At 43.9% G+C, this 71826-nt stretch overlaps 3 protein-coding genes and 1 non-coding gene across 5 annotated transcripts in view; 2 read left to right on the top strand and 2 right to left on the bottom strand.

The window, feature by feature from the left end:
* Positions 1–2034, top strand: part of ppib (peptidylprolyl isomerase B (cyclophilin B)) — a 4923-nt gene extending 2889 nt beyond the window's left edge. Inside the window, exons 3-5 of the mRNA XM_043680362.2 lie at positions 1–84; positions 520–704; positions 1753–2034. The exon at positions 1–84 is cut by the window's left edge and continues 10 nt beyond it. Of these exons, the coding sequence (XP_043536297.1) occupies positions 1–84; positions 520–704; positions 1753–1875 (392 nt within the window). The 3' untranslated portion in view covers positions 1876–2034. The remainder of the gene's footprint in view (positions 85–519; positions 705–1752) is intronic.
* Positions 152–295, top strand: LOC122542668 (small nucleolar RNA SNORA79). The gene has a single exon (XR_006309854.1). It is a non-coding gene; the product is annotated as a small nucleolar RNA SNORA79 (small nucleolar RNA).
* A 605-nt stretch (positions 2035–2639) lies between the features above and the next one.
* LOC122542527 (sorting nexin-24-like) lies at positions 2640–22117 on the bottom strand. Its single transcript, XM_043680363.2, has 7 exons — positions 21970–22117; positions 17308–17391; positions 10974–11078; positions 10368–10468; positions 8264–8296; positions 8035–8096; positions 2640–2860 (listed from the first exon to the last, which is right to left on the bottom strand). Exons 1-7 carry the CDS (start codon positions 22033–22035, stop codon positions 2724–2726), a joined length of 588 nt encoding a protein of 195 aa, XP_043536298.1. The 5' UTR covers positions 22036–22117; the 3' UTR covers positions 2640–2723.
* A 3826-nt stretch (positions 22118–25943) lies between these two features.
* Positions 25944–63196, bottom strand: LOC122542525 (sorting nexin-1-like). Of its 2 annotated transcripts, none has more exons than XM_043680360.2 (15): positions 63103–63196; positions 53301–53394; positions 49167–49294; positions 48259–48334; positions 45330–45373; positions 44873–45014; positions 43532–43610; positions 39156–39231; positions 37468–37581; positions 36191–36284; positions 32652–32857; positions 31960–32103; positions 29380–29460; positions 29160–29231; positions 25944–27732 (listed from the first exon to the last, which is right to left on the bottom strand). In XM_043680360.2, exons 1-15 carry the CDS (start codon positions 63187–63189, stop codon positions 27682–27684), a joined length of 1488 nt encoding a protein of 495 aa, XP_043536295.1. In that variant the 5' UTR covers positions 63190–63196; the 3' UTR covers positions 25944–27681. The 2 variants fall into 2 exon arrangements, with proteins under 2 accessions (XP_043536295.1, XP_043536296.1); XM_043680361.2 differs by having other exon boundaries at positions 32658–32857.
* Between the last annotated feature and the right edge of the window lie 8630 nt (positions 63197–71826).

The raw sequence follows: 71826 nt of genomic DNA, 5'->3' as shown, positions 1-71826 counted from the left end.
GATACAAAAACAGCAAATTCCACCGGGTTATCAAAGGTTTTATGATCCAGGGAGGAGACTTCACCCGTGGGGATGGCACTGGTGGTAAGTGTGTGGGGCAGGTGGGTAAAGTGCTGTGAGAGTGTCTGGGGAGATGGTAGTCTTTACTACACGATGACTGTTCCTCCTGCTGCCCCAAGCACTGGCCTCAGGATTTTATGTTATCGGAGATTAAACTTGACTTTCTTCACTCGGAGCGCACTGGGACAACTGGGATTGTCCGTCTGCGTTTTGAATTTTGCGGGGTCAAACATACTCCTTATGAAGTTGGCCTGCTTCAGAATGGCAGATGGGGTAGGGGGTAGAGCCTCACATATTTTCTTCAGTGACCTGTGACTTTGTCTCCCAGTGTTTTTCAAAAGCCTATCTGAAGCACTATCCTGCACTTACAGTGGGTTCACTGGTTCCTGTCATCATTAAGGTCATCTCCACGTGAGGGGAGTGCGCTGACTGAGTGTTCCTCCCTCCCCCTCTCTCCAGGGAAGAGTATCTATGGTGACCGCTTCCCCGATGAAAACTTCAAGCTGAAACACTATGGTTCAGGTTGGGTCAGCATGGCCAATGCTGGCAAAGACACCAATGGCTCCCAGTTCTTCATCACAACCGCCAAGACGAGTTGGCTCGATGGGAAACATGTGGTCTTTGGAAAACTGCTTGAAGGAACGGTAAGAATCAGTACCAGGTTCTTCACTGGTTGTCTCATGTACAATTAATCACCTCAAAAAGAGACTAGAAGATGCAAGAGGTTTCCCTCAGGGCACTCTTATCTCCCATCCTCTGTCAAATCGTGGGTCAATAGTGAGGGAACTGTGTTCCAGTCATGTCCCCCAGAGACAGAGTTGGAGAGTGGTGCTGGAAAAGCATAGCAGGTCAGGCAGCATCTGAGGAGCAGAAAAGTTGACGTTTCAGGCAAAGGCCCTCCTTCATCCTGCTCCTCAGAGGAGTGAAAATGTGTTGCTGGAAAAGCGCAGCAGGTCAGGCAGCATCCAGGGAACAGGAGTATCGACGTTTCGGGCATAAGCCCGAAACGTCGATTCTCCTGTTCCCTGGATGCTGCCTGACCTGCTGCGCTTTTCCAGCAACACATTTTCAGCTCTGATCTCCAGCATCTGCAGACCTCACTTTCTCCTCAGTCAGTGCACTCCTGAGTGAGTGTTCCTCCCTCTGTCTGGGGAAGAGTATCTATGCTTCTTTGATTCTGATTTCCAGCATCTGCAGTCCTCACTTTCTGCAGAGATACCGTGCTGACTTTCATAGCACATCATGGCTTTGTGGTGGTTCTGCTACCAATTCCACCAGCATTTGTTGGTTGGTGAGCAATTTGAGGCTATGGGTCTGAGTCACATGCAGGCCAGACCAGAAATGAAAGCAGATTTCCTTCCCCAAGGGACATTGGTGTTGTGTTGGGGGTCTGGTGGATGAAGATGGTTTACTGGTCAATGTCAGATTCTTGCTCCTGTTGGAAAGCATTAACAATGTATTCCAGTAATGAGCACTGCCAAGGAGTGCTGCACAGGGCATCTATCACCTTCCTTTCAGTATAAAGTTAACCCCTCATTCCCATCATCTGTCAAATTGGAAGAGCTCAACATTAGCATTCTCTGTCTTAACGGCACATTTAATGGATGGAATAGTTGAGTATAGAGCTTTGAACTATCAGTTGAATAGATTCTTCTGTAGCTTGAGGATTGAATCACTTTGTTTTTCTTACAGGATGTTGTTGACAAAATTGAGCAATTAAAGACGAATGACCGAGACAAACCACTGCAGGACGTAGTCATTGCAGATTGTGGCAAGATTGAGGTGGAGAAACCCTTTGCTGTTGCCAAAGAGTGAGCTGCAGCCACTTGGCTTACAACTGGGAAAATCCTGTTTGCTATTATCCTGATCCTGGGCTTCCAGGCTGTGTAGATATCCAAACATTCCAGACTCTCTGGTTCTCATTGGGTTTGTAAAAAGTACACAGCATTAATAAACATGGTTGGTTTTCTAGTGCTTGGTTGTGTAGTGTTCTGTATGAGATGAAATCCAGCTCAGTTCCTGAACTCCCCATAACAATGGATGATACTGCGTGTGTTTGACCAGTAATCCTGTTCCTGCATCAGAGTGACGAGTAACTAGAGAAATAGTCCATTCCTTGCCTCATTGAGAGTGTGTTGAATTACACATGGTCTGCTGTTCTACAGCAGAAACTGGGAAACAGATGGATGAGGAAAATATTACAGCAGCTGGGAAAAAATAAATTTTGGTGGGAAGGTTTCTAATTTGTGTGTATTAAATTACTCCAAACCATTCCAGTTAAGCGACACAGTGACAGCATAAGGTTAGATACAGAGCAAAGCTTGCTCTATTCTTGTATACAAAATGTAAATCTCACTTTCAAAAAGTTCCTTGAGACTGTCCCAGTAAACACTCACAGGCCTAGGACAAGACAGGGCTCAAGATCATGTCATACATTCATTTGTTAAAATAAGTTGGATTGGTCACCCTAGTCACATGCCTCCTGCAGCAAGTCTCACTCACTCTTCAATTCAAATACAAGGTATTTGACCCATCACATTTGCCAAGCCCAAGAAATGGGGGACAGTTCACCCTTACCACACTGTTACAGAAAGGAAGTGATGAATTTAATAGCAGTAATGAGTTTCACACACAAAACTATCACAATAAATCCTAAAGAACCATCAGACAAAGCTTTCAGGTCCAGGAATGTGCAATTTCATTGTTCCTGGAGAGCCTGCTCCACTGTGGATTTCAGAATCCGGTTCCGTGAGGTACAATCCCTGAAGAACACCCATCACAATCACATTGGGGAGAAGGCCTGGAAAGCAAGCAGCAGCTGTGAGTATGGTCTCATCCATCCCCAATTTCAGAATAACCCTGGATAGCAGAGCAGTGTCTCAAGTAGCAACATTGCATCATAAAGTGTGTGTCAGGACAGCAGCATCAGAAAGTGAAGAGCAAGCCAGCACGAGAAGGACAACAGCAGCAAACAGCTCCTTTACCCTGTCAGGATTGGAGTGTACTATGACAGGAAAACAGGTAGGCATTTCCATTGTGTCCCTTTTGAATGGCTGTGATTTACATCAGAGTACAGTTAAGAAATCCACTTAAAATATTTTAACATCCAAATTAAATAAACAGATGAGATGGCTGGGCAGACCATGTGTTGCAGCTGTAAGAGCTGTTGGTCACCGGTGTGACCCATGGGCACAACATCAAGTCTTGGATGCTTGAGGATCCTTGACTCAGAGTTGGTGAGCCACTGACACCAAGACATCAGGGAGGGGAAAGTTAGTGTTCTGCTAAATTTCAGGAGACAGTCACACCTAGATTAATCAAGTCAAATCTGATGCACACAGTCAGATGCTGGAAGGTGTGGCTACATATGAGGAACAGTGGACTTTCAAAGTGATTTTTCATAGTTTTCAGCAAAAAGAAAGGACTGTAGAAAAAGAAATACCCAGCCAGAGATAATTAAATAAAGGAAGGTATCAAAGTGAAAGCTCATGCACACAAAGTGGTAAAAGGGTTAGTGGGAAACTAAGGGATTGGGAAATCTTCAAAAATCAACAGAAAACTACAAAGAAAGATAGAATTTGAGAGTAAACTAAGAATGTAAATAGATAGCAAACATTTTGACAAATATATAAAACAAGGAAGAGTGGCTAATGTAAACACTGTTCCTTTGGAATATGAGGAGGGGATTTAATAACTGGAAATGAGGAATGGACGAGGTATTGAATAGGTATTTTGTGTCAATCTTCATAGTGGAAGATACAAAATAACATGCCGATAACTGATGACGAGGCGGGCATGGCAGGTGAGGACCTAGAAGCAATCATTATCACTGAAAGGTAGTGCTGGGCAAGCTAATGGGGCAAAAGGTAGACAAGTCACCTGATCCTGATGGAATGTAAGAAACAATGGGGAAATACCAAAGGTGCTCATGGTAATTTACCAACATTCGGTGGACTCTTGGGTGGTTCCAGCAAATTGGAAAACAGCAAATGTGATGTTAAAACAAAGGAGGTAACTACAGGTCTGTTACTAAACTTCTGTAAAGTGCAAAATGCTTCAATCTACAAGGAAGAAATAGTGAGACAGCATCACAGATGTACAGCATGGAAACAGACCCTTCGGTCCAACTTGTCCTACCGACTAGATATCCTAAATTAACCTAGTCCCACCTGCCAGCACTTGGCCCATTTCCCTCTAAACCCTTCCTATTCATATACCCATCCAGATGTCTTTTAAATGTAATTGTACCAGCCTCTGGCAGCTCACGTACCAACCTCTGCATGAAAAAGTTGCCACTTAGGTCCCTTTTAAATCTTTCCCCCCTCACACTAAACCTATGCCCTCCACTTCTGGAACTCCCCACCCCTTCAGGGAAAAGATCTTTTCTATTTACCTTATCCATGCCCCTCATGATTTTATAAACTTCTACAAGGTCACTCCTCAGTCTCTGACACTCCAGAGTAAACAGTCCCATGCTGTTCAGCCTCTCCCTATAGCTCAGACCCTCCAATCCTGGCAATATCCTTGTAAAATTTCTGAACCCTTTCAAGTTTCACATCATCCTATAGCAGAATTGCACACAGTATTCCAAAAGTGGCCTAACTAATATACTGTAACATGACTTCCCAACTCTTCTACTCCATGCACTGGCAAATAAAGGAAAGCATACCAAACACTCTCTTCACATCTGGATAGAAATTAGCCCATGGGCAGACGAAAGGCAGGTCATGTTTAACTAATTCACTGGAATTCTTTGAGGACATTACAAGCACGGTGGACAATGGGGGAACCGGTGAGTATGTGTATCTGGATTTCCAAAAGGCATTCGACAAGGTGCTGCACAAAAGGCTGCTGCATAAGATAAAAGTGCATAGCGTTACAGGTAATTTATTACCATGGATAGAGGGTTGGTTAACTAACAGACAATAAAGTGTGGGCATAAATGGGTGTTTTTCCAATTGATGGTCAGTGACCAGTGGTGTGCCTCAGGGATCATTGTTGGGACTGCAATTATTTACAATTTACATCAATTAGAGTTAGGGACCAAGTGTAGTGTGTCAAAGTTCATAGAAGACACTAAGACGAGTGGAAGAGGAAGGTGTGCAGAGGACACAAAGTCTGCAGAGGGTTAGAGATAGCTTGTGAATGGGCATGGGTATGGCAGATGGAGTACAATGTTGGTAAATGTGAGGTCATCCATTTTGGTAGAAGTAACAGCAAAATGGACTATTATTTAAATGGGGAAAAGTTGTAGCACACTGCTGTGCAGAGGGACCTGGGTATCCTTGGGCATGAATCACAGACGGTTGCTTTGCACATGCAGCAAGTAATTTAAAAAAAGGAACACAAGGGAACCACGATTATCTGAATACCGATTAACCGAAGGGGATCTTGAGGTCCCAACAGAGACATTACAAAGACATGTTTCCAGCAGTGATCAGGGATCATCGTTGGGACTGCAATTATTTACAATTTACATCAATTAGAGTTGGGGACCAAGTGTAGTGTGTCAAAGTTCATAGAAGACACTAAGACGAGTGGGAGAGGAAGGTGTGCAGAGGACACAAAGTCTGCAGAGGGTTCCGATTCCAGAGTTGAGAGGGTTACCTAGTGAGGAGAGATTGTGTAGACTGATTGTTTCCATTGGTGGGTGAAACTAGAACTAGGGGTCATAGCCTCAAACCAGGTTTAGGACTGAGTTGAGGAGGAACTTCTTCCCCCATTGGGTTGGGAATCTGTCAGATTCCCTGCCCAGTGAAGCAGTTGAGGCTACCTTGTTGAATGTTTTTAAGGTAAAGATAGAAATTTGAACAGTAAGGAATTAAGGTTATGATGAGAGGGTGAGTAAGTGGAGCTGAGTTCACGAAAAGCTCAGCCATGTTCTTATTGAATGGTGGAGCAGGCTTGATGGGCCGAATGGCCTACTCCTAGTCGAGTGGGTGTTGCTGGAAAAGCACAGCAGGTCAGGCAGCATCCAAGGAGGAGGAGAATCGACGTTTCGGGCTTGAGCCCTTCTTCAGGAATGAGGAAATTCCTGAAGAAGGGCTCATGCCCGAAACGTCGATTCTCCTGCTCCTTGGATGCTGCCTGACCTGCTGCGCTTTTCCAGCAACACATTTTCAGCTCTGATCCCCAGCATCTGCAGTCCTTACTTTCTCCAAAATGACCAAAGAGCCATGGTCCAGAAGAGCAATACGTGGGGGAAGAGAAAAGAAATGCAGTGGGAGACTGTACTGTCCTCTGCTGAGAGTCTGGAAGGCTGCACTGTCCATCCAAAGCCAAGTTTCAAGTCAGCTCTCCAGAGATGATAAGAAATTTGGAATGGGAGGGGAAGAGATCCAATTGTCATGGTCAACATTGTTACTACCCACATAGTTAGGACAAGGTGAAAGGTTCTGCCGAGGGATTGAGAGCAGCTCAAGGCAACATTAAAAAGCAGAACTGAAAAAGTGAATCTCAGGATTACTAGCTGTGCCACATGCAAATCGGGATGGGACAAACAGATTCTTGTGGCTCTGGGGAAACAGGAAGAGCTTCACTTGAACTTTGCTGACACCTGTGTCCTGGCGAATTATGGACCATGGGTTGTAGATATGGCTTTAAATTAAATACTGGTGGGAGACTTCAATTAAAAGGAAGTCAAAAAGAAACAAGAGACAAAATATTAATCAGAAGATAATGGAGGTATGTAAGAAGGGCACTTAAATTGTTATGGGCGATTTTAACCTGCATTGACCTGACAAACCAATTGGAGAAGAGTAACATGGGAGAAAAAATTATAAGATGTTCTTGATAAGTCAATCCTCCATCCCAGAAATCAGCATTGTGTATTTCTATTCAACTGCCCCTTATTCTAGCACATCATTTATAAATGTTGGGTGGGATGGTGGGGGGAGGGGAGGAGGAGGAGGGAGGCACAAATGTGGACCCCCCCCCCCCCGACAGTGCAGCACTCCCTCAGCACCGACCGCCTCCCCCCCCCCCCCCCCGACAGTGAGGTCCTACGTCAGCACCAACCCCCCCGGACAGTGCGGTGCTCCCTCAGCCCCGAACCCACCCCCCCCCGGACAGTGCGGTGCTCCCTCAGCCCCGAACCCACCCCCCCCCGGACAGTGCGGTGCTCCCTCAGCCCCGAACCCACCCCCCCCCGGACAGTGCGGTGCTCCCTCAGCCCCGAACCCCCCCCCCCCCCGGACAGTGCGGTGCTCCCTCAGCCCCAAACCCACCCCCCGGACAGTGCGGTGCTCCCTCAGCACCGAACCACCCCCACGCCTGCCCCTCCCCCCCCCCCGACAGTGCGGCTCTCCCTCATCACCGAACCCACCCCCCCCGGACAGTGCGGTGCTCCCTCAGCACCAACCTCCCCCCCCACCGCCTGCCCACAGTGCGGCACTCCCTCAGCACTGCCCCCCACCACGACAGTGCGGCCCTCACTCAGCACCAACCCTCCCGACAGTGCGGTGCTCCCTCACCACCGAACCCACCCACCCCCCCCGGACAGTGCAGTGCTCCCTCAGCACCAACCCCCCCCCTCCCCCCCACAGTGCAGCACTCCCTCAGCACCGACCGGCCCCACCCCCCTGACAGTGCGGCCCTCCCTCAGCACCCCCCCCCCCCGTGCGGCACTCCCTTAGCACTGACTCCCCCTCATCCCCGACAGTGCAGCGCTCCTTCATCACCAAACCCACACCCCCAGACAGTGCGGTGCTCCCTCAGCACTGAACTCCCTGCCTCCCCCGAGACAGTGCGGCACTCCCTCAGCACTGACCCCCCCTCATCCACGACAGTGCGGCGCTCCTTCATCACCAAACCCCCAGACAGTGCGGTGCTCCCTCAGCACTGACTCTCCGACAGTGCGGCACTCCCTCAGCACTGACCCTCCGACAGTGCGACAATGCCCCCCCTCAAAATTCCCTCCTGCCCCAAGGTACAGGCTCCACAATAACACAACCTAACTTTCACTCTGCCCATTACCTGCTGGGTTCGGTTGAGAAAAGGCATCCTTTGTGAAACTGACCACCTGGTGACAAAAAAACCTGGACAGGAGCAGAAAAACAAAATCAACATATGATCCTCATTTCCAGCGTCCCTGACCTGAGAGAGTCTGATGGGGAAAAGTGTGGGGGTAGCTTTGCTTGCGCTTTAAAAGGAGTTCAGGGAATTTAATGTGATGCTGATCGAAGCAGAGCTTCCCAGTGCTCACCTGTAATTCTGCAGGTCAAGTTGATCCAAGGCACTAAAGAAAAGGAAGGACATGAAATCAATTCAAAGCAATGATGACTCAATTTCTCTCACTTTTATACCTGTTGATCGAAATCAAAATGACCTGCTTTCTGCAGAGTCCCTTTGTTCTCAATTCCCTGATTGTATTCCTTCCTAAAATATGCTCTCCCTAATTCTCTCCTTCAGATCAAACAGCTGTATTGTTACAAAGCAGGCCCTGCCCATCATAAGCCTCACCAGCTTTTCAAACAAACATTTCCTGCTTGGCTCCGGCCCTCTCTGTGACCCTACACATTCTCCCTTTCCAAGGTTAGATTCTGTCTACTTTCTGAATGCTTCAGTTGAACCAGCCTCCTCCACTTTCTCAGATAGTGCATTCTAGATGTTTAACAAAAAAAAAACCAAGAAATGCTGGAAATCAGAAACAAAAACCAAAACAAAGGTCATTGGAAAAACTCAGCAGGTCTGGCAGCATCTGTGGAGAGAAAGCAGAGTTAAGGTTTTGGGTCCGGTGACCCTTCCACAGAATGTTCCAGACCTAACCAGGTGCTGCATGAAAAAGCTCTTCCTCAGCACATTTGCTTCTTTTGTCAGTTGTTTTAAATCTGTGCCTCCTTGATCTCAATCCTCTCTGCGGTGGAACCTTTCTCTCTTGTCTATTCTGTCCACACCCCTTTTGAAAACCTCTCCGCTAACTCTTTTCATCCCAGGAACTGTTCTTGTCAATTGCTTCTGCACTATCTCTAATGTGTTCACATCTTTCCTATAATATGGAGCTCAGGACAGCACACCGTACTCTTTTTGAGCTCTAACCAAGGTCTTAGACAAATCCATCACCACCTCCTTGCTCTTGTACCCTATATCCCTGTCAGAGTCACAGATATGTACAGCACAAAAAAAAAAGACCCTTCGGTCCAACTCGTCCATGCCAACCAGATATCCTAAAATGATCTAGTCCCATTTGGCACAAATCCCTCTAAACCCTTCCTATTCATATATCCATCCAGATGCCTTTTAAATGTTGTAATTGTACCAGCCTCCACCACTTCCTCTGGCAGCTCATTCCATACACGTACCACCCTCTGCATGAAAAAAACTTTTCTGCTCTCACCCTCAACCTATGTCCTCTGGTTTTAGACTTGTGTATTCACCGTAACCATGTCCCTCATTATTTTATAAACCTCTATAAGGTCACCCCTCAGTTTCTGATGTTCCAGCAGACAGAGGTTTAGAATAATTTCTTGGGTTTTGTGCCCCATTCCTCTACTTATAAAGAAAGCACTGGAATTCAGGAATTTCAGGGGACCTTTCACGCTCTCTAATTTGTGCGCTAACACCCTGATCCCTCCGTCTGTGCACCCACACCACAAACAGAGCAGCTGTCTTCACCTTCACTGAGACCTTTTAACCCTGGCCAGGCACTGAGGCAAGGGGAAACAAGGAATAGTGACAATATGGAGATGTGGGAGAGGGAGACAGTGTGGAGACTGGGCAGACAACTTGTGAGCTGATTCAGCCCTTGGTCTGGGGAACCAGGAGCTGCCATTCTGTCCGTGACCACCAGGTGGCGGAATGTGCAGCCAAATCCAGACAGAGGCAGGAGACAGTTCCCTCACATTAATGCCAACTCGGCAAAACCTCAAATTACTTGGGAGTTATTTTGAGTCACAATGTTCCCGACTCAAACTAATCCTTCTGAATTTCTGTGTGTTGTTAAAGGACCAGGAGGCGGCCATTCAGCCCCTCCAGCCTGTTCTCCTGTTCTTTTAAATGTTGGGCAGTTTGATTTTAATTTCATTAACCCAAACATCCCCATATTCTTCAACACCCCACCCAACAGTAACATGAACCTCTGCCTTTAACACTCAACAGCTGAGACTCCACAGTCCCCTGAAGTAGCCAATTCCAAACCTTCCCCACGCTCTGTGCAAAGCAATTCTTCCTTGGCTCAGTCCAAACCAGGTGACCCTGACTCCCCAGTTCACTCAGGCTCTGAGGGCAGTAGCAGGGTTATTACTGATAGGGTTTCTGATAGTTCAGGAACAGCAGTAAATGATGTACCAATAAATCCTTCAGGCACTGACCTCACTGTATTAGGCGACTTTCCGACCGGGATGTGTTTGATGTTCAGGAAGTCGAGGATTTCCCGGGACAAAGTCCAATTGTCGCATTCACACACAAGACTCTGAGAGAGACAGACAGAGAGACAGAAAAACTTGTCTGTATACAGAAAAGGTCATTGCCTGGTTACCTCACTTGTCACAGCTCCAACCATCCTGAAACCTTTAGATACAGGGCCCAGTCCCCAAACACCGGCCTCTCAGCGCCGACCCTCCGACAGTGCGGCGCCCCCTCAGCGCCGACCCTCCGTCAGTGCGGTGCCCCCTCAGCGCCGACCCTCCGACAGTGCGGCGCCCCCTCAGCGCCGACCCTCCGACAGTGCGGCGCCCCCTCAGCGCCGACCCTCCGACAGTGCGGCGCCCCCTCAGCGCCGACCCTCCGACAGTGCGGCGCCCCCTCAGCGCCGACCCTCCGACAGTGCGGCGCCCCCTCAGCGCCGACCCTCCGACAGTGCGGCGCCCCCTCAGCGCCGACCCTCCGACAGTGCGGCGCCCCCTCAGCGCCGACCCTCCGACAGTGCGGCGCCCCCTCAGCATTGTGCTCTCTGTCTTGCTTTCTCTGGGCCTTACCTGTAAATATGCCTCCAATCCTGACCTCTTCTGTTCCAGGGCTTTGGGCCTTCGATTCAGGCCTCTCTTTGAGGGAAAGTCTGGTGTTTTTGTTGTCTTTTTTAACTGTAGGTAACAGAAACATGGAGGGAATGTCAGCCTCAGGCACCTCACCTCAAGCCTTTGGAGGGAGGGCTGGTGGAGTAGAAGGCATTCTGAGGGGGTGGCACAATGGCCCATTCTTCTCTTGCCATCTCTCTCTGTGGGGCTGTGGTCCACCCCAAATCCATTAACAGGCTGGTGTCAGCAGCATTGGGAAGGTGTACAGAAACAAGAGGCCAGTGTAGCTGCTGACTGACCAGACTTACGTGACTGATCAATGGAAGGTCAAAAGGTGGTATTAAATCTATTTGTGATTTCACCTCTCAACATCGTCCTGTAATTATCTCCCAATCCTTTAACGTTCCTTCTCTGGTCTTAGTGCTCACCCTAATTACATTCCGTTCACCAGGGAATATCAGATCTATTTTCAGAGCGACATCAGTGTGTGTTTGGGAACCAGACAGCTCACAGGCAAGTGTCCTCAAGGAAATGGATATCAGAAACTGAACCAGAATAAAAAACACAAAGAGACTGCACTGAGAAAAGCCAGCTTCAGAAAACCACAGGGTCTTGCATTCAGTTTGTGTCAGATAGAGATTCATAGTTTTCTGGTTACCAAAGGAGTTGAGGGGTGGGGGTAGGTAATTAAAAAAAAAGAGGATCCTGCCATGATCCGATTCAATGGTGCAGGAATCTCAAGGGGCTGAAGGGCCTGCCCCTGCCCCTGCCCCTGCATTCCAAAAATAAAACTCGAGCTCCCAGGACAGGGACAGCACAGGGTTAGATACAGAGTAAAGCTTCCTCTACACACTCACCATCAAACACTCCCCGGACAGGGACAGCACAGGGCTAGATACAGAGTAAAGCTTCCTCTACACTGTCCCCCCATCAAACACTCCCAGGACAGGGACAGCACGGGGTTAGATACAGAGTAAAGCTTCCTCTACACTGACCCCCATCAAACACTCCCAGGACAGGGACAGCACGGGGTTAGATACAGAGTAAAGCTTCCTCTACACTGTCCCCCCATCAAACACTCCCAGGACAGGGACAACACAGGGTTAGATACAAAGTAAAGCTTCCCCTACACTGTCCCCATCAAACACTCCCAGGACAGGGACAGTATGAGGTTAGATACAGAGTAAAGCTCTCTCTACACTGTCCCCCATCAAACACTCCCAGGACAGGGACAACACAGGGATGGATACAGAGTAAAGCTCCCTCTACACTGTCCCCCCATCAAACACTCCCAGGATAGGGACAGCACGGGGTTAGATACAAAGTAAAGCTTCCCCTACAATGTCCCCGTCAAACACTCCCAGGACAGGGACAGTATGAGGTTAGATACAGAGTAAAGCTCCCTCTACACTGTCCCCCATCAAACACACCAGGGATAGGGACAGCATAGGTTATATACAGAGTAAGGCTCCCTCTAACACTTCCAGGTTAAATCTCTGGAACCTCATTTAATGTATCCCAAAACGTTATGGGAAATAAGGAGGAACTTATGAAACCCTTTGCTGAAATATTTGCATCATCTACAAGTACAGGTGAAGTGCCTGATGACTGGAGGGTTGCTAATGTTGCAGCTCTGTTTAAGAAAAGGTTGTAAGGAGAAACCGGGGAACTATAGACATGTGAGTAAATTGTTGGAGGTAATTATAAAAGATAGGATTTATGGATATTTAGAGAGGCAAAAATTGATTAAGGATAGTCAGCATGGTTTTGTGCAAGGAAAATCATGTCTCACAAACTTGATTGAGTTCTTTTGAGGAAGTTAGCAAAAAGATTGATGATGGCAGAGCAGTAGACGTTGTTTATTTGGATTTTAGTAAAGCCTTTGACAAAGTTCCGCCTGGTAGACTGATTAGTAAAGTTAGGTCACATGAGATTCAGGACGAGCTTGCCAATTGCTTCCATAGTTGGCTTAACGGCAGGAGACAGAGTAATGGTGGAAGGTTGTTTTTCGGACTGAAGGCATGTGATCAGTGGTGTTCCACAGAGATCAGCCCTGGATTCTCTTTCGTTTGTCAGTTATATAACTGATCTGGATATGAATATAGAAGGCATGGTTAGTAAGTTTGTGGACGACACCAAAATTGGTGGTATAGTAGACAGTGAAGGTTTTCTAAGATTACAAAAGGATCTTGATCAAATGGGTCAATGGGCTGAAAAATGGCAGATGGAGTTCAATCTGGATAAATGCAAGTTATTGCATTTTAAGACAAGGGTAGAGCTTATACAATTAAAGGTAGGCCCTTGGGTAGTGTTATAGTACAGAGGGACCTAGGGGTGCATGTACATAATTCTTTAAAGTTTGTGTCACACAAACAGGGTGGTTAAAAAGGCATTTGGCAAGCTTGCCTTCACTGCTCAGTCCTCTGAGTATAGGAGTTGGGACGTCATGTTGATATTGTACAGGACATTGGTGAGGCCTCTTCTGGAATACTGTGTCTAGTTCTGGTCACCCAGTTATAGGAAGGATATTATTAAGCTGGAGAGGGTTCAGAAAAGATTTACCAGGATGTTGCCAGGTATGGAAGGTTTGAGTTATAAAGAAAGGCTGGGAGTTTTTTCACTGGGGAGGCTGAGAGGCGATCTGATAGAAGTTTATAAAATAATGACATTTTAGATCGAGTTAATGGTAGTTGCATTTTCCCTGGGATGGGGGGAGTTTCAAGATTGGGAGCACATTTTTAAGGTGAGAGGAGAGAGATTTCAAAAAGACATGATGGGCAAATTTTTTTACACAGAGGGCAGTTCATGCATGAAATGAATTCGAGGTAGTGGTGGATGTGGACACAGTTACAACATTTAAAAGACATTTGGATGACACATGAATAGAAAAGGTTTGGAGGGATATGGGCCAGGAGCAGGCACATGGGGCTAGTTTAGTTGGGATTATGTTCAGCATGGACTGGTTGGACCGAAAGGTCTGTTTCCGTGCTGTATGACTCTATGACAGGGACAGCACAGGGTTAGATACAGAGTAAAGCCTCCTCTACACTGTTCCCCATCAAACACTCCCAAGACAGGGACAGCACGGGGTTAGATACAGAATAAGGCTCCCTTTACACTGTCCCCATCAAACACTCCCAGGACAGGGACAGCCAGTATATATTGTTCTAAGAAACTAACTTGAATGCATTCCATAAATCAATTGCCAAACTATTTTTGCCAATTTCTTTTGCCCAGTTCACATGAAGATTAAAGTCCCCAAGACTATTGCATTGACTTTGTTATAAGCTCCTTTTATTTCTGATTAATGTTTTGTCTAACAGGATAGTTACTGCTCAGGGGCCTCGAAACTGCTCTCACCAGCATTTCTGACCCTCGCTGTTACTGATACGCCCTGTTCTTCCAAATCAGGATCCCTCCGGTCTCCTGCCTGTATCCTTTATTGTCAGGGCCACCCATTGGCCCACTTCGATAAAGGTCAGATCTCCTGAAATTCCCAATCTCAGACACTGTGCCAGCACAGCTCTGTAATAGGGATTACATCCAATCCATTTCTCTTCATTGGTGCCATTAGTCACTCAGTCAGAGGGATGATTGTTGGGGTCAGATAAACACCTTCAGCAATAACTTCTCACTATTTTTCCATCATTTAACCTTCCTCATTGGTGTAATTTTACCACAAAATCTGCTGGTCCTTTCTCTCACTCGCTGCCTGCTTATTTTTACCCAGTCACTACACAGCTCGATGGTTTTGACTTTTCTTTTTAGATTTACTAAATGCCCCTTCTTTGAACCGTCTCCTTAAAATATGGACAGCCTGTTACACAGTAGGCAGGCCCCAGCCTAGTTTAGTGGAGTTGGTCACAATGGAACAACTCTCTCTTTCCCGTGACAGTCCCAGTGGTCCTGGAATCAAATCCCTTCCACCACAACAACACATTTGACTCCCTGATCAGTTTGTTCCCATTTACTCCCTCCATCATTGCTACAGGAAATGGTCCAAGCTGTGGCCAATCACCAATGCTCTTTCCAAACCTGTGACCTTTCCCAGTGAGAAGGACAACGCCAGCAGATACCATCCCCCTGCAAATTCCCCTCTAAGTCGTACACCATCTTGACTTGGAAATATATCACTATTAGTGCAGTATTGTTATGTCGAAATCCTGGAATTTCCTCCCTAACAGCATCATAAGTTCACAGAATTCCTCATGCTGCAGAAGAAGGATTTTTATTCCATCATATCTGTTCCTTTTGCACACTGCTTTAAATCCATCCCCTCTTGTTCTTGTTCCTTTTACAAGGAAAGCTCTGTCCTATCTACTCTGTCCAGTCCACTCACGAAAACCTCCAAATCTTATCTCAGCCTTTTCCTCTCAAAGGTGATAAGTCCTAACTTCACCAATTCCACATTCCTGGAGCAGTTCCTCTAAATTGCTTCTGCACTCTCTCCAATATGTTCACATCTTTCCTGTGACTGTACACAATAGCTGAAAATGTGTTGCTGGAAAAGCGCAGCAGGTCAGGCAGCATCCAAGGAGCAGGAGAATCGACGTTTCGGGCATGAGCCCTTCTTCAGGGGTCGATTCTCCTGTTCCCTGGATGCTGCCTGACCTGCTGCGCTCTTCCAGCAACACATTTTCAGCTTCTCTCTACCTATCCTTGTACTTCCAATGATCTCTGCATATACACACACACCCAGGTCCCTCTGCTCGTGCCACATCCCCTTTAGAATTGGACCCCCTATTTTATATTATTTTTCAATTTTCTTCCTAACTTCTCCACAATAAACTTTATTTGCCACCACCCACCTGCTCCACCAATTTATCAATGTATTTATGAAGTTCTCAGCTGTTTTCATAGTTGACAATTCTTCCAAAGGACTCTTGTGGTGCAGTAGTATTGTCCCTACCTCTGAGCCAGGAGGTCTGGGTTCAAGTCCCACCTGCTCCAAAATATCTGGTTCATCCAAGTTTACTGTTATCTGCAAACTCAAAAACTGTCCCCTGCATATCCAGGTCCAGATCATTAACTGCCTCAGACAAACAGGGCTCTTCATCCTGACCCCAGAGGAACTTCACAACAAACCTTCCTCCAGCCATTGACCGTTCCTCTCTGTTTCCGAGCACATGGTCAATGTTGCTGTTGTCTCTTTTAAACCTAAGACCTTCCTCACAAGCCTCATGAGGCACTGTATCAAGTGCTTTCTGGATCCATTAACAGTTAAACACAATTTCCCTTTAGAAATCCATGCTCACTCTACATAACCAACCCATCTTTTTCCATGTGACTATTACTTCTATCCTGACTTGTCCCTAGAAGCCTTCCTACCAGATGTGAGATTGCTAACAACTTTCTTGAACAAGCTTGTAATGTTTGCAATTTTCCAGTCTCCTGACACCTCCCCTGATTCTATTCAGTGACCCTGCAATTTCCACTTTCACCTCCTTCCATAGCCCTGGATTTATCTCATCCAGTCTTGGTGCATTATCAGTTTTAAGCATTAATCCATCCATTTTGAACACTTCTCATGACCAAGTTTCCTCGTCTGTCATCACAGCCTGGGTAACATGTCCCTCTTTGGAGAGGATAGGTGTAAAGTATCCACCACAGCAATGCCTCCTGCCTCCAGAATGTAAAGCTCTTTCTTTGTTCCTGATCAGCCTTATCCCTCCTTTTACCATCTTTCTTCTGGTGATGTACTTACAGAAGACTTCAGGATTTCTTTTTATGTTTGCTGCCAGTCTTTCTCATAATCCCTTTTTACTTCTCTAATGTATTTTTCCATCTCCCCTCACACTATGGTGTTCCTTTCGGTTTGTAATTGTACACTCTATCTGATACTGCCATAACTATACTTTTTCTCCTTTATTTTAATCTCTATCTCAGTTTTCATTCAGGGAACTCGGGATTGGTTTTGAGGGACTGTACCTGAACCACCTCCTCTTTGAGGGCAGCTGATCAATCAGTAATGGTTTCACCACCAACCCTTATGTTCCAGTCAATCCTGCCCAGCTCTGGTCTTGCCCCACCACAGTTCACTGTCCATCAGTTAAACTGTCTTACTCAGGATTGATCATTGCTATTTTCCAATGCCTTCCTGAACCTTACAATGCAATGTGGGTGGGGTAGTGTCAAAGGACCACCAGGTGGGGGAGGGGGTAATGAGGGTGAAGGGTTGAATGTGGCAGAGGTAGTGACTGAGGGGGTTCGTGGGTGGTGGGGTAGAGGGTGGGTTTGTGGGGGTTGTGGGTGGGCAGGGTAAAGGATGGTGGGGGTTAGTATCTGGGACTCTGACCTTTTTATGTAGAGCCTGGAAGTCTCGGTATCTTCGATCCACGAGATGTTTGCGCCCATTGTTGAGAACCTCGACTCGGAAAACCTGTAACAGGAAGCTGTGTCAGTGACCCCCACCTCAGGGATATTCCCCACCCCTCACCTCACCACCCACACCCCATCCCCCCTTCAGGGATATCCCCCCACCTCTGCCTCAGGGAAAGACCCTCATGCCCCTCAGGAAAACTGCCCACCTCCACATCCCACCGAGACACGTCACCCCCTGGAAACTCCACCCCCACCCTACAGGCAGACTCATCCCCCTAGCCCCTACAAGGAAACCACCCAATGTCTTGATCAACATCTATTCCTCAATATAGGTTCCATCAACACTCTCCACTCCGCTGGCTTCCCATGTTTTTATTTCAGATTTCCAGCATCTGCTGTATCCTGTTTCACACAGCAGTTGCTATATTTCCTACAACACAATAGCTCAGAACGGTTGAGTTGTCTGGGCGGTGTGTAGTGGTGCCCTGGGATGGGGACGTTTGCGAGATAATTCAATGTTGAGGCCTCACCAAGATGCTGACAATTGCAACATCTCCCCTCGTTACTCTCAGCAGCACCCCCAGAATATTCATCCCCATGGCCACAAGCAAACTACATCATGTCCCCCTCAACCCCCGCCCGCCACCTAACCCCCAACCCCTGGGGAGAAGCTGAGGCTATTCTCGGGCTCTCGGAACAATCCACCCCCCACTCTCACTGTCAGCTCCATTGAAAACAGATCCCTGCTTTATAACTCCAACACAGTGCATCAAGTTGCCATGGTTATTGACAAAGAAGTTCAACGCTCTGTTGCTATGGCTACATACCACATCCATGCAAAGAGAGATTCTCAACCAAATAAATCCGATCCAAAAGTCCACACTCTCTGTTTAAATCTCCCCTGCTGTGAGGAAATCCTTGCCTTAGCACCAGAGACACTCACTCAGTGACTTTCACACCCACCTCTCACCCCAGAGACCCCCCACCCTACACCCCTCAGTGAGGGGTAGGTGCACAGACACTCCCCAGGGACTCCCCTAGAGACTCCATGAGAGACAGGAACAGAGACTCCCCTTTTGGAGGAGGAATGTGGTGGTGAGTTAACCCCCCGCCCCACCCCCAAGGGCAGTGAGGGGTGGGCGGAGCACAGAGACTCCACTGGAGGGTGTGGGGCAGGGTGGTGTGGAGACTTCCAATGGGGGGTTGGGGGAGGGGTGCTGAGACTCCCTTGGGTGGGGGGGGTGGTGCTGAGACTCCTTAGGGGGAATGGGGCACAGACATGCCCCTATCCAGTGCCACCCCCCCCAGGGCAGGCTTGTATCTGCTGCCCAGGAAAGATGCTGAAGTCTTCACTCTGGTGAAATTCCTATCTGTGTGGAATCACAATCAAAGTGAAAGTACTCTTACCAAATCTCTGCACTTTCTAAAACGGCCATGAGATAAAGATTGCCCCCAGTGATTTTAAGCCCCTCTCACCTATGCCCTGTCCACAACCATCACTCTGAGCTGCCAATGACTTGCTGTTTCAATTCCTGTTCTCATGTTCATATTCCTCTCCTGGGTCCCTGCCGTGTTCCAGAGAAGCTCAGTGCAAACTAGGGGAGCAGCACCCCATTTTTGAGACATTGTACAACTTCCAGGACTCAACTCTGAGTTCAACAATAACCAACCCCAACCCTACTCTAATCTGTCTGAATCTCTTGGCTTTACAGAGCTATGCTTTATTCTGGTATTAACACATATTCAGGATCTATTTATCATGGGGTAATTTTTTAGCTTAGATAGATGACTGGCTGATGGACAGAAGACAGAGAGTCAGGATAATTTTTTTTTCTGGATGGCAAGATGTAACGCATGGGGTGTCACAGGGTGGGGTCCTCGGACCCCAGCTATTTATAATCTACATTAATTACTCGGATACAGGGATAGAAGGCTCTACAGTCAAATTTGCAGACGACAAAAACAGGCGAGACGATAGATTGCAGTGAGGAAATAAGAACCTTACAAACGAATCTAGATAGGTTAGGAGAGTGGGCCAAAATGTGGCAGATGGAGTTTAACGAGGTTAAGTGCAAAGTCATGCATTTTGTATGAAAAAATGGGAAGGTGACCTATTATCTAAATGGGGAGAGACTTTGGGATGCTCCGCTGCAGAGGAATCTGGGTGTCCTCATTCATGAGTCACAGAAAACTAGCCACACAGGGTACAGCAGATAGTAAAGAAAGCAAATGGAATGTTGACTCATAGCTAAAGGAGTAGAATATAAAGGTGAGGGAGTCTTGTTGCAATTATACCGCATTGGTGAGACCACATCTGGAGGATGTACACAGTTCTAGTCCCCTTATTTGAGGAAAGATGTAATGACATCGGAGGCAGTTCAGAGGACGTTCAATAGATTGATCCCAGAGATGAGGGGTTTGTCAGATGAAGAGAGATTGAACGGTTTAGACCTATACTCTCTGGAGTTTAGAAAAATGAGGCGAGATCAAATTGAGGTATTCAAGATGATAAAAGATATGGATAAAATAGACGTGGAGCAGATGCTTCCTCTTGTTAGGCATTCTAGGATGAGAGGTCTTAGGATAAGCGATAGCAAATTCAAAACAGAGTTGTGGAGAAACTACTCCCCAAGGGTTATGAATCGGTGGAATTTGCTACCCCAAAGTGTGGGAGGTGCTGAGACAGTGAGTAAACTTTAAGGAGGAGTTAGACAGATATTTAATTGGTAACGGGTTGAAGGGATATGGGGAGAAGGCAGGAAAATGGGGGTGAGTAGCATATCAGCCATGATCGAACGGTGGAGCAGACTTGATGGGCTGAATGGCCTAATTCTGCCTCTCTCTTATTTCACTTCCCTTCAACCAATCATTCCCACTCCCTCTGCTCTTTGTTCTGTCACAGCTGTAAGCTCCAAATCCAATCAGGCAAAAGCCCTTCATCAGGAATAAAGGCAGAGAGCCTGAAGCGTGGAGAGATAAGCTAGAGGAGGGTGAGGGTGAGGGTGAGGGTGAGGGTGAGGGTGAGGGTGGGGGTGAGGGTGAGGGTGAGGGTGAGGGTGAGGGTGAGGGTGGGGGTGGGGGGAGAGTGGCATAGAGTACAATAGGTAAGAGCTTCAGGGCTGAGGAAATGACCTGGGAGTTGCAGTGAGAGAGAGACTCCCTGAGATTCTTGTAGAGAGAGGAGGAAAACTTCTTCAAGGCAGGCATCCTTGCAAGAGTACTCTATGCCACTCTCTTCCCCACCCCCACCCTCCTCTAGCTTGTCTCTCCACGCTTCAGGCTCTCTGCCTTTATTCCTGATGAAGGGCTTTTGCCCGAAACGTCGATTTTGCCTGTCCTCGGATGCTGCCTGAATTGCTGTGCTCTTCCAGCACCACTGATCCAGAATCTGGTTTCCAGCATCTGCAATCATTGTTTTTACCTCCAAATCCAATCAGTCTGGAATCTTCCCAGGTCTCTCTCTTTGCTCCCATCTTTTCTCCAGGATAAATCCATCAGCAATTCAATAAAAGAAAAACACTCGGGATGCTGCAAATCTGAAACAAACACTGCACTTTGGAGAAACTCAGCAGGTCTGGCACTACCTGTGCAAACTATTAACATTTTGAGTCCAGTAATGACCCTTCTTGAGAAGTCTTCTCACTCACACCGGCCCCACCTCCGCCCCCAGGCACCGACCCAACTCTGTCCAGTTCTGAAGAGTCTGAGACCGTTAGAAACATTGACCCCCCCAGACCCTTCACATCACACCACCTGAAACAGAGTACATCCTGAGCACAGACAGACACACACAGTGACACACACATTGGGGGGGAGGGTTAGGGCAGAGACTCAGGGCGGGTCTGTGGGGGACACTCTCTCTCCCCCGGGGGAGACGACACTGGGTGAGCCGGTGGGGGAATCGGCAGAGATCGGAGGTGATGCCCTCCGTGGCCGAATAGCGGCTCGCGGCTTCCCGAGAAAATCCCATTAAAAGGGCAAATGGGCGGCCCGTTTAATACAATCTGCGGGGAATCGGACCGAGAGCCGGGGGCGGGGGGTCTCTGTCCCTCTCCCTGTCCCCGGGGGGGTCTCTGTCCCTCTCCCTGTCCCTCTCCCTGTCCCCGGGGGGGGGGGGGGGGTCCCTGTCCGTCTCCCTGTCCCGGGGGGGGGGGGGGGTTGGGGTCTCTGTCCCTCTCCCTGTCCCCGGGGGGGGGGGGGGGGGTCTCTGTCCCTCTCCCTGTCCCCGGGGGGGGGGGTCTCTGTCCCTCTCCCTGTCCCCGGGGGGTCTCTGTCCCTCTCCCTGTCCCCGGGGGGGGGGGGGGGTCTCTGTCCCTCTCCCTGTCCCCGGGGGGGGGGGGGGTCTCTGTCCCTCTCCCTGTCCCCGGGGGGGGGGGGGGTCTCTGTCCCTCTCCCTGTCCCCGGGGGGGGGGGGTCTCTGTCCCTCTCCCTGTCCCCGGGGGGGGGTCTCTGTCCCTCTCCCTGTCCCCGGGGGTCTCTGTCCCTCTCCCTGTCCCCGGGGGGGTGGGGGGGGGTCTCTGTCCCTCTCCCTGTCCCCGGGGGGGTGGGGGGGGTCTCTGTCCCTCTCCCTGTCCCCCGGGGGGGGGTGGGGGTCTCTGTCCCTCTCCCTGTCCCCGGGGGGTGGGGGTCCCCTCACCGTATGAACCTTCTCCGAGTCCCCGCTCGCCCCTTGGCCGATGCTCGGGATCCGGACCTGGATCATCCCGGGCTCCAGCTCCGGCTCCGAGTCTCCGAGAGTGACCGGCCCCTCCTCCTGGAACCACGTTAAACCCGGACTGGAGCGGAGCGGACCTATCCCGGATTAAATCGGATTGCAGACAGATTAAATTCATATTAAAGCAGAATTAAAGAAGGACTGGATCTGGATTGAATTCGGATTGGAGGCAGACTGATCAAACCAGGACTAAATATTTCTTAGTCTTATACTCTCCAGAGTTTAGAAAAATGAGAGATCACATTTGGATCTGTAAAATGTTAAATTTGATACAGCGAAGATATTTCCCCACGTGGGACAATGTCGAGGTCAGGGTTCTGGGATAAGTGGTAGCAGATTTAAAACAGATGGGGAGAAATTAATCATCAAAAGGGTCATCAATCCGCAAAATCAAAAGTGTGATGGAGGTCAGGGCACTGAGCGAATTGAGGAAGAGTGTGAGTGGGTCAATTAGTTAGAGAGAGAGACTGCCAAAAGGAAGGCAAGGTTCAGTGTGCAAAGCTGACCACGGAAGGGGAGGTAGACTCAGAACACAGGTGGAAAGGCAGCAGAGGTAACAAAAGGCAGAATAACTGACCATGCAAAGGGTTTGGATTAAGGTGGGTAAAAATCACAGTTTGAATCACTCCAGACTACTTTTAAAAGTTACTTAGGGAGAGAACAGACATCAAACAGCACCGACAAATAAATTCTGGAAAGAATAATAAACACCAGTTGACTTGTTATTAGCCAGCAGTGAAGTTATGAGGCAGATCTTTAAATAGCACAAAGGCTCATTTAAGATTAGATTGGAAAAGTGAATGAGAGACATTAATGGACATGGAAACAGGGTAGGTAAATAGGATGCAAAGGATTTGTTGTTGTGGAAAGCAAACAGACCAACTGAACCAAACTCCTATTTCAGTGCAACTTTTACGTATTTCTCTGAAAGATAAAGACGTGACATTAAACAGTGCACTGGCGATCTGCCCAGTCTTTCCGTTAACATGTACCTGCTCAGGAGCCTGGCAACATCTAGGCTGATTTCACACTATTTGTGAGCCACATGGATGGAAGCACATAGCAATGTGGCACTAATAATCATTCTCGTAGCATAATGGCAGTGTCCCTACCTCTGAGCCAGGTGACCTGAGTTCAAGACCCACCCACCCCAGAGGTGTGTACAGGGTAATTACATCTGCGATCAGATTGATTAGGAAAACAGCAAGTCAGAATTTGCCGAAAATTCTGGGTCTAGATATGGCCACCCGCATCCAGTGAATCACAATCTAGAGAGGTGGGGTGATGCCATTTCATTTTATCTAAACCTGTAAATTTAAGAGAATTTAAATAAACCAAAGGAAGATGCTAAGAATTGGCAACCCAAGGAACATCTCACTGCCATTTGGTGAAGAGAAAACTATTTTAGAAAGAACTAATACACATTAACTTCTGAATAAACTAATGTTAGATTGTGATTGAGGACAATAAGTTATGGTGATGTCAGGATAACTGTAATGAATCAGAAGCAAACCACTCAGCACTAACTGTTAGATCTGCTGAGTCCTTCAGATCTCCAGTGTGCACAGTAGTTTCAGTGAATTCACTGCCGTGGTGAATGGGTAGCTGTCATCAATCATGGGAAACGAGGAACACAGACAGCATCAACTCCAGATAGCTTCTCTTTGCTGGTAAAAGAAAACAAATTTTAATTATCTAACATAAAAAACAATGGACTCTCTACAATCTGAAGTTTTCCAGCAATTTGTTTTTGTTTCAAGTTTCTCGCATCTGCAGTTCTTTGGTTAGTTTTCTTGCATCTTCAAACTCTGGAATGGAATGTTCATGGTTTACCAACTGCATACGCAAACCGCTTCAAGGAATCAGAGAATGGTAGTCTGCCTCGTGTATGATGTGGAGGTGCCGCTGTTGGATTGGGGTGGGCAAAGTTAAAAAAAAATCACACACCAGTTGGACTATAACCTGGTGTTGTGAGATTTTTAATTTTGTCTCATTAGCCACTTTCTCCAAATAGCAATTGTGTTTCTACAAAGCAGAAACATAATCAGACAAATGGTTTGTGCTAGAAGTACTGGAATGAAAAGTGGCAGAAATCTGTGGAAGAAAATATCTGCAAAGCTTTCTTCAAGTGAGAACTGCCAGTGGTTTTAGGTGCAAGAACTGTACCCTGAGACAAATCTGGCTCCCACTGAGCTGGCCATATACTAATAAAAACAGTATACGTAGAAATAAAACACCAACATACACGTGACTTGGAAAGATTACTTAACACACAGGAAGTCTCTGCTCATCTGACAATGACTTCCAGAAGGAAATTTAAAAAAACCTCTTTCTCTAATTTCCTTAGCCACGGGGAAGTTAGGTGCCTGATGATTACACAAATTACTACAGCAGCTAACCATACTGTCACATCAGCAAACGCCACTTCTCTTTTCCAATCACTAACAACGGCAGTCATATAAAAACTCTGCTGGCACCTAATTATATTGTACCCCTGATCCTTCCTTCCACATTCCCACCCTAACCCACAATTGTTAAGAACTTTCTACACTTAATTGATTACTTGCCCCTCTTTTCTTGAAAAAGATAGGTTTGAGCCAAGAATCAGATTCAATGACTAATACCCAGCATCTCAATCCACAGACACGGACTAGAGGAGATCAACAGTGGCCTGGCTACCAGGATGATTGAAGCAGTTGTTGAATATATTTCCTTTGTGGGAAAGGGGACAGCGTGTCCCAATGAGCATCAGCAGCTGCGAGCTCCATCAGCCCTTTTTAATCTTGGCTGCAATGAAAGCGTTTAACAAAATGCAGACAAAGAGGGGAATGAAAACACTGCATGTAAAATTCAATCAAAAGGGCTTTTCAGACAAGGAAACTCTGAAGCCAGAGCGCCACAAATAAACTTCTGAGGGACAAAAGCTCATTAGAAATCCAAACCGATCTATTAGAACATGCTCTTTGATGCCAATTTATATTACGTGGAGCTTGTAACGCAAGATACAAGCAAATGGTGATCTTCAGCAGGAGCATCCATTCGCTGAACAAGAACCAGGAACATTCCAATTAGGAAAATAATTAGATTACACAAATCAAATTAAACCCTAGCCATTACGGTCAACAGTAGAGGGTGGGGTGACCAAAACAAAATTCATTCTTCACCTAGACTTGCAGCCAGACTCTTCCTTTATCTGTTCAAAACAAAATCTGAAACATTCCTTCATGAGGAAACCTACATACAAAACAATGCCTCAATGTATTTTTTTAAAAATTCATTCTTAGGAGATAAGCATCACCAACAAAACTGGAATAGTCAGGTCACCACTGCTAAGTCAGGTGCCCTTTGGACAGTGGTGAGCCACCTTCACTCTACTCCAAACACTGTGCAGAGAACAGGGTAGTCCAGGATTCAGATGCAGCGTAATGTCAGAAGGGTGAGAGACTGGTAGTTATGTTGTCTGATAAACCTACTACCCTCATCCTTCCAGGTTAGAGGTCACTAGTTTGGAAAGATTGATATTTTGCAGATGGTATGCACAGAACTCAAACATGCAGTGTGGGGACAGACTGTCAAAAAGATCTAATTATTTCAAAATCAGACAAGATAAAATCTTTCCAGTTCTACTTCCTTCATTGAAAGTAAGGAATCATGCCGATGGAGTGGATTTGACTGCACGCTTGCATTCTTCACTGGAAGCAAGAATCCTGGCTGATTTCCTTTCTGACCCAAGTCTAAAAAGGACAGGTTGTCACATTCCAATGAACACAGCACAGAGATGGAACTTTCTGCTCTGTTACATTACACTGAATGCAGAAACCAGGCAAATTCCTGACTGTGCTTATACTGGTTGTAATACAAATTTATTACTTTGACAAAAAAGAAACTAAAACAGGTTTGGTAAATCATTTGTGAACTTTATTTGAAAGTTGAGGTCACAACTAGACGAGGAACTGATTTTTTTTTCTACTTGAGAACAAAGTGAAAGAGAATTCTCAGTTCCTCTGAAAGTACATTAAACTGAAAATTTAAAAAAGGTTTTAGTGCATAATGAGTAAAGATTACCGATTGTGTGTGCAGGAACACCAGTATCTTTTTCCAGAATACTGAAGTAATACAGGAGAGCAGGCCATAAACAGGTTTGTAAACAGACGGTTCTGTTGCCTTCCAACTCGCTTTGACTGTCAGTCAGGAAAGCAGACAAGGATACTTGGCTTTGTCAGGTCACAGTTTCCGGGAAAGTCTCTCCTGCTAGTCTCACTCATGGCTGGATGGTTACTACAGGAGTTCAATGACAATGGAGGAGCAAGTGACAAGGGCCTTTTTGTTGCACCATAAACAGATTAGAGTCAAATACACCAGTGTTTATCAGGTTGTTCTACAGCACTGCTGTAAATCAATCTTTTACCAGTCTCTATTTCATTTTTCACCCCCAAATTCTTTGTATTTAGACTCCACAATCAGTCCATAAAACAGCACTAAGCAAGGTAAGTTGCAACTGCTCACACTTGTGCATGAACAGTAGTGTTAGTCAGCTAAATCAGGCCGCAGTAAACAGGTTATATTTGGATGGAGCCACTTGTTCCAGTTATGGCATACAATTTATTGTCTTGACACTTGTGAAAAAGTATAGTCTTGGAAACCACTACAAGATAGAAAATTTAAAGTGGAACATAGGGCTGGTAATTCAACTTGGCTCAGGAATACATGGGTAGTCATCTCAGCCAGAGACAACCATGTTACAGAATTCCCTTAACCAAACACAGCGGCTGAGTCATTGAAAGTTCACAAATGGGAGGAATTCTTTATCAGTCCTCAGCACAGTCCATATTTAAGACCCCCATGTTTAACTGTATTTAACGTGAACTTAGCCTATAAACCTATTTTGTTGAGACCTTCTTCACTTCTACTCAGTCCAGCAGCTATATAACTATAATGGTAATGCAAAGTTCAAAGACTAGCAAGAAAACAATACAAACAGCATGGATGCAGGTTCAGAGAAAAAGAGGACATGTGTAAACAATGTTGCCTATTCATGTACTGGCAATCATGGTTTGGCCATTAGTACTGGCTGCTTGGAGTTCCAGGCCAGCTGTAGTACTTTGTTTTGAAAGCTCGATTAGAGTTTTAAAAGGTGTCAGTCTGATGTTCCACCGCTGGTTGTCCTAGTCCTGACTACAGAGCTCTCAACACTTGGATCCCTCAAAATCTTTGGTCCTCTCAGATCTGTGGAACTCAGGTTAAAGGAAAGACAGGTTTTCTTTTATTTAAAAAAACCCAACAGTTCTGTTGGAGAAGAGCAGGAGTTTGTCATTAGGAGAAAAAGAGTGGATGCTGTGGGGACAAGTTCTGATAATATCTCCACTCCCCTCCCTCCTCTCCCCTTCCCAAACCCATATCTGCAATGGGCATTCAAAAAACTCAAATTCCATCACAATTGGGCTTCCCAACTGATCAATTCATAAGAAAATATATGAAAATGAAAGATAATTCAAGATTTATCATAGGAAGAGCAAGAAAAACCTGCAACCATTAAAAAAAAGTGTCCCCTTTTATAGATGATATTGCAGATTCACTTATAGGCTGGAGATACAATATAAAAGGCAGCAAGTGTCCACTCAGTTTTCAATTCCACTACGCAATGGCTTTTGCTTCTGGTAGGAAAGCTTCCCAGTATTTGATGAGCTGTCAACAGAAAGTATTGTTATGAGGTTCAGTAATTGAAACAAAAGTCCATTTGCAAATAAACTGCAAGCAAGTGAAACTCAGCTTTTAAACACTTTCTTTCTGATCTGTAGTTTTGCTATTCCCTACAAGCTGCTTGGCAACACAAGACTCTGCACAGAGCCCTTACACACATGGGAACCTTTAGTTACCACTCTTGCATGAAAATTTAAAAGGGCTACAGGCATCAAAGAGGAAATTTAGGTTATTGTCTCACCTTAGAATGCCCCAGAGGCTGAGACTCCCAATTTCTGCAAACTTACAAAAAGCTAAATCAAATCCTTCAGCGTGAATCTGCTGCTCTTGCTTACAAGGGATAGTGCAACTCTGAGCAAAATGGAATTAGAGATCTCCCAAGCTATTGTCTTTCTGACGTTCTACCAGTTGAACCAGTGCGCTAAAAACTGATTAGAAGGGCTCAGGTTGGAGGGGAGCAGGGAAAGCATTCAACTGAGGAAGCTTATTCCTTGGGTAAAAGTAAGTTTTATAACACTGTTTCATGGTAAAAGTCTGCAGAAAAGATTAGAAATGAGAAAATGTCCAACTCAAAATCAGACCTGCTACTTCCACCCCCCACCTGTTCCAAATCTAATTGCTTCTTCAAATCCTCCAACACTTCCCTGAACTGGTACACTTGTGTTGATTGTTTGCCTCTCCCACACACCCTATGCTTTTCAACTAGTTAATTCATGAGATAGAGGAAACTGGCCAGGCTAGTGCTTCCTGCCATCCCTAACTGACCTGACCTCAAATTTCTGCAGTCCTTGGGGGAAAAGAGGGACACCTACAGGGCTATTAGGAAGGAAGGGAGCTCCAGGATTTTGACCCGGTGACAATGAAGCAACAGAAATATATTGTAAATGTCAGGATGGAGATACACTTGGGAGGGGATGATTGTAGATGGAGATTTTCCATGCATTTTTTAATCAAGGTGGGTACTTCACTGGTTGGGCAATCCTTAATTTCTCTAGGGAAGGTGGTAAGCTGTCTCCTTGAACTGTTACACTTCACAAGGTGTAGATAGACCCACAGTGAGATTCAGGGAGAGTTGCAGGATTTTGACCCAGTGACACTGAATGAACAGTGATATTTCCAAGTCAGGATGGGGAGTAGCTTGGAGGGAACCTGCATGTATCTGCTGCCCTTGACCTTCTTGATGGTAAGGTGTAGACCAAGGAGCTATACACAATTCATTAGGTAGTTTGTTGAATAACTTCTGAAATTGATATGTTCTGAAAATCTACCAAACATCCCTCTCGAGCCCCTCCAATCAATCATTTAACATTCTATAGCAAGATTCCAGCTTCTCATATTAAACAGTATCTGGAACAGGATACAAACAACAAGCTGTTTTAAAAGAATAAGAAAATGCTCAGGTATTAGCTCACCTGTTGCTGAGAGTTCTGAAGTGTTTCCAAATACACAATAATCCGACTTTTGAAGTCTTTGATTTGCTCTTTCTGAAAGCGTACGAAAACAAAAAAAGGAGAATTAAAACATAAGAGGGTCCAACTTCCACAAGGTAACAGCCCCAGTATTCCCTAGCTGACTAGGGTCATTCATAAAAGGCACAGCCAGTTTTAGCTGACTCCATTAAAAGAGTGTTACCTCAAACCGAGCAACTTCCTTCCGAATGGTTAGGGAGATCCGCTCAAAATCTCTCTCACACTGTAGAACCTTGGGCTCCCACTAGAAACAGAGGAACTAATTAGCATCACTTCAATCATCCACTGGATCTCATGGAGCCTTTTCTGCCTCAATGGCAGAGTATTTCAGCTCTAACAGAACAGAGACACACCAGACTCAAAACTCCATGCTCTCTGCTTTTCGTCATTTATATAAATGATTTGGACGTAAATAGAGGAGGTACGGTTAGTAAGTTTGCAGATGACATCAAAATTGTCAGTATAGAGATCAGAGAAATGTATATCACAGTACAATGGGATCTTGATCAGATGGGTCAGTGGGCCAAGGAGTGCCAGACAGTTTAAGATTAGATTACTTACAGTGTGAAAACAGGCCCTTCGGCCCAACAAGTCCACACCGCCCCGCCGAAGCGCAACCCACCCATACCCCTACGTTTACCCCTTACCTAACACTACGGGCAATTTAGCATGGCCAATTCACCTGACCTGCACATCTTTGGACTGTGGGAGGAAACCGGAGCACCCGGAGGAAACCCACGCAGACACGGAGAGAACGTGCAAACTCCACACAGTTAGTCGCCTGAGGCGGGAATTGAACCCGGGTCTCTGGTGCTGTGAGGCAGCAGTGCTAACCACTGTGCCACTGAGATGACTGAGGTGCATTTGGTAACGCGACTCATGGCAGGACTGATACACAAATGGTAGGGCCCTAGGAAGTGTTGTAGAACAGAGAAACTCAAGAATGACAGTGCATAGTTCCTTGAAAGTGGAGTCACAGGTAGACAGGGTGTGAAAATGGCATCTGGCACGTTTGCCTTTGTCGGTCAGTGCATTGAGCATAGAGTTGGAATGTCACATTGTGGCTGTACAGAACATAACCCCAGTGCTTGAAAGTCTACATTTACCTAGTGCAGACAAAACATGCATTTACAGAGAACCTCTAACATAGTAAAACATCCTAAAGCACTTCACATGGGCAAAACAAAAAAAAACTGATACTAAGCAACCCAAGGAGATACTGGGCAGGAGACTAAACAATGATTAAAGAGAGGTGGGCTTTACAGAGCACTTGATACAAAACAAAAACACAAGCTGTAGAGATCCAGAAAGGCAATTCCATAACTTGGGCACAACAGCTGAAGGCAAGATGCTAGTGGTGAACGAGGAAAATTAGGGATGTTCAAGGAGGTCAGAATTAGAGCAGCACAGAAAGTCTAAGTCTGGAAGGAGAGGATAGAGTCAGGGTGACAGAGTCAGGGATGACTACAGATTTCGAAAGCAAATAGTGTGCTGCATGAATATTATCTATGCATCAAGGGTTTGACTGGTGATAAAAGGTAAAGTTGCCATGGGACCATAAGGCTGCTTTGAGCAAACAGCACGTGCACGAGAGAGAAAAATCACATCTTAGGCTAGTGAAAAGGTTAGGCAGCAAGACATTCATAGTGACCTCGGCCAGAAGTGAACCCACACTGAGAAAACTTTGGACGTCAGTTAAGCAATGCCTTAAGTGAGCAGAGAGGTCAGGATGAATGGGACTTGGATGCAATTAGAAAATAGTTAGAAGTTTGGTGAGTTGAAGTTAGAAGATAGAAAACAGGAGACAGAAGTTAACCTCTCTTTCACAATGGAATAGATCCACTGCAACTAATCCATTGCAGTCTTCTGTGCCATTATTGTTTTCCCCTTCTGAGGGTAAATCCCTGCTACTGCACAACCCCCACTGATCCAGGGTGCCCTTTGGTGTTCTGTCCAGTCACTGAGCATTCATAACAGAATCTGGACGCACACTGGCAATTTATTGAAGTGTGGGAAGCTGTCACAAACCAAACCAAACCAAACCAAACTAATTTCTCACTCGACAGGTCAAACAGTTCCCACATTCCAGATTAGTTACTGCATCGCTGCGAGGGAGACAGAGTTTCACTCTAACATGCAGACACCAATTTTAGCAGCACACCAACTGTGGTCAGCTCACAGAGCACAAATCCAAGCTGAAACATGAAACCTTTCTAGTTTCTGCAGTTCATACTGCCTATGGAAGGCAGTGGGAACCAAACAATTCCATTTCTACCTTCCTAGCAGAAATTGTGTGTACATCTACAGATTATAGACTGTCTCACTCAACTTGGTCAATGGTGAGGGAAAGATCTGAACCTATGCAAACAGTACTGGCAAATAGTGTGCAGCACAAATATGATTGATGCATTAAGGGGTTTATTGGTTGCAAAAGTAGTAACTGCACCACACAGACACAAGGACTTTCATCCATCAGGTGAGGGGAGAGGTGACCTGAGCTGCAAGGATACCAACCAGCCAAATGAGCTAACTGACACTCTTCCCACCCACCCCACTCCTCCTCCTCCCACGCCCCCCTCCCCCCAAAGAATTACCGGTTGTACAGTGCATAGCACCAAAACTGCTGACCAAGAAAACCAATGCCTGCATGAGTGTTAGTAAAAAGCACAGAACAACTAATGTTCTACTTCCACCTGTTCAATTGGTTTAAATCAGGCAGGTGCCACCCCTATGGGCCCCATACCTCTGATATCTCATCTTTAGCTTGTTGCAGTCTGTCAGGTTTGTTGGCCCAAATCAGTCGAGCTTCGTTTTCTCGCTTTTTTTGCAGCGTGGTCTGAGCATCTTGCCAACGCTGCCATGCTTTCATCCGTTGGTCAAAGACTCCCTGCACCAAGACAACCAGACCACAGTACTCAGTGTCTAGGTTAAACCGCCACATACTATTACAATGCACCAATTGGAGAAGCTAGCTCATAACTGGGGTCATCACAGGAGGCTGGTCTGTGGCTTCAAGGACTCTTGATCCTGATCTCCACCCAGTGATGGAGACAGGCAGGTTCAAGATCCAGTTAGAACTGACTCTCCCCTTAAGAGTTGGTCAAAGCTCCCTGTGAGGGAGAAGAATAGCCTTTTGAGCAAAGTATCAGAAATATCTTCAAATCATAGAATCATCACTTTAAGGGGAACAAGAGAGAAGATATGCCCTCTACTCAAAATAATTATTCCTCCAGCACATAGCTTGGTAATCTCCTCAGAGCCCAGTTTTCACCATGACAGGTTCACTCATCCCTTAGCACAACTCATTTATCAGCTGAAGTACTTTGTACGCAAATGACCCAAACAGAAAACTGAGCGATAACCCAGCGATCAGAAAATGCACTTGACATTTGAGAAGCTGAGAACCAAGGTGGCACCATTAGCAATAGCAGGTACCCTCACTGCAGAAATCAGACGGATATAGTCACTCAGCAACTCAGCGAACAGGAAGAAGTCATTGTTGGCTTGCTCATGGTAAAGCTGCTCAATCTTCTCCTCAACCTCTGCAAGCTGTGACAGTGCCCGGGATAATGCGGTGTGATCCTCGGAGCTCCCCAGCATGGCAGCACTCTTTGCAAAGATGGCCGTATTCATCGCAAGCTCTGATGATCAAACAGAATTTAAGCACAGGTCAATTTAGTACCTTCAGAACTGAGATTTATTTAAATACACACCCACTAGAGACCTAATGATTTTCTGTCAGCAGTATGACTAGTATCAGTACTCACTTTATTAATAGCTCAATTTCATCTCCAATTTCAGTTCAGCTTGTCTCAAAAAAATTCCAAGTTCCTCAAATCATTTAGCCTCCCAACCCCTCCAAAATGTAATTTCTTTGAAACACACAATAGGAAGAGTAAGCCAATCAGTTCCTCAGCCATTCATGGCTGATCTACTCAGTACCTGGTTTCTGCTTTTGATCCCTTTAGTCTTAGAAACCATATCCACCTCCCAGAAAATGTTCAATATTCGTCTTCAGCCATGCTCTGTGGTGGAAAATTCCAACTGCTTGCCATTTGAAGAAATTGCTCATCTCAGTCTTAAACTGCCTAACCTATATCCTTAAGACCTGATCCTGGCTCGCCAATCAGCCATCAGGAACAGCCTTCCTGCATTTATACTGTCTAGTCTTGTTAGAATGTTGTAGGTTTCTATGAGAATCTACCCCCACCCCCTCATTCTTGTAAACTCCAATGAACACATCCCAACCTGTCCAAACAATTTTCATACATCAGTCTTTCCATCCCAGGAAGCAGTCTCAAACCTTCACTGCACTCCCTCCATGGCCAGTACATCCTCCCTCAGATAGAGGGGGCCAACCTGCACACAGTACTCTATGTATGGTCTCATCAAGACGCCATACAATTGTTGCAAGGCATCCCTGCTTTTGTACCCAAATCCTTGTGCAGCAAAGGCCAAAATCCCATCTGTATTCTTCATCACCTGCTTGTTTACTTTCAATGACTGGTGAACAAAGAGATTCAGATCAGGAAAGGGGGAGTTGCAACACAATCAGATGATCCACTTTGCTGCTTTTGCCACCAAAAATGGTTAACTCATTTATTCATATTAAATTTCATCTGCCATGCATTTGCCCACTCACTTAGCAAATCACACTGAAGCATCTCTTTATCCTCCCACCCAACTGTCATCTGCAAACGTGAAGTTATTGCACTTAGTTCCCCATCTAAAATTATTCATATATTGGGAATAGCTCAGTCCAAGCACTGATCTGTCTGGTACCCACTGGTCACGGACAGCCAAACTGACCCATCTATTCCTACCTGTTTTCTATCTACCAGCCAGTTCCTCGTCCATGTCAGTACACCATCTCCAATCCCACACTAATTGATTTTACACACTAATCTCTCATTTGGTATAATCAAAAGCCTTCTGAAAATCCAAGTAAACCACTAGTTCTTCCTAATCCAGACTATTGGTTTCATCCTCAAAAAAATTCCAACAGATTTGTCCAGAACAATTTCCCTTTTGTAAATCCACATTGACTGGATTAGAAAGAGTCACTGTTTTCTAAGTGCTTCACTATTAATTTTTACCTGCTCTGGCATTTTCCTTCTATCGTGGTCAGGCTAACCAGCCTGCAATTCCCAGGTTTTTCTCTCTCTTTTTAAAAAGGAGGTATTACATTAGCTGCTGTCCAATCTATAGAAACTGTTTCAGAGGCTATAGAATCTTGAAAAGAATGACTACCGATGCATCCACTATTTCTAGACACTTCCTTACATACTGTGATCTCATTAAGAACATTTGCACTGAGAAAAAGGGAATGTTCTGTTTGGGTCTTGCAGCTAGACGAGAGTTTATTTTGGCATGGCCCAGTACAAACTGTAAAGGAAGATAATTATGAGGAAGGTCATACAGGAGATAACACTCAGCCACTCAGTTGCTGGGGAGAGATTGTACAATCATATCTCCACCCATTCTGCCTATACAGAGGTCAGACTTCCTTCCCATAACTGACTGTCATTTAGTAAAAGGTATTGCATGCTGTGCCTTAGGATAACTAAATAAAATACACTTCTACTCTTGTGGTGTAGGGAATGGTTGGGTGGAGAGTGGAGGAAGAATTAAGGAAGCAGAGTACAGCAGAGTTAATGGGCGGCACGGTAGCACAGTGGTTAGCACTGCTGCTTCACAGCGCCAGAGACCCGGGTTCAATTCCCGCCTCAGGCGACTCTCTGTGTGGAGTTTGCACATTCTCCCAGTGTCTGCGTGGGTTTCCTCCGGGTGCTCCTGTTTCCTCCCACAATCCAAAAAAATGTGCAGGGGTTAGGTGAATTGGCCATGCTAAATTACCCGTAGTGTTAGGTGAAGGGGTAAATGTAGGAGAATGGGTCTGGGTGGGTTACGCTTCGGCGGGTCGGTGTGGACTTGTTGGGCCGAAGGGCCTGTTTCCACACTAAGTAATCTAATCTAAAAAAAAAGCTCCACCTACCCTTAAAAGTAAACAAAAGGAAAGGTCCCTCAACACTGTCCCCATCAAAAACTTCTGGGATAGGGACAAAGGTCAGATACAGCGTGAAGCTATACTGCCCCCTCACACTCCAGGTATAACAGGATTCAACTGTCCCAAAAGTGCCTAAACCACAATCTTGTACCGCACGAGACTATTTCCTCCACAGTTGAGTACTCTACACATCAGCTGTTTGCCGATAGGTGGTTAGTTTTTTTTCAAAACTGGACAAACTTGTTTATTGCTTAAAAGAGTGAATTTGGGTTCCTTTCTCTGAAGGGAATGTTTCAACATAACATGCATACGACACTTACAAAATTCCAGACTGAATGGAGGTTGGAATTTGACTAGTTGATAAATCTTGGCCCTCTATAGTCCTGGGACTTTTCCAAGTAGCATTGAATTGGAACAGTGGAAGGTAACCATGGAAAATCTGTCCATAATATGCATTCACTTCCAGTTCCCCTTTAGGCTTCAGTACTCCAAAGAGAAAAAAAAAAATCAGACTCTACACACTAAGGCTGCAACTGAAAGTGAACATTGAGTTCATGTTTGGCATCAACGCATTTGATGTTTTTGATGAGCTGCTTAGTGCTAATCAACCTCACCCAGTCTTAAATAAAACTTATAACAATAACTACTGTCTTCTTCCAGTAATGCATAGTTAACCCCACCCCTCTAATCTATCAAAACAGCATAGTACATTTGTGAACCATAAACCACTTAGCTTAAAGTAATCTACTAGGGCCCTAAAAACCACACATCCTATTGCTTTAACAGAAGTGGTTCCTTCATTATGACCCATGACATTGACCAGTTCTCTCCATACAAATTATTTATTGACTTCTTCAAACAAAAAAAAGGGAAAATGCAAACTTGACAGTTTGCAAAACAGATTAGTTTAATGAATTAAGTTTATGCTAATCCTACTTCACCGAATGTTCAAACCTACTGGCCTCACCTTTTCTATGATTGACTAATGTTTCAACAACAGCATGAAGCTTGCGTATTTGTTGGTCTTCATTCTCAATCTCCTGAAACTTCTCTTCAAACCACTGGAGATGGAACAGAGAAATATCACACACAGAAAATGAGTATAGATGGGAATGGAGTAGTCTCAGTCCATATTTTTCATGCAAAGGGTTTCCAACTGGTTTAGAGTCACTGAATCATAGAGATGTACAGCACGGAAACGGACCTTTCAGTTCAACTCGTCCATGCCGACCAGATATCCTAAATAATCTAGTTCCATATGCCTCTAAACCTTTCCTATTCATATACCCAACCAAATGCTTTTTAAAATGCTGTAAATTGTGCCAGCCTCCAACACTTCCTGCAGCTCTTTCCATACACACACGACCCGGTGTGAAAAGGTTGCCCTTTAAAGTTGCCTATTTATCCTATCCATGCCCCTCTTGATTTTATAGACCTCTAAGGTCACCCCTCAGCCGACGTCCCAGGAAAACAGTCCCAGCCTATTCAGCCTCTCCTTATAGCTTAAACCCTCCAACCCTGGCAACATCCTTGTAAATCTTTTCAGAACGCTTTCAAGTTTCACAACATCCTTCTGATAGGAAGGAGACCAGAATCGCACACAATATTCTAAAAAGTGACCTACCCAATGTCCGGTACAGCTGCAACATGACCTCCCAACATTGTTTTTATTTAATTTCCTTGCTTTTCAACCAGACGTGACCCAGTGGTGACCCCTTTATGTAATCATAAGCAGATAATTTTCCAACTTTTAGAATCAAATAGCCAAGATTCAGAGAAACAAAAGCAATATACATTCTCAACACGATACAGTATGTCAGGTCAGTAACGGGCACATCACAGACCAAACCCAGAACCCCATAAGGTCAGTATACAGAAGGATCCTTCACCCACCGCTCACATTAAGGATGAGGGTGTGTATGGAGATCAGGAATAGGATTTCTTCTCCATGGCTGACAGGTTCAGCAAAGGAACAAGCTGGTCTTTTTTGCTCCCATTTTTATTCCTGGAACTGGCCAAAATCAACAGAAACCACAAGATAGGCCATAGGTCTTTCTAACCACTTGAACTTAATCGGCTCAACCATTACCTATAGCTCTTTTTCTGACCATTATTTAATACTTTCATGTAATATACGAGTCATCCTTCAGCTCATCTACAGAGGTCAGAATCAAATCACTTACACATAGGGAACATTAAACAACATGAAGCCTATTGCTCATTCCACAATAGCACAACACTTACGATATCAGACTCATTCATCTTGATGGTCATCTTGCTGACTGCATCGGCAGCCTTGTTCACCATCCGAAGGAGACTAGCACCACTTAAAGCTTGAGTGTTTACTGCTCGTGGCAACTGTAAATCAGATTGAAATGTCAATGCTATACAGAACACTGCTTACCAAAAACCACTATTTCCCACCCACACAAACAATTAGTCGGAGACAGTTTCCACTAGATTTCTAATCCTGGAAAGTTCACCATTGGCATGCATGATCAATGTTAGAGCAACTTTTTGATAGCAGTAATTTTAAAAGTCAATAATAAAAATATAATCACTAGCAAACATGAACAATTAGAACAGTTAGCACATTAACAAGGAGCAAGACTGCTATTCACGCTACATTCACACCACCTTGCAAAACAAATGCCAGCACTTAAATTCCTCTGTTGCCTAAGACAGCTGATCCACTAGTTCACTACATTTAGTGATAGCTAAAGAGCATGCAGGATAATAAAACAAAGAATCACGGATGCTGGAAATCTGAAAAACCAAACTGGTGCAAAAACTCAGCAGGTCTGGCAACATTGGTGGAGGGAAAGCAGAATCCAGTGACTCTTCTCCAGAATAGAGCAGTAAATGCAAGGCTGGAGGTGTAGGAGTGGGTAAAGGATACAGAAAGTGGTGGCCAGGCTCCAAAGTTACAGACTTTATAAAGGAGTCCTGAAAGTTCCATGGTTCCCAAACAGAAAATGAAATGTGCTCTTCCAGTTTCCACTGAGCCTTGTTGCAGCACTGCAGCAGGCCTGTGATAAATGCTGTCAAGGGAACACTGTGTTGAAGTGGCAGGCAATTGGAAGCTTGGGGTATTTTTGCAGACAGAATGTAAGTGTTCTACAAAATCTAACATGCATGGCTTGATGGGACACAAACATTTATGGTTGCAAGACATCTTTCTAGTTAACGTTTTAAGATTAGAAGCTTAGAGGAAAAGGTTTTGCAAGACTGCATTGGTTTTGAGCAACTTTGGTTCACCTCTAAATAGTTTTGTCATACTTTAAGGATTAGGAAAACTCGAAATTCAGCTTCAAAACATTTCTGTAAAAAACTTGGGTAATCACTGCATAGCATCTTTGGATTCAGCCACTGACAAGGGCAATAGAATAGATAAGCTACAAAAATGTATGGTAGAAAACGGGTGGAGGAAGAAAAGGGGCAGTTTGGCTGGAAACAGGAGTTTAATATTTCTGCTCCATACTGATGAGAAAAGGCAAGTACTGGAAAAGTACAGCCAATGGATCAGCAATTGATAAAAAAGCATGATATCAGAACAGATCAATCTGACAGGGGTTACAGTAAAATCTGCCAAGAGAGAAGGGGAAACAATATTCCAAATTGAGGGGAAGTGGGATGAATAACCAGAAAACAGTGAGGCAGAAGATATTTAGATGCAGAGGTCATGAGGACACAACACAAAAATATTAACAAATGAAGTGCAAGATTATAGACAAGATGTCACGGAGATATTAATAAGATACAGCATCTTGGACAGGTAACTGGATAAAGGCCAACAGATGGTCAGAAATGAACAGTGGACACATTTTGAAAGGGCAAGGGGTTATGGGGACTAGCAGGGGGAAAAAAAGAGGTAAAAGCAAACCCTCTCTTGCCACAATGGAGAAGATTACCTTACTTTTATCAGGCATTACCTCATCTTTTTCCAAGAACTCTCTCACATCAGGATCCTGCAAGAGCGTTGGGTGCTTGATGATTCTCTGTAGATATCTGGAATGATAACCAGAGGGTTAGCAGTTTTCTTTGGACTTAAATTATTTTAATATATCAAGCAAATATCAAATCTGCATACACCCAATTATGCTTTCCAGATAGATTCCCTACAGTGTGGAAACAGGCCCTTCGGCCCAACAAGTCCACACCGACCCGCCAAAGCGTAACCCACCCAGACCCATTCTCCTACATTTACCCCTTCACCTAACACTACGGGCAATTTAGTGTGGCCTATTCACCTGACCTGCACATTTTTGGATTGTGGGAGGAAACCGGAGCACCCGGAGGAAACCCACGTAGACACGGGGAGAATGTGCAAACTCCACACAGAGTCGCCTGAGGCGGGAATTAAACCCGGGTCTCTGGCGCTGCGAGGCAGCAGTGCTAACCACTGTGCCACCGTGCCGCCCACAACATCTTCAGTGAGCCTCCAGATGAAGTACTGGTGGTGTAGGCTCACTTCCTATTTATGTGTTTGTGGGCTACCATGATGCCAAGGGATCTGAGTAGTCTGGCAGTCATTTCCTAGATGTCTTTGACGTAGGGAAGAGTGGCTAGAGGTATTTATAATAAATTGTACACAATTAAATTTTTAGAAATGCCTGTGTTAACACAGCATAATGGACAGCTGTCTGTATTATCATTTACAGAAATGCACCCTAACTTTAAAATTAAACCTCATACTCCATGCAAAAGTCAGAATGCAGCTAACGCCAAGCAATCGTAGGTCAGATGCCACCTAGTGCACAAGATACCAAACTGGTCAAGAACACCAGGTCTTCAAAGATATAGGAAATTGTAGTCGTCCATTTGATCCTTTCAAACCATTCTGCCATTCAAAAAGAACATGGCTGCCCCTCAACCTCAAATGTTAATTCTGATCTCTGTGCAACTTCTTTGCTACTGTAACACTATTCTGCACTCTGACCTGCAACCCTGACGCACTTTGAATGGTACGGTCTGCCTGTACAGCATGCAAAACAGCACTTTTCACTGTACCTTAAGATCAAATTTACTTCAGTTCCACATTCCCATGGTACCCAAAAACATCTGTATACACAAAGCCTGATCATCCACACTCTTTGGGGACACCCTCAAATGAAGAAATTCCTCATCTTAGTCTAAACACTGATCCGCTATTCTAATTAACACGATTTTGAGAAGGATGAAAATTTAGGTAGTATGCAAGAAAATGTGTGCTGCATTATTTGAGCAACTGGCAGAATTGTCAGTGTGGAATCAGTTTGGTGATAGTAACCACAGCTCTAAAGATCGAAGGCAGTTATGGAAAAACAAACATGTCAATGAACATACCGGATCAGATTAAAAAAGGGAAAGCTTATGGCAGAGGATTCAAAACAGTTAATGTCCTATAGTATGGAAAGAACAGGGGGTTATGTAAAATAGAAATCCAGAAGGGGGCATGGTAAAACTAAGGAAGATCCTAAGGAAAGATAATGACGTGGACAGCACCAGAGTGAGGATAGTCGTCACACAAAAGGCAAACTATTTCAGTCTGATGAGGAATTTCTTCACAAGATTGTAAAATGTTACCATTACATATCATTCGTGACATTAGAATTCCAGAGTTTATTGCATTCAAATTTCACCATCTGCCAAAATGGGATTTGTATCCAAGCTCCCACAACATGACCGTTGTGCTACCAACACCATCTCGCAAAATGGCATTGAAATACAAGATGACCCATGATCTCAATGAACAGCACAGTGAGCTTGAAGGGCTGAATGGCCTACTCCTATTCCTCGTGTTCTTAGGCTCTAAAACTGACTCAGTTCTAGGTTTCCCTAATAGGGTGAAAACATTTTCTCAGCACTATCAAATTATTAATATTTGAATTAGATCAGATCACTGCTCATTCTAAGTTCTAGGAAGTATTAGCCTAGCCAACTAAATCTTTCTTCGTCAGCTGAAATCATGTGCAGCCTTCCCAAAGCAAATATTGTCTGCCTTAAGCAAAGACACAAAAATGATATACAGTACTGCAGAAAAGCCCTCACAAATGCCAATCATTGCACTGTACTCTTCTACTGCAATCTACTAAAAGCTAACAAATCATTTACCACTCTGGTTGCTTGCTATATAACACATACACAGTTCAAGAGGTCTGCACAGGCAAGGGAAAAGAATGTCAGTACTCCTGCTTTAAGCAAAGACCACATCTTTATTGCATTGTGGACAAAACTAGAGAAAGGACTGTGTTAAAGCAAGGACTTGGTTGGGGGGTGGGGTGGTGGTGAAGAAAGAAAAATAACTGCACTTTTTTAAAAAATAAGTTCATGGAACTCAGTGTTGTGCTTACATTGTTGCTTTAAGCACTATGGGGAATATGTGTAAGACACCACAGCATTCTGGGTGTATGAGAACAGCAAACATCAAGAGACAGTAGATGAACACAGAACTTCCAGGAACAGATGACTCCAGAAGAGAGAGTGCGCGCGAGACAGAGCAAGCGCATGAGACACACAAGGTCTTCTGTGCAATGAAATAAAACCTGGAAGACATCTAGCTATACTCTCTCACCAGCTGCTCTCAGCTGTTGCCCCTAAACCATGAACTAAAAGACTGTTCATGAGTGTAGCATTCAGTACTTTATTTCTTCAAAGAATCTAATAAGGAGATTAAAGAAGCAAAAAAGGGACACCTCATCAAATCCTGGGGACTGTTGCTATTAAACTGTGTCCCCAACACTTCTCTTGCCACCAATAACATACATGCATTTCTGTATGTGTACACATATAGGGACTTAAAAGATGGACAAAGTTTCAGCTGGCAGAATTATATATTGATGGACTTCTTTTGTTAACCAGAGTTCAGACAGGACAATGAAGAGTGAGTAATTTGATTAACTTCTGGGGTGATCCTCAAGAGTAGAGGGACTGGTGTATCAGTACTTTCCCAAAAGGGATTGTGACATTTACCATTTTGTTCAACACAAGTCACTTCCCTGTCCTCCCTCCCCCTCTCCATTTTCCTCCTGCACCAGGGGAGGCAGAGGAAATAAATTATTTCTGTACACTAAAGGGTTCTACAAAGATATTTTGAGAAGAATGGCAGAATCGCAAAAGAGAGTTAATAACGGACACTGGCAGAGTAGCAGCTAGTAAAATACTGAGACCTATTGTGTCAGATGAACTGCTGAAAGCAAATGTGTAACAGATAAAACAGGGCAATTTACAACAACTAATCTTACAAGGAATAAGCCTACATGAACAGGTGGGGCACTCACTCACTATCACCAACAGAAAGTTATTTTCCAGACTGGATAAGATAAAAGGCAAATTATACCAGACCATAACAGACTACATTATGTCACAGATTTGATTCTGATCCTAAGTCAGTTATTGAGCTGGTTTAAAGACTGTAGGCACGTACTGGAGGGTGTCACACTGAGGGGTAGTGAGCATGGATGAAGAAACCGGTAAAATTTGACTACAGTATCTGCATATTTATTCAATTCACTTTTTATGGTTCCCAGTGGTTTAAAAAAAGAGAGTAGCTGAACATATAAACTGCCCTCAAAAGCTGCTGAAAACACTGAAAATTGACATTTTGGTAAATTCCAGATAATAAACCAGCTTCCATTGGAATACAATTTGCTAGCCTGTAACCTTAGTTTGACTAAAGTACGTGCAAATGTTTTGCTTTGTCTCACCTGACTTGACATGTCCAGAACAGGCTCCTGCTGTACACACATGGAAATCGAGCCATAGAATTGTGATCCACACAATCTAGAATCAAGACCAGCTCAGTCCACTTGCTGTATGAAGCTGAATTTTACCCCTCCCCTTCAGTCTCAACTATTCTAATGCTCAACATCTTACATGCTGCTTAGAATCACACCAAAAGTTACTTATCCAGAAGCTTCTTTGACAAGATACACTGGTGCCTTAGTTCCATCTTCAAAAATTCTATTTGCTCAAATCTCTTCCCTCACGTTTTACAATCCATCTGAAGAATGAATTTCTCCACTTCAACCATGGTGTCCCCACTTCAAGGCACCTTTAAACCCAAATACCTGACTGAACTTCTTAGTCAGTTTTCCCAAGCTTTCAGACTCGACACCACTTTTCCTTGCACCTCAGGACAAGTTTAACAAATAAACCCAACAAGCTAATAAGATCAAGAATGGTGTGACTGCAGTCTTAACTTCATATCCCTGCCTGTTCCTCATTACTCTCGACTCCTTGTCCAAGCATCTACCTACATTATATGAAAGTGTAGATTGAAGGTTTAGATCGTCATTTGTGGCTCCCTCCAATTTCTTTTGGTACTCACCTTTCTAATGCAGCTCGCCTCCGCTCCAGGAACTCAGCAGAGGAAGAATCTTCTTTCCCAACTTTCACTTTGGTCATACCTTATCCAAAGCAGAACCCATATTAGAAATCTGTATAGTTTTTTTGGGGGGGGCACAGGAGGAGAGAAGAGGGAAGAGGAAGGAAAGAATAGAGAGTGTGCAGCCAACACCAAGTTGGCCTCTGCCACCATCTGCTCATTAGCAGCTAACACCAGTATTAGATAGTGTGGGCAGTAGCTCTATTTGCATTACTTTGCCAGCATTTATGAAGCAGGTGGGGATTAGAGTGGATTTGGCCCAGTTGAACCAATTCCTTCCAATGGTTGTAGTTGCCCTTCTCACCTCCAAAAGAATACCTGGCAAAAGTCACTTGTGTAAGCAGGAGGCCAGTCAGAACTTTGTCTCAGATGTCACGTGCAAGGTTCAATACAGGAACTGAAGTCAACAAGGCTCATTCTCTGATTAGCACATAGACATACTCAGAGGCTACTGTTAAACGCCCAATGACTGAAACTAGATAACCCACTGACTTTATTATGGGTAGGTATGGATTAATCGTGAAGTTTATACCAGCTCAAGAGCTGAATCTCGAAGTTGCCTACTCCCTGCAGTATAGTGTAGTGCACTACATGGATGGCACCATCTTTGTTCTAGGCAGATACCATGATATGGCACTGCAAAGCTGTTTTTGAGCATGCACTTGAATATTTCATACAGCTAGGTGGTCTCTTAAAAAAAGTCAGGGAAAAAAATTCCTAAAATGATTATTACCAAGGATAACACTCCAAATATGACAGGATTAAGATTTACAATTCAAAAAGTCTGTATCCCATAAGAAAGTAAGCTTGGGATTAATGTTTTGTGCTAAATTAACAATGTTGATTTAGAACATAAAAAAAAAGCCATGGCCAGATAGAAGCATCTCTCTTCTCTGGAAGACTCATGGAGGGCAAGGCAACAGAACACTTACCCTGTGGGGAGAGCAGTTGCTTCGCCACAAGTGAGAGAAATTAAGTAACGTACAAACCAGCACTACATCCGGAGATAAATATTTAGGAGTACTGGAATGGCAGTGAGTGCATGATGGAAGAGGAAGAACAAGGCACCAACAATCCAGGTGTTTGAAGAAATTATCCACAAAAAAGACTAAATGGAATTCTGGGGAAGTTTCAAACAGAATGAAGTGCTCCCTTAAATAAAAGGCAATTCTTCTTCAAATCCTCCTTTCATAACTGATTCTCAAGATCAATTCAAAACTCAGTAGATCTTCACCCCAGTACCAGACTACAGAAAATAAAACTGAACCCCAATTACGGATATACCTATTAAGCTCTTCTCAGGAGGAGGAGGAACTATGAAGCCATTGTGTGAATGTTTTTCTGACAGTCGATCATACAATCCAAGAAAGTCACTAAATCGTCGTTTCACACTAAAGTCCTTCCTCTTGAAGATTGATAAGCTGGTCTGTAACAGCAAAAACACAACTCAAATATACACACACACACAATTAGATTGACCCAAGATCCACCATTATCATTATCAAATCCAAACCCTTATCTCAAAATTAAAACATTTGACAGTTGAATATTCTCTTATTCAATTGCCCATTTTATATTTCAGACCATTTCCATGTTCATATCACAATGACATTTAAAATATTCAACAAGCCATATACCTTAAATAACTGATTGAAAGATCAATGCACTGAAGTAATGAGTCATATAGGTGTACCACAAAAGGTTATCTAATACTACAAGATATCCAAACTCTGATACATACCAAAGTAGACACTTTATAGGCCATGTATGCTGCCATCCCATCACCTAGTGAAATCAAAAATAAAAAAGTTATCCCAGGTACATAGCTGCTGTTTTACTTCTAAATATCAAGTATGCAATGCCAACAGGGTTGGGAAGGTGGCAGGGTCTAGCAAGCTGGATAACAAATTTACTGATTTTAGAAAAATTTCTTTCTGCTACAAATGTTTAGACTGATCAGTTGCAAACTGCATTAACTCAGCCAAGGCAATCCCACCAGACCTGTGGAGACACCTTGGGTAAGCTTTCAGTTCTGCATCCTGATTGAATTGCAGATCATTACGATACAGCTACAGACACAGCAGCAAAGCTAGCTCCCTACATCAAGAGGGTGGTCCTCTTGGGAAGAATCAAACAAAATGCACAAAACCTACAGGTTGATTCTTTCCCACACACTGAGCAAGCAATATAATTAGACAAAAGCCTGTCTCTCAAAATCAGGGCATTTTGCAATAATACTAATTCAGGAGAAACCAATATTTATACTATACAAAAGGGGAGCGTACTGACTGGTGACAGCACCTGGCCCATTAGTCAGAGTACTGGATTCTAGCTTCTAAAGTTATTTTGTCTCTAACAGTGAGGGGCTAATTGGCAGGTCAAAGTTGGAAGGGTCAAAAGAATGCAAGCATAATTCAGAAAAAGGGCAATAGAAAGAGATAAGAAACAACAGTCAATGAGGTGGATACTTTGTGTAATTTTAAAAAAAAAACAACTGGATGAATTTGGTGATTGGAGTATTGGCTGTTTCAAAATCAGAAAGGGAACAAATTTGGCATGGTAAATGGCCCTATAGAAGATAATTTCAAATCATTACAACATGACAATGTTAAATTGCAACCGCTGGTTCAACGTGCCCTCCCTAACAGCACTGCAGGTCTACCCAAGCAGCTCACCACTGCCTTCAAGGGCCATGAATAATGGCCAGCAAGTGAATAAAAAACCTTGTCCTTATTTGGACAGCGGTCATTTGCTGCAGTTTGGGTTTTCACTCATCAGTTCAGTATAAACATATAGAACTGTAAGCTACAAAGTGGTTTCATTGCCAAGGCGACAAAAAAAAAGCTTTACACAGATCTTGGGCTCTGGAGTGAAATTCAGGAAGTGCTCTCCTCACTCGTCACGAGATCACTTATTAGTCAGTTCTCAAATTAGGTGCTGGGATGTTGGTTTGACAAAGCTACTGACTTCATTACCATTCCTTAATTCTCAGCACTGAAAGTCATTAGTTACTTTACTGGACCAAGAAGATTCATCACCTTTGCATATTCCCATATATGGTGTTAAAATTGCTACTTTCCTGTCAGATAGAACATTCCCTGAATTTAGGGAATCTTGGAAAATTAAAGTAGTATTTACTACCTTATTAACAACAACTTTTAAAGAACAGAGGATAAGGTCCAACTAGACCTTATCTTGCATAGTGCCACGTTCCTGGGAATTGTAACAGCTTAACTGAATTTGCAACCATCTCCTGTCTTACAAAAATAATTCCAGTAATAGTTGTATTGTTTGTAGTGAAGACAAAAGCAAATTATTTCATTACATCGGCCATTTCCCAATTACCAACCATCAAGCTGGCATTATGTTTTTCACAAGTTTGATGCTTTCCCCAGTAGGTCAGCATATTAGATTAATTTCTTTATAGTAGGAATGTGTATTTACAAATGTTCTAAAATATCCTCTCCCACTGTGTCTTTACTTAATCTCCTAGCCTAATATGCTAGTTCACTACAATTAGTGCAGATTTCATGCCCATAAATACTAGTCTGGAACCTAAAGTTCTCCCTTACAAACTAGATGTAAAACTCAATCATGTGCTTGCTTACTACATAGGGATGCCTCAATGGTGAAGTCATTAATTAATCAGATTACATTACACAGTACTAAATCAAACAGTCTGCCCTCTAGTTGGTGCAGTCTGTGCTACTCAGACTCGCAAAAACAATTCTAGATCCATGCTGGAAATGCCAATTTGATTATTCCAATTTATATTCAGATTATCGTCACTTAAGATTTTTGCTGCCCTTTTATCACACTTTCTTCTTGCATACTTTGTCCAACATCATCGTTAAGTGTTGGAGGGCCTGTAGAACCATTCCCACTAGTCATTTCTTTCCATCATTTCTCATTTACTGGCTCCAATTCTGAGAGAGTCTAGCTTCTGCAGAGTTTCAGCTTTGATTACGAACTCAGTGGAGAAGCTCATATCAGCATCATGCTCCTGTCTATTCAAAGCACCACTAAACTATCCCCCTCAATTTGAAAACTGAAGACTAATGGACCCCTCAATCTGCAGAAGCACCAAAGTCAACGCTGTCAGGATCGGAGATTTGTGCTGGACAAAAAAGGGGAAATAGACAGCTGATGGAGAATGCACTCTAATTTACAGCTACCATTTAAAATGAGAAATCAGCATATAGTAACATATTAGCCACGTGAATATTTAAGTTGAACTCTCAATCATTAACTCTACAATAGAAGCAGGCCATTTAGCCCATCGAGACCACACCAGCCCTCTAAAGAGCAACCCACCCAGATTCACCCTCGCTAACCTATCTCTGTATCCCTGCATTTCCCATGGCTAACCAACCTAGCAAGGTCACTGGACACTAAGGGCAATTTTGCATACCCAATCCACTTAACTTGCACATCTTTGGACTGTGGGAGGACACCTGAGCATCCTGAGAAAACCCATGCAGACATGGGGGAAATATGTAAACCACACACAATCAGCCAAGGGTGGAATTGAACTTGGGTCCCTGACGCTGTGAGGCAGCAGTGCTAACCACTGGACCACCATGCCATCCCTTCATTGACTAAAGGCATCACTTTCCCCGAATATAAGCTTATTTTTGGGCAATGGGACAGGAACAGAATCATAGACTTACCCACTTTCTCTGGCTCAGTAACTGTAACATTCACATCAAACTGATCCTCTTCATCCTCCACTTCTTCCTCTTCCAACTGTCGAGGGAATCAAACAGACGCAGCATGATGAGTATCCCAGCAGAAAAAATAAGCTTAAAAGGAACAAACATTTCAACCATTCGTTTATATTTCCTGGCAAGGTACTACTGAGATGACAGAAAATAAAACAAACACTACATTTAATCAATCAGCAGCTCTACTGTAAAGTCAGAACAGTCTCACTGCAATGCCCAGCTAGTGGCAAGTTGAGCTGCACCCACCAGAAAGCCATTTAACACTAGCCTGTACCAAATTAACTACTGGTAGATAAATTGCTGTTGGTTTCAGTTGTGAGGAGGAGGACAACGAGGAGGAGAAAAAGAATGGTTTTAGTTGCTCATCCAGTGCAGCAGCATTACAGCTGGCTGCAGCAATCCCTAAATAGCACCACACTGTCTAGCTACAAGTCCATGAATGAAACAGTTTTTAAAAAAGCGCAATAAGCAAAGGCAACACAAGAACTCGAGCAAACACTGGCCAGTTTGCAAATGGTATAGGTTTAGGAACACCTCATGCCATTGCCATAATGAATAATTCAGGCAGATGAACGGTTTACTTAGTGCTGCAGGAGAACTGGATCAAAGGCCAGGAGATCAAAATGCAATGCCCTGCACTGATGAGCAACAGATAATATTTCCTCATTAGGCAACTCATCTTTTTGTGAAGTTACTGTTTACTAGCAGAGAAAAACAAAAGGTACAGACAATGTGGGGAGGAGTTTGGAAAGCAAGACAGAAGCGGGAAGATACTTGCAAAATGCAAGTTAAAGGTTTGGCTCTGGTATCATGGCCTGGGAATCATAACATTGAAGACTTGAAATTATCCTTACCTCTTGATAGATTTTAGTCTGGGATTGTATAGTAGATCCAGGTGGAACCGTTACAGTCAGACCAGCAGTGGATGGTTTAGTTTGATTGCCATTTTCAGGGCTGTCCAGAGATAACTCCACAGTAGCTTCTGCAAATGATACAGCATTTGATATAACCTAGATTCTAGATTCAATCGATCTTAACTTGTGTAACTCTGCTCTCCACCATGCAGCCTTGGGCCAATGCACATAGCTCTCTCAAAATGGCATGGCATGTGGGTCACAGCAACAGGCCCATGCTCCCTCAGCAACAACATATTGTAGCATGTTAACATTTCTTACCAGACCTATCAAGGGAGACACTATAAGATTCAGGGACAGCAATTAAGCCATTCAGCCCATCAGGTCTGCTCCGCCATTCGATCATGGCTGATAAGTTTCTCAACCCCATTCTCCTGCTTTCTCCCCATAACCCTTGACAAACAAATATACTCGACCTGGCCTCCAGTCTTCTGTGGTAGATAAATTGCTGTGGAAATAACCTGTGGAAATAACTGCCAATCTCTGGCTAAAGAAATTTCTCCTTATCTCCATTCTAAAGTGTCTTCCCTTTATTCTAACCTATACCTTCAGGGCCTAGTCTTTCCCACCCATGGAAAGATCTTCCCAACATCCATTCTATCCAGGCCCTTCATTATTCTGTATATTTCAACTAGATTACTCCCCCCATCCTTCTAAACTTCAAGTATAAACCCCAGAGAGTCCTTAAAATGTTACTCATGTGTTAAGCTTTTCATTCCACGGATCATTCTCATTAACTTCCTCTGGACCCCTCCAGGGCCAATACATCCTTCCTGAGGTATGGGACCAGACATTACTCTCAATACTCGAAATGTGGTCTGACCACAGCTTTATAAAGCTTCAGAAGTACATCCCTGCTTTTATGTTCTGGCTCCCTCAAAATAAATACCATCATTGCATTGCCTTCCTAACTACTGACTCAGTCTGCAAGTTTACCTCGAGAGAATCCTGAACTAGAATTCCCAAGTCTCTCTGCACTTCAGGCTTCTGAATTTTCTCCCCATTTAGAAACAGTCCAAGCCTCTATGCCCCGGAGGAAAGTGCATGCCCTCACACTTTTCCATTGTATTTCATCTGGCACTTCTTTGCCCACTCTCACTTGGTCTAAATCCTTCTGCAGCCTCCCTGCCCCCTAAATGCTACCTGCCTGTCTATCTATCTTTGTATCATCTGCAAACTTCACCAGAATGCCCCCCGTCCCTTCATTGAAAATCATTAATGCATAAAAGTTGTGGGTCCAACACTGACCCTTGCAGAACACCACTGGTCACCAGCTGCCTCTCTGAGAAGGACCCTTTTATCCCCACTTTCTGCTGTCTGCCAGACAACCAATCTTCTTACCATGTTAAGACCATGCCTCTAACACAAAGTGCCCTTATCTGGATTAGTAGCCTCCTGTGCAACACCTTATCGAAGGCCTTCTTGAAGTCCAGGTAGATAGCATCCATTGGCTCTCCTTGGTCTAATCTACTCATTACCCCTTAAAGAATTCAAACAGATTTGTCAGACACAATCTCTCCTTGATGAAACTATGCTGACTTTGCCCTCATACCATACATTTGCAAGTGCTCAAATCTTATCCTTCACAATGGACTCCAATCTTACCGAGGTCAGGCTAATCAGCCTGTAATTTCCCGCTTTTGCTTTACTCCTTGTTTAAAAAAGGGGGTTACATTAGCGATTTTCCAGTCTTCTGGACCCTCCCAGACTCCATTGATTCCAGAAAGATCACTACTAACACCTTCACTATCTCTTCAGCTATTTCCTTCAGAACTGTGGGGTATAGTCCATTTGGTCCAGGTAATTTATCCACCTTCAGACCTTTCAGTTTTCCGAGCACCTTCTTGGTGATGGCCACCATACTCTCAATTTTGGGATATTACTCGTCTTCCACTGTGAAGACTGATAAAGTACTTTGTATTGGGTAACAAAGAAATGCTATCTCTCCAGCATCATTTTCCAGCAGCCCAATGCCCACTTTTGCCTCTATTTTGCCCTTTATATATCTAAATTCATGCTATCTTTTATATTACTGACTAGCTTACCCTCATTTAATTTTTTTTTGTCTTCTGTTGGTCTTTGTAAGCTTCTGACTGCCCTTCGCCACATTATATGCTTTCTCATTTGCTTTTAGGATATCCTGACTTCTCTGGTCAGCCATGGTTGGCTCATCCTTCCTTTAGTATGTTTCTTTTTCCACTGGTTGAATCGCTGTTGAATCTCCTGAATTACTTCCACAACCTCCTGCCATTGCTGTTTCACTGTCTTTCCCGTTAGGCTCCTCTCTCGGTCAACTCTACCCAGCTCCTCCCTCATGCCTCTGTAATTGCCTTTACTCAGCTGCAATACCATTACATCTGATCCCACTTCTCCCTCTCAAATTGCAGAGTAAATTCTATCATATTATGCTCACTGCCTAAGAAAACTTAAGGTGAAGGAACCCTCATCAAGTCTGCCTCATTGCTCAACAGTAAATCCAGTATTCCCTAGTGGGTTCCACCACAAGCTGCTCTAAAAAGCCATCTCAGACATTCCTGACTTTCCGAGTCGACCTGCATATTGAAGTTCCCCATTATCATTGTAACCTTGCCTTTCTATCTCCTGACATAGTTTGGTGTCCCAAATCCAGACTACTGTTTGGAGACCTGTACGTAACTCCCACTATGAAGTTTGTACCTTTGCAGATTCCCAGCTCTACCCACACAAATTCTATATCATTTGACCCAAGCTTGTTTTTTATTATCGATTTAATTTCATTTCTTACTAGTAAGACATTCCCACCCCATCTGCCTAACTGCTTGTCTTTCCGATAGAATGTATATCCTTGGATATTTAGCTCCTCGTCTTGATCACCTTGCAGCCATGCCTCTGTGATGCCCACCAAGTCATACCTGCCAATTCTGATCTGCAGCACACGCTCATTTATCTTTTTGTATACAGTGCGCATTCAGACAATAGTTTCAGTCCCTCTTGGTTTGTCATTTGTCAGGTGCGCTTGAAGTTTGATTCCTAACCCTTTCCAAATACTGCCCTACTAGTGTGATGGAGACTTTAATAAGTTCTCCCTTTTCATTTTTAAAATCACATTTTTCCATGCAGTTGAATCCAACCCTACAGATGTTAACCTGCTGCTTTGTTTCCCAGTGACCACCCTATTCCTTGGAGTTTTAACTTCCCATTCCCTCCCACTTTCTTGTTAAAAGTCCTGTTGACCACCCTATTGACACTAGAACATTGGTGCCAGCTTGGTTCAGGTGCACTCCATCCCAACAGTACAGATCCCTCCTGTCCCAATACTGATGGCAGTGCTCCATGAAAAGGAACCCCACTTTCCCATACCATTCTTTTAGACAGAAGTTCACCTCCCTTATTCTCACATCCTTATGCCAATTTGCATGTGGTCAAGACAGTAATCAGGAGATTATAGCCCTTGAGGACCTATTCTTTCCGTAGTTCCTGATAATCCCTAAACAGGCCCTCTTTCCTAGTCTTGCCTATACTGTTTATCCCGACATGGACCACAACAACCACATTGCACTGCAGTGCTCAAAAGATAGTTTATTAAAACATAACTACCTTTTGAGAATAATATTTGAGAAAAAAAGTTAGGGCTGGACCTCACTTCAAGATTAGAAATTGAGAGATCCTAAGTGTTACTTTTTTCAACTGCTTTAATACTTTCTCTCCACCGTGAGATCAGCAATGAGGACATTCACTGGCATTTGGCCAGTTTGCAGTTCTCAGGTAATGAACCAGTCTGTGTCCACATGCAAGATATGGCAAATAACAATCTTGCCAGGCAAAGACTTGCTTGTCAGGAGAAGCTGAAAGCACTGCCCCATGACATTCATTGGTATCACCTCCAGCAAATCTACCAACCACCACACGGGGGCAGCCACTGACCAGAAACTCAACTGGACCAGCCATTTGAATCAGGGTTACAAGAGGAGATCAGTGGTGGGGTAAAAAACTTGACTTCTCAGTCTTGAAAACATGCAACCATGACCTGCACTACTACCAGAAAATCAATACAAAAAACTAATAAATAAATTACTGAAAGTTTAAACTTATTACCAGCAAAAATATCTTGTTCGTCATCAGAGTGTATACCATTTGTCTTGGAGCTATTGCCAGAAATCTTTGTGGAATCCATTTCTGAGGGGCTGGTCTAAAAAAAACAGCAAAGTTCACTGTACTGAATATAAAAGCAATAGAAACCACTTAGGTTTTGTGAAGAACTGTTAACAGAAGCATGTATTCACAAGGTTAAGGTTGAACCAGTGGGATCACAAGTTGACACTTAAGACCTATAAATTGCCCATTTGTCTCTAACTGAACTCCTTATGGCACATCTTCAAACAATTGTGCAACTCAGGAAATAGAGAAACCAAGTTACTTCCTCAATTCATCTTCTAAGAATACGCTCTTAAAGACGCAACTCCTGATGAGCAATTAACTACCTTGTTCAAAGCAAAACAAACTTCCTGTGAAAGGTTCTACTTTGCAGTCCAAATGGAAGCTATTGTTCAAGAGGCCAAGAGAGCAGGCATGGAGAAAAGGACAGGTGGTGAGAATGAAGAAAAAGGACAAGATAATAGTGGGCACACTGCACAGTGCTTAAAAAAACTAAAAAGGGTGCCAGGGATCAGAGTTCAATTCCAGCCTCGGGTGACTGGCTGCGTGGAGTTGGCACATTCTGTCTGTGTCTGCCTGCATTTCCACCAGGTCCTCTAGTTTCCTCCCACAGTCCAAAGATGTGAACATTAGGTGGATAGACCATGCTAAATTGCCCAGTGTCCAAGGAAATGCAGGTGAGGTAGATTGGTTATGGCAAATGCGGGTTACGGAGATAGCATAGGGGTCTGGGTGGGATGCATTTTGGAAGGTTGGTGCAGACTCCATGGGATGAATGGCCAAACTTCCACACTGTAGGGATTCTTTGTTTTATAAAGATCTTGTGTCCCAATGGTATCGCCCTTACCTCTGGACCAAAATATCATGATTTAAGTCCCACCTTGGGATGTGATGCTCAGAAAGGTTTGTGAGAACACATCCAAACAGTTTGGCAAAACAAACAAATTGGTCAGAACAGGTAAAGGGCTTGGGTACAGGGACTGAAAGGCAAGCAAAACAACCATAACTCAAGACGCACAACACTGAACAGGAGCTCGAACTGTTGAAGCTATTCAGATGAATCAATTATTAATATAACCCTTATCTGGGACTTTCAACAGATCCATTCTAAATGAACACAATCCTATTAAAGGCACTCAAATTAGAGGAAACATTTAGGGTTCACTTCACTTCCAATCCAAGCTTACTTCCACAGAATTGATCGAATAAAAAAGCACAAACTAAACTGGTTCAAGATAGCGGAAGCCTTGATTAAGGCATAATCATTCACATATTACTGACATTGCCAAAGGTCATTGCAGAAGACTAACCTTCCTCCCTTTACTTTTACATCAGCTGCAATGGAACAGTTCCTACTGATCTTAACAGTTGACTCAATTCAAAAAGTCATTCAAGTCAAATCATATGAACTCATTTCTATAAACATTTTCCCACCCAATTTTATATTGGGTAATTAAATTCATTAGAAAAGATGACTTGGTTTCTCAAAAACTGAATTGTCAGAGTAAACTGTCCTTAAAGTAAAACTTACAAATGCCCAAATATGAAATAATGAAAAAGAATTAAGGCTGGAGGTTGGTAATTGAAACTCTACAATCAGTACATTCAACCTGTTTAGCTTTTTCTCACAAGACAATCCCTCCATACCAGGAATCATCCTTGTGAACCTTCTCCAAAGTTCCTCCAGTGAAATACCTTTCCTTAAATGAGGGGCCCAAAACCGGTCTCAGTACTCCAGCTGTACTTATATTCCAAAGGGTTGGAATAAGGGCCAACAACCCATGACCCTTCCTGATTACCTGCTGCACTGTGTGCTAGCTTTCTACTTTTTGTACACAAGTATCCCCAAGTCCTTGCGTTGCAACTTTCTGCAAGTTTTTTCCATTTAAATATGTTATTGCATTCTTCATTTCAAAATGAACAATTTCACAATTTTCCCACATTATACTCAATTTGTTAACTTTTTGCCAAATATTAATATTGTCCTGTAAACTCAGTATCCCTCTTGCAACCCGCCTTTCCACTCAATTGTGTCATCTGACAATGTGGCTGTAGTACATGCGTTTCTCTCCTCTAAGTCATTAATATACATATTGTAAATAGTTGCGGTCCTAGTATCAATCCCTGTGGGACACAGTTTGAAGGGTGATCAGAATTGAAGACATGATTTGATCTTCTATGAAACCTACCATGGGCTCAGTCAACAAGCTGTTCACAAGTTAAAAAGATGACGAGTAATTTAAGAATGTGGCTATTGCACTTGTAACTGACTCCAGCAAAGGGACAGGATTTTTAAAAGTAGTCAACTATAAAATATTACTCACAACTGCTTCCTCTACATCACGTGATGATTCAGCTACTTTCAGTACAAGTAAAACCAAAAACATCTGGCTGTCTAACATGATTTGAACACTGTAGAACACAATAAAACCCCTTCTGCCTTCGTGTTGAGGCCCTTCAGCACAGGAGCAACTTCCAGTTGCCAACTTACTTTAAAAGAAGTGCAAGTCAAGATTCCTGTTACAAAGATGTTCTTACAATCATTTAAAGTATAATAACATAAGAAGGGACCAATCTCCCAAGGAACCAAGTACATAGTACAACTCTAGCATTAGCAAGACTGGGATCCCAGCAACTATGGTTAAATTTCAAGACTAGAGTAGTTTGATTCAAATCCTGTTAAGCCAAACCTCCAAAATGAGACCTACCTAAATGATTGCATGCAACAGCAGGCTCTGACTAGCATGATTCCTCCTCCACTTTACTAGACACACCCAAGCTCTGAAATCTGGTCTACTGTAGAGTTTGATGTAAACCAAAACTTGTACCATAATTCATACAAATCCCACCATGGGAAATGTGCAGTGTGGATACAAACAGATCAGCTCAAAGTAGGGACAGATTTGTCAAGAAAAAAAAAAGTGTAGCTGTAGCACAGGAGGTCACCATCAGTACAGGACGTTGGGCTATAATCAAAGAGGATGTAGGATGGGAACAAAATCCATCTTTGTGGCTGATAAATTCACTTCCTTGTACAGTAGAGGAATTACATTTATCTGCATTCACCCCATAAACCTGCACACAGTTCTATGAAAAAAAAAGAAATATTGAACATGCTGATTAACTTTAGAGTGTGTGGGGTAGAGACAATGTGTGGGGTAGAGACAATGCATGGCAAGGATTTTTTAATCCCTTTCACCTTTGCTTGTTTTGTTGTTTCATAGTTGAAAATAGTATGTAGTCAGGAACGAATGGTCCTGGGAACCCTCAACATGAACTCCAGAGCCTGAGGTCTTCTGGCACAACAGCAAAGACAAGGAAGTCTTGTTCCGATTCCCACCCATCTGCCCACTTCGCTCCACTCCAATTCATCACAAATGATGAAACTGAGGAACCACCATACAGACCAGCTGATGGACAATTAAACTTATGGGTGCAGCCAACTTCATTAACATTCTCATGTTCAATGATAGTTCTTCCCAATTTTGTGATTCTTTGTTAACAACATTACAAATCTAAGATCAGCATCTGCATTATTACACAGGAATTGAATTTAAATCTGAATGAGTGATCTCTTGTTCAAGTTCAAATATCTTGCTTACATTCAGCAGCTGGATCCTGTAAGATATAAGCGGCAAGTAACATCCATACCACACAAATGACAGACAATGACAATCACCAATAAGAAATAACCTAACGACTGTCCCTTGACCATTCAATGGTGTTAACCATTACGGAATCCTCTGTTATCAACATCTTAGGGGATATCATTGACCAGAAACTCAACTGGACTGTCCACAAACAGTGGCTAGGAATATTGCAGTGAGTGACTCCCCGAACTCCCAAAGCCTATCCACCATCTATGGAATAATCCCCACTTCACTGGATGGGTGCTGCTCCAACATCACAAGAAGCTTGACACTATCCAGGACAAGATAGCCTTTTGATTTGTGTCACATCCACAAATATCCCCATCCCTCCTCCACCACCACTCAGTAGCTGCAGTGTGTACCATATACAAAAGCACTGCAGAAATTCCCAAGGCTCCTTAGACAGCACCTTCCAAATCCAGGACCACTTCCATCTAGAAGAGAAGGGCAGCAGAAACACGGGAATCCCTCCCTTCATATCATTGCCTTTACTGCCAAGATATCACCATGGATCAACAGCTGAACAGAAATGCCACTTAAAATCAGCAATGGCAAGGAAGAAAGGTCACAGGTCACCTCCACTATACAAATTGTTGGCAGACATCTTATTTCCACAAGTTTAGAAACATCCACTGTAATCTTGTCACAAACTGAGTGGATGTTTCACCACTGGTCATTTTCCTGACAGGGGCTGCTGAAATCAACCAGAAAGGAAATAGAAATGGCACAGAAATGGCTTCTGGCTAAGGTTCACAGAGGAGTCAGAGTTACACCCCTCAGAGACAGACCCTATGGTCCAACTTGTCCGCATTGACCAGACATCCCAATCTGATCCAGTCCCATTTGCCAGCATTGGACCCATATCCCTCCAAACCCTTACTATTCATATCCCTTTGAAGTAACGCCTTGTGATTTTTAATCAGTACCTGAATGACTAGAACCAGCAGGAGTTGGGGGAAGAGGGATATAGTAAGGAAACTGGATTCTTATGAAATTAGACACTACGTCTATCGTTTATTTGTATGCAGTTTAAATGCCATATCAAAAGGATGGTACCTGGGCTGGAATGATATACAAAACCTTTTAATTTAGGGGAATCATAAAACATTAATTAAAAAAAGTGTTCATTGGCTGTGGGTGCCACTGGTTGGGCCAGCAATTATTGTCCATCACCAGTAGTCGTGGAGAACGTACGGTGAGCTCTCCTTGGAATGTAGGGCTACACACAAGGCAGAGTTCCAGAATTTTGACCCAGCGATCTTTGATTTTTTTTTAGATTAGATTAGATTAGATTAGATTAGATTAGATTACAGTGTGGAAACAGGCCCTTCGGCCCAACAAGTCCACACCGACCCGCCGAAGCGAAACCCACCCATACCCCTACATTTACCCCTTACCTAACACTACGGGCAATTTAGTATGGCCAATTCACCTAACCTGCACATCTTTGGACTGTGGGAGGAAACCGGAGCACCCAGAGGAAACCCACGCAGACACGGGGAGAACGTGCAAACTCCACACAGTCAGTCGCCTGAGTCGGGAATTGAACCCGTGTCTCTGGCGCTGCGAGGCAGCAGTGCTAACCACTGTGCCACCGTGCCGCCCACACGGTGGCACAGTGCGTAGTCATCATTGAAAACTTCAAATTCAACAACTATTCAGTTAGTTGTTGATCATGCACTCTTATCCTGAAAGCTATCTGCAGAGTAGCAATAGATATTGTTAAGGGGAGGGGACAGCCTAGTGGTTTTATCGTTGGGATAGTTAATCCAGAGACCTAGGAAATGTTCTGGAGACCTGGGTTTGAATCCCACCATGGCAGATGGTGGAATTTGAATTCAATAAAAATCTAGAATTAAGAGTCTAATGAACTTGCTGTCAGAAAAGCCCATCTGATTCACTAACGTCCTTTAGGGAAGGAAACCGACGTCCTTACCTGATCTGGCTTACATCTGGCTCCAGACCCACAACATGGTTGACACTTATCCTTAATTGCCCAGGGGATAGTTGTGTACAAAATGTTGGCCTAGCCAATGACAGCCTCATTTCATGAACAAATTATTTTTTTTTAAATTTAAAATCTTAAGTGTTCACCTTGTGACAAACTGAAGGAAGATCAGTGAAAGAAATTGGAACAAAATGCAAAATTCATTTGTTCCAGAATTTTGGAAATCCACCAGCTATTGATGACTGACAATCTATATAATTTGGTTCAAAAAAATGTCTGAAGAGTCAGAGTTAAACTGATCAAGTAGAAATGCCATGAGAGAAACTCAAAGAGAGGAGAAAAAAAAAGCCAAGAATCGAGTATATCCCAAACACAATTATTTGAAAAAGACAACGTCAAGTCCCAGGTTGTCACACAGATATTCCTTAACCACTTTAATCTTTCTTCATGGTCACCTGGAAGACAATTTCAGGTATATTCCACTTTATTCAAATGCTCACGGCATTTCCAACAAGACAGAAATATAAAAGCACAAACAAGGCAAGTGATTGTGATATAATTGCCATTCCAGAAACATTGCTGCGTGACAACCAATACGAGGAACTGAATATTTCAGATATCTGAAATTTAGGAAGGACAGAAGAACTGGAGTTGTACTGATGATACAAAATAGGATCAGTATATTAGTAAGTGAATCAGTTTGGGTGGAAAGCAAGAAAATAGCAAAGGTTAGTACATACTGGCGGAGTCATTGATAGGTTACCAAATAGTAATGGTAATGTAATACATAATACAAATCAGGAGATGAGAGAAGTTCGTAGCACGTGCAACGCAGGAATTTTAGATAATCCTGGGTTTCTAGATTAACAGTCCAACAATAATAACGTTAGGCCATCATCTCCCCTTATCAATATCAATTGCTACTCTGCAGATAACATTCAGAATAAGACTGCATGACCAGCAACTAAACAGATGTTGAGCTTTAACCTTTCTATGATGACTACTTTTGTTTGTAAAGGTCGCTGAGTCAAATGTCTGGATCTCTCCCTTGCTAATATTACTTCTTTCTCCCCTCTAAGAATGCTTTATGATTCCCTGAAGTTGAAAGGTCCTATGCATCATAGAAGCTTTCAATGATGACTACTCAAAGATTCATTGTTTGTAATGATTGCTCAGTCAGGTGCCATCCTTTTGATAACCATTTAAAAACCATGCACACAAATAAACGAGACATTGTGCCTAATTTGACAGAGACCAGGAAAATCAAGTGAGCACAAAAACTGTGAAGGACAAGTTTCTCAAGTGTCTTAATGATGGCTTTCTAGAAAGACATTATGAAACGCTAACTAGAGGACAGGTTATTTTGAATCCAGCATTATACAAATGCAAAAGGGATAATTGTAAAAAACCTTTAGGGATGAGTGACAGCATGATAGAATATTACATTTAGTTTGAAAGTGAGGTAGTTCAATTTAAAGCAAAGGTGTTGCATTTGAACGAGGAAGATTATGAAGGCACGAGACAAGTTGGTTGAGCTGGATTGGGAAAGTACATCAAAAAGTATGACTGCACAGAGACTTTGGAATGTCTTTGAAGAATTATTGTGGATTAATTTACTGTCCCTTTAAAATGTATTGCTATAGTACCCAATAGATACCATTTTAAATTTACATTGTTTGATTGTGGAACAAAAACAAATTCAACCATGGCTGGCAAGTGCAGGAACTGTTTAAGAGAACAAGAAACAAAAAAAATTATTTGTAAATTATTGAAGTGCAGAAGCTGAAAGAGGAGTGCATCATTTACTTCTCCAAATTCAAGGCTCATTTCAAATCAACATTTGAAGAAAATGGAGAACGTAATGATGCTGTGGCTTTAATAGGTCCTGGTTTCTTTCAGAAAGGGACTGGGGGAAGGCAACATGCAGACTCAGAAGATAAAACCTTGGGTGTTGATTTTTAAAAAGTTGAAACAATAGAAGCTCGAGTGGGTTAAGGCACAAAGACCAAGGATTTTACAGGGTTGCTTTAGATAGCTAATGGGTGCCAACAGATTGAGGAAGGAAAAGAGAGGGGGGGGGGGGGGGGGGGGGGGGGGGGGGGGGAAGGGGGAAGGAAAGCATGTATCTCTTGATAGGACTGAGCCATAACCAGCATGCTTGAAGTCTTCTTTCAGATAGCCATGAAGATCAAGGTGGAGGGGAATATCTGAAAGCCTGGGACTGTACAGCACTGCTGTAGCAACAACCTGATCTTCCTTTTAAAAAAAATCTAAAAGCACTGCAGATGCTGTAAATCCAGAAACAAAAACTGAAGAGGCTGGAAGAGCTCAGCAGGTCTGGCAGCATTTGAGAGAAACCAGCCTTAGCGTTACAGGTCAAACAACTCTTCATCAGAACCCAGAGCTTTTCCAGCAACTTGTTTTTTAACCTGATCTTCCTGTTACAGCTGTGGACAATTTAGCATTTTTAAAATTGGTCTGTACTTCACTGTGGTCTAGTTGGGAGTGTAATCTATGCTAAAAATTTAAAAACAGTATGTGGAAAGTAACAATTTGGCCAAAAGTGTAGTCTGACTGAAGTGTGAATATTTTGCATTTGCTTTTAAGGGAACTTGCCAGGAAGGTTGGAGATGTCATTCCACTTATGCAAGTCCAAATTTGTAAATTTCACAACCAAAACGCATTGAGGTGTCACCTGCACAAGTACCTGGCTATTGGCAAAGGTTTGCACCAGAGGATGAACCTGGCCTAAGCACACCTGGGCTTGACAAAAGACAAGGCAATGTTCAAGTAATACAGCAGCAGGTAAGCTATAAAGCCATGAACAACAAGATCAAACATGCATGGAGCATGGAGTGGTATTATACGACTTTATACAGATCCCAGTGAGCAATCTCTGACACTTGTCTGATCAATGGTGCTAAGAGTCACATGCAATGCAAAAAACAAATCAACAGAACAAGTTTGTCCCAAAGGACCAATGTGTTGGACCAACTATTTTGTTAAGTGATGAGTGGTTGAAAAGTGTAGATGGGCAAAGGAACTTGTGTGGCCTTCTCAATAAGGCATTGAAGACTATGCAGGTAAAACGGGTACGGACAGAGTGACAGGGTAAACAGGTCCTGTATTCTCTACAGTTTTGAAGGAGGGACAATCTAACTGAAACCTACAAAATACTTAAAGAGACAGGGTAGACATAGACAAGACGTTTCCCCTAGTTTGAGGGTCTATAACCATAGGGCACAACTTAAAAATAAGGGCAATGTCATTTAAGACCAAGATAAGATTTTTTTTGAATGGAAGAGTTGAGAAACTTTGGAGTTTTCCACACTTCAAAATTATTTCAAGTAGAGATTGACAAACTGATTATCTATGGTGTAGAGTTATGAGGATAGCATAGAGTTGGAAGCAGAGGCAATGAATTACTCCAAAACAAAATCAGATAGACAAGTGACAAACTTTCAGCAGTTCAGGGATAGAACAGGGGAAAATAGTTCCAATTGGTTTGTTTCACAGGAAAACTTCATGGACCAAATTGCAGCCTTTAGTTGCATATTTCCCCAATGGCATTTATTGCTTCCCTGTGCAAAGCAACAGCAATGTAAAGCTCTGGGGAACAGAGAGTCCCCGAATTTGGTGGTGAAGACCAGATCAAACTTTCCTTTGGAGTGACAGTCACAACATACTGACAATTGCAACTGACAACCCACACACTCCAACAGCCCTTTACCTCAGGAAGTTTGCAAACACCCTCCACTCCTCACTTGCCCCAATACAAGGGGCTTGTTCACCACTACCCCAAGACCAGAGAACTTCTCCATTCTTTCGTTCACTCCACTCTCAAACCGCATTCCTTGCCCCCACTTCAAGCCCACAGCCTCCTCTTCCCTTTCCATCCAAATACTTATGTCCCCAACTTTCCACACCCCTCTAGATTCCTCACTTCGTCCTCACCCTTCCATCTCTCCCCCACCCCCTGTACCCTTCCCCCACCCCCTCACTTTAAAAGTCACACTCTCCTTTTCGCACCATCCACCCTCCGCCCCCTCTTCATTTATTCCTGTTTCCCCAAACTGCAGGGACCTCGTTCCTTCCTCTCCCCCCCCCGCTCAGGGGAAAGCTCACGGCGGCCTAACAGACTCACGCTGCCGGTGAAGATGTCCTCCCCCTCGGCGCTGTCTCCCTCAGACTCAGGATCGAGAATCAGAGGCGGCCGTAGCTCCGCCGCCATCTTGTACCTGACAACCACAACAAAACTTTATTACTCCCACAGCGGGCTAGAGGCCCCGCCCCTCAACGTCCGTGTCTTTATTGTTCTCCACCACTGAACAACAAGACTTTATTGTTCCCCGCCCCTCAGCAACAAGACTTTATTGTTCCCCGCCCCTCAGCAACAAGACTTTATTGTTCCCCGCCCCTCAGCAACAAGACTTTATTGTTCCCCGCCCCTCAGCAACAAGACTTTATTGTTCCCCGCCCCTCAGCAACAAGACTTTATTGTTCCCCGCCCCTCAGCAACAAGACTTTATTGTTCCCTGCCCCTCAGCAACAAGACTTTATTGTTCCCCAGGCGGTTGATTGGAAGGGTTGGTTTACGTAACGCCCTCAGAATATTCTCGATGTCACCGCCTCCTGAGGTAAATTGTTATCTTCAAAAACCCCTGAGATGGAAATGTCTTTAAAATATAGATTTAGTCATCATTACCACCTTATTCACATCAAATAATGCATACAGTCCAAAAAAATACCTTTCACACCATAGACCATGGAAGCAGGCCACTCAGCCCATCAACACCGACCCTCTGAAGAATGTCCCACCCTATCCCTAAACCAATCCACCTCAACTACATCCCTTCGGACTGTGGGCGGACACCCTTCACAGACACGGGGAGAATGTGCAAACTCTTCACAGACAGTCGCCCGAAGGTGGAATCGAACCTGGGTCCCTGGTGCTGTCAGGTAGCTGTGCTTGCCACCCCCACCGTCCTTAGCCCTCATTCGTCTGTATTTTGATGACATTAATTTACTTTATAAACATTTAAAGTAATGTGGCCTCATTCGAAATTCCATTTGCATTGACTTGTGCTCAATTAAATAAACTAATCAATCCCCAAGGTATTGTACATTTTTTTAATGATACTGTCTGTTCTGGGCTAATGGTACAGAAAGTTTTATATCTTCCCATCACAATTTGAGAGTTTAAATTAGTGTACAATTTTAGTCCCCTTTTTTTTGATGAGGGATGTAGTTGCAATTCAGAGGATATTTGTGCAATGAAGAGAGATTGAGCAGTTTAGGCCTACACTCTGCAGTTTAGAAGATGAGAGGAGATCTGATTGAGATGAAACAATGTTAAAGGATGATTGATAAAGAGATGTAGAGAGGATGTTTCCTTGTGGGGGAATCTAGAATGACAGATCATAGTTTTAGGATAAAGGGTAGTAGATCTAATACAGATAAGGAAAAAGTATTACTCTCAAAGTGACCTAATCTGGAATTCACTCCCTCAGTGTGATTGAGGTTGGGACATTGAATAAGTTTATGTGGGAGATAGAAAGATTTTTAATTAATAATGGGTTTGCGGGTTATAGAGAGTGGGCAGGAAAGTGGAGTTCAGGTCGAGATGAGATCAGCCATGATTGTATTAAGCGGTGAAGGAGGCCTGAGGGGCTGAATTGCCTGAATTACTCCTGTCTTAATTATTATTTTTGTATTTGCTGACTCAAAACTGGAAAATGCAGTAAAATTGGCTGTGAAGCTACCAGATTGTTGTTTAAAAATATTCAGGTTCACTAATACCCTTGAAGAAATGACCTCTTCAATCCTTAAAAATCTTTTGGTAACTTCAGGCCAACAGTGTTGGCTTTTAACACTCCACTTTATATTATCAAGTCATACAGTCTGGACAAATAAAGATAGACAGCAAATGTTGGCTTTCCATCTTTAGAAATGTTTTTTGTAAATTTCATGCTTGACAATGTTTGCCCTTAGGGAAAGACAAGGTTCCAATTGAGTGCAACTTTTTGGGTAAATCTAGCTCAGTTACTTTATTTTGTTTTGAAAATTTAATTGTTTTTAATTATTTATGAATTAGTGAATATATGTATAAAGTAATTAAATTCTTAAATTGCATAAGACAGAAATGCCTTCAGATCATTCAAAATTGCCTACGAAGTATTTTGACACTCGGTCAACTGTTGTAAGAAAATACAAGTGTAGAATAATTACCTAATGAAGGAGAAAGAAGATGAAAGCACAGAAATACTACTAACACATCCTTAACATTCACTAACTGAAAGGATAATAGAAGTATACTTACAAGTACTATAAAACCTCTCCAATCCAAATGCCTTGACCAGCAAGTCATTTCTTGGAATTTAGAATTTTGTAGATTATAAAATGGAGTTAGAATGCCTAGCTACAAGATTATGATTCAATGTAAATATAAATATGTACCTTAAATATAAACAGTGATGAAATGTAATGAAGTGACGGTTTCTCGCTGTGGCACGTCAGAACTGGCGGTTGATGAGTTGAGCATTGTACCCCATTCTTATGAGGGCATCCTTGAGTAATTCCAGGTGCCTGTCATGTTCCTCCTCATCTGAACAGATCCTGTGTATGCGTAGGCTCTTCCATAGGGGATGGCTGTTTTAATATGTTTTGTGTGGAAGCTGGAGAAGTGTAGCATCGTAAGGTAATCCGTGGGTTTGCGGTACAGTGAGGTGCTGAGGTGCCCATCCTTGATGGAGATGCATGTGTCCAAGAATGAGACAGATAGTACAGAGTAGTCCATGGTGAGTTTGATGGTGGATGAAACCCATTGATATTCAGTGATACTTTGCCACGAGTCAAGAGGAAGAAAATATCGCCAATGTATCTAGTGTATAGTGTTGGTTGGAGGTCCTGCGTAGAGAAGAAGTCTTGATTGAACTTCTACTGTCTGTTTCATTCTTCTCTCTACCGCAAACAGATAACTTCACAATGCTACATTTCTCCAGCTTCCACCTGAAACATATTAAGATGGCTATTCCCTATGGACAAGCTCTACGCATACACAAGATCTGTTCAGATGAGCAGGAATGTGACAGGCACTTGGAAGTACTCAAGGATGCTCTCATAAGAACGGGGTACGATGCTCAACTCATCGACTGCCAGTTCCAACATGCCACAGCAAGGAACCGTAATGACATCCTCAGGAGACAGACACAAGCTGCAACCGACAGATTAGATTAGATTCCCTACAGTGTGGAAACAGGGCCTTCGGCCCAACCAGTCCACACTAACCCTCCGAAGAGTAACCCACCCAGACCCATTTCCTCTGACTATTTAGCATGATCAGTTCACCTGACCTGCACATCTTTGAATTGTGGGAGGAAACCGGAGCACCCGGAGGAAACCCACACAGACATCGGGAGAATGTGCAAACTCCACACATACAGTCACCCGAGTCTGGAATCGAACCTGGGACCCTGGTGCTGTGAGGCAGCAGTGCTAACCACTGAGCTACCATGCTGCCCCAGGGTACCCTTTGTTGTCCAGCACTTCCCAAGAGCCGAAAAACTACATCATCTTCTTCGCAGCCAAAACACATTATCAGTGAGGAAGAGCATCTCACCAAGACCTTCCCCATGCCTTCACTTCTCACCTTTTTAAAGAACCGCCAACCTCAAATAGATCATTGTTCATAGCAAATTGCCTTGCTTTCAGGACGATACCATACAACCTTGTCACAGTAGATGCTGCAAGATGTGTCAGAGTGTCGACATGGATACCACCATTACGCATGGGGACACCTCCCACCGTGTACGTGGCAGGTACTCATGTGACTTGGCCAACATTGTCTATCTCATACGCTGCAGGCAAGGATGCTCTGAGGCATGGTACATTGGCGAGACCGAGCAAAGGCTACGGCAACAGATGAATGGACACCGCAGTCGGAGAACACTTAAGTGGGTAGGACATTCGACCTTGGACCTTCAAGTAACCATCCTCCAAGGCGGACTTTGGGACAGGCAACATGCAAAGTGGCTGAGCAGAGGCTGATAGGCAAGTTCGGTACCCATGGGGTTGGCCTCAACCGGGACCTTGGGTTCATGTCACACTGCAGGTGACCCCATTGCCAACACTCACACAGACACAAACACTCCTACACACACACACCCCTACAGACACATACACTGTCTCACACACAAGCTTTCTCTCATGCGCTCATACATACACTCCCACAATCACAGGTGCACACGCACTCTCTCTCAGACTTATACCCCTCTACATTCACACTTACACACGTACAGACACTCATAACCCCAAACCCACTCACACACGCACATATAAGTGTCTGGGGTGAATTTGTACTTGCAGAATTACATTATATTTTGCTCAAACATTGCATGAATCTATGTAAGCTTCTGTAAATCCGTTTATTAGATTAGAATCAATCTGAATATTGTGACACAGACAGTCTCATGCAGGCCACCTTACAACTTCAATACATTATCTGGGCCAACATGACACCAATTGTTAAAGTTCACATGAGAATGTAAGTTTCATATGCAAATCGCAGAACTTTTTTAAAGAACTGAAACCAACGTGTTCATTCTAAAAGATGAGAAACTTAACAATCCAGGTCTTTTCCAATGTCTTTTGCTATAAATTCTGTGTCTGATGATCTTATTCTCCACAACCACCCAATGAAGGAGCAGCGCTTCAAAAGCTAGTGTTTCCAAATAAACCTATTGGACTATAACCTGGTTTTGTGTCATTTTTAACTTTGTACACCCCAGTCCAACACCAGCATCTCCAAATCATGCCTTTTAAATGTTGTAATTGTACCAACCTGCACCAACTCCTCTGACAGCTCATTCCATGTACCACTCTCTGTGGGAAAATTTTGCCCCTTGGGTCCCTGTTAAATCTTTCCCCTCTCAGATTAAATCTTTGCACTCTAGTTTTGGACTTACCCCAACCCGTGGAAAAGACCTTGTCTATTCACCCTTCCTATGCTCCTCATGATATAAGCCTCTGTAAGGTCACCCCTCAGCCTCTGACGCTCCAGGGGAAATAGCCCCAGCCTGTTCAGCCTCACCCTATAACTAAAACCCTCCAACCCTGGCAACATCCTTGTAAATCTTTTCTGAACCATTTCAAGTTTCATAACATCTTTCCTATAGCAGGGAGACCAGAATTGCATGTAGTATTCCAAATATTGCCGTAACCAATGTTCAGCTGCAACATGACCTCTCAATTCTATACTCAATGCTCTGACCAATAAAAGCAAGCAATCCAAACGCCTTCTTCACTATCCTATCGACCTGGGACTCCATTTTCAAGGAACTATGAACCTGCACTCCAAGGTCTCTTTGTTCAGCAACAGCCCCCAGGACCTTACTATTTAGTGTATAAGTCCTGCTCTGATTTGCCTTTCCAAAATGCAGCACCTTGTATTTCTCTAATATAAACTTCATTTGATCAGGATCCTGTTGTACTCTGAGGTAACCTTCTCTGTCCACTACACCACCAATTTTGTTGTCATCTGCAAACTTACTAACCATATCTGCTATGTTCACATTCAAATCATTTATATAAATGACAGAAAGCAGTGGACCCAGCACTAATCCTTGTGGCACATGAATGGTCACAGGCCTCCAACCTGAAAAGCAACCTTGTGTGGCCGAATGGCCCTCCCAAAATGATAATGTTTATGATGGATTTGGTGAAAAATGAACACCAACTAAAGCATGTTGGGAAATGGAAACCTGCCTTAACCAAAGTGACTATGCTAATCAACATGCTGCAGAATCCAGACAGGCTGCAGCTACCAACAGACAGTTTGCAACAAACTGGTAGCTGCAGATCCTACAATACACACCCAAATTTGGGTTATCTTCATGGTGATCAGAAATATTGAGGCGTATACCAGACACGGGGGCGCCTCACACCCTTATTTGGAGGAGGCTACATGTGCCCAGCACCTCCAGGAATGGATGCCTAAGGACCACCCTGCCATCAACATGCTAATGCCTGGTTTGGTCTGATCAATCAGGGTGATCTAGCCTGATCAATCTGTTGGTGAACAGTCAAGACCCTCCCAAAAGGACGCCAAGACTTTCAGGTATAAGAATTGCCACAACACCATGCTGAGCATGGTGACTCAAGAAAAACCACTGAGAAGAGAAGACACCCTTGAGACCATCGGGACAAGACTAGATGACATTGCCACGTGGAGCTTGGCAAAGTTCTAGTGTGGTGGTAGATGATGATCCAGAGTTAAGTTAAAGCACAAGATAGATTTGTAGAGTAAATTGTTAGTTTATAGTGTATTTTGTTGTTATAGCATTAATTGTGTTGAATAAATAAGTATTATTGGTTTTTTTTATTAAGAGTCAACTCACAGTTCTTTTGCCGTTGTAAGAGTTAAAACACACTGTGCTAGGTGCAACACCTGCAACACCATCCTCTGTCTCCTATCTTCAAGCCAGTAATAAGACACTTAAGAATGCATGTGGCATACTTGGCTTTGTAATTAGGGAAATTGAATACAGTGCCACAGCAATTCTATCCTTGCAAGAAAAAATAGAAATTGATGGAAACACTCCATAGGTCAAACAGTAGTTGTGCAGAGAGAGAAACACGATTATCTTGGCAGTTTACCTCCAAACCTGATGACTCTAACTCAGTACTGCTTCTACCTTCTAAAGGTCAACATCTCAATGTTCTGTTGTCTTTTATGTAACTCTTACCAAGTCCTGTTCATGAATCACCCTTGTGCTCACTGATCGATTTCAGCTCTTGTTAAGCAATATCTCAATTTCGAAATTCTGTTCCCTGTTTTTCAGCTTTTACACGGTAGTGCCCCAAATTGCTACTATTGCTGTCATCTCCTCCAGCATTGTAGCCCTCTAACTTATCTGTTCTCTTCTAATTCTGGCCTCTTGAGCATCCTGACTAATTGTTTCACTATTTAATGTCATACCTTTTGTTGTCTAGGCGCTAAGTTCTGAAAATAATCCATCATTTGGCAGAAGTGGGTGCTGCAGATGCTGGAGATTAGAGTGGTGCTGGAAAAGTACAGCAGGTCAGGCAGCATCTGAGGAGCAGGAAAATCGATGTTTCGGGCAAAAGTCTTTCATCAGGAATGAGGCTGGGAGCCTCGGTGGGGGGGGGGGGGGGAGAGATAAATGGGAGGGGAGTGGAGCTGGGAGGAGGTAGCTGAGAGCAATTGGTGGATGGAGGTGACGGATCGGAGAGGAGGGTGGAGGGAATAGGTGGGAAGGAAGATTGACAGGCGGAACAAGTCATGAGGATGGTGCTGAGCTGGAAGTTTGGAACTGGGGTAAGGTAGGGGGAGGGGAAATGAGGAAACTGGTGAAGTCCACATTGATGCCCTGGGGTTGAAGGGTCCCAAGGCAGAAGATGAGGCGTTCTTCCTCCTGGCGTCGCGTGATGAGGAAGTGGTGGTGGATGAAGCCCAGAATCTGCATGTCCTCGGCAGAGTGGGAGGGGGAGTTGAAATGTTCGACCATGGGGCGGTGGGGTTGATTGTTGCGGGTGTCCCAGAGATTTTCCATGAAGCGCTCTGTGAGAAGTCATGCAGTCTCCCCAATGTAGAGGAGACCACATTGGGAGCAACGGATACAATAAATGACGTGTGAAAGTGCAGGTGAAACTTTGATGGATGTGGAAGGCCCCTTTGGGGCCTTGGACAGAGGTCGGGAGAGGTGTGGGCGCAGGTTTTGCAATTCCTGTGGTGGTAGGCAAAGGTGCCAGGAGGGGAGGGTGGGTTGTTGGGGGGGGCGTAGACCTGACCAGGTAGTCACGGAGGAACAGTCTTTGCACATAGGGTGGGGAGGGAAATATATCCCTGGTGGTGGGGAGGTGGCAGAAATGTCGGCGGATGATACGATTTATGCAGAGGTTGGTGGGGTGGAAGGTGAAGACTAGGAGGGTTCTGTCCTTGTTGCGGTTGGAGGAGTGGGGATCAAGGGCGGAGGTGCGGGATGTGTTGGAGGGTGGCTTCAACCACGTGAGATGGGAAATTGCAGTCTTTAAAGAAGGAGGCCATCTGGTGTGTTCTGTGGTGGAACTGGTCCTCTTGGGAGGAGATGCGGCGGAGGCGGAGGAATTGGGAATACGGGATAGCAGTTTTGCAGGAGGTAGAGTGAGAGGAGGTGTAATCCAGGTAACTGTGGGAGTCGGTGGGTTTCTTGAAAATGTCAATGTTGAGTCTGTCATCGTTGATGGAGATGGAGAGATCCAGGAAGGGGAGGGAGTTGTCAGAGATGGTCCAGGTGAATTTAAGGTTGGGGTGAAATGTGTTGTGAAGTTGATGAACTGTTCAACCTCCTCGCGAGAGCATGAGGTGGCGCTGATGCAGTCATCAATGTAGCAGAGGAAAAGGTGGGGAGTGGGGCCGTTGTAACTCTGGAACATCACTAACCTTTGCCCCCCAACCCGTCCCACTCTTTCCCACCGTGTAAGATGCTCCTCAAAGCCTACTTACTGTCTAATAGTCAAATATTTTCTATTAGGACTTGGTGTCATTGTTTTTATAATGCTGCAGTGAAATACTTTTGGATGTTTTATTTCGTTAAAGGGTGTGTATAAATACAACTTCCTTAAGCATTGATGCTGCTGCTAGTTGGTGGGTTTTGTTGAGTTGCCACACTCTGCCAGTAGAGGGGGCTTTCATTCCTTTGTGGTTTAAGAGAAAATAGTTCACTATTTTCTGCCAGAAAATGACCACAGTCGCACATTAGAAAAACAGTTCCAAAGTATTTAAACAAAGACTGGGAATGCCAGTATCCAATTAACTGGAGACGGGATGAGTTGGAAAGACAGAAGTTCTAAATTTTAGAATGAAATTAAA

This window comes from Chiloscyllium plagiosum, unplaced genomic scaffold (assembly GCF_037043375.1).
Source record: "Chiloscyllium plagiosum isolate Xiang-an unplaced genomic scaffold, Cpla_swu_hap1 HiC_scaffold_42, whole genome shotgun sequence".
Classification (NCBI taxonomy): domain Eukaryota; kingdom Metazoa; phylum Chordata; class Chondrichthyes; order Orectolobiformes; family Hemiscylliidae; genus Chiloscyllium; species Chiloscyllium plagiosum.
Note: the sequence above shows the minus strand (reverse complement) of the source record. Positions and strands in the feature narration are given on the sequence as shown.

Excerpts from the sequence above, each read along its gene's own strand:
- LOC122542527 (XM_043680363.2), bottom strand. The coding sequence starts at position 22,035 with ATGATCCAGGTCCGGATCCCGAGCATCGGCCAAGGGGCGAGCGGGGAC. Across the intron at positions 11,079-17,307 it reads TCCAGGCTCTACATAAAAAG|TTAAAAAAGACAACAAAAAC; the intron begins GTCAGAGTCCCA and ends TGTTACCTACAG. Across the intron at positions 2,861-8,034 it reads TTCTCAACCGAACCCAGCAG|GCCTTCTCCCCAATGTGATT; the intron begins GTAATGGGCAGA and ends CTTGCTTTCCAG.
- LOC122542525 (XM_043680360.2), bottom strand. The coding sequence starts at position 63,189 with ATGGCGGCGGAGCTACGGCCGCCTCTGATTCTCGATCCTGAGTCTGAG. Across the intron at positions 48,335-49,166 it reads AGACTAAAATCTATCAAGAG|TTGGAAGAGGAAGAAGTGGA; the intron begins GTAAGGATAATT and ends TTCCCTCGACAG. Across the intron at positions 32,104-32,651 it reads GTCTGATTTCTGCAGTGAGG|GGAGTCTTTGACCAACGGAT; the intron begins GTACCTGCTATT and ends GTCTTGGTGCAG.